We start from the raw sequence: 65,419 nt of genomic DNA, 5'->3' as shown, positions 1-65,419 counted from the left end.
TATGATTCACACCACCCAGTCGGCCCGATCCGACCCAAGAACTGAACTACAGTTTGACTTTGTTCATCCAAGGGAATGTACACTCGGTTGACCAGACTGAATGAATGGTCCTTACACCATTGACAAGCAAAGCACCAACCCAACCCAACCCAACATAAGGCCTACATGCCTTAACCACTCGGCCAAAGCGAAAGTAATATACTACACCTACAAAAAAAGAAACAACGAACAGTTCATTCATCCAAGGAGATAACACCAGAAGTCAAAATGGTCAAATGTTATATATATATAGCATCAAACAGCCCAGTTCAGAATACAAAAATGGCACACACGCCAGACAAAAGGGCATCGCAGGCCCCAAAATACATAAATAAAGAAACATGCTAAGTATCCTCAGCACGAGCCTCATCCTCCATCGCCGAATCAGTCACCATGTGTGCACTGCCAGCGCTCAGCCCAGCAGCCTGGTCGCCTGCATCATCAACACCCGATGGCCTCGGCTGGCTGAGGTCAGGCACCTGCTCGTCGTCTTGCCCCCCCGGATGACTACCTCCTTCTTCCAGCATCTCCTGCATGAGCAGGATGTCTTCATCTGGATCCCAATGAGAGGTCCGTCCTTCTTTGAACTCCAGCATGAGCTCACCTCGGGCCTTAATGATAGCATCATCAGCAATGGAGATGCACTGCTCCCTAAGAGACTCGACCTCTGCGGTTCTCTCGGCCAACTCACGCCTCAATCTCTCGACCTCATGCTCATTATCCCGAAGGCGCTGCTGACTCTCCTGCTCAGCCTTCCGAGATGCTGCTTCCTTCTAGCGCAAGCTAGTATTGAGCTTGGATATGTCCTGTATCCACTTCTCCTACGCCACGACAGATTTCCTCAGATGAAGACTACGAGTGAGTACCTGCACAATAAAACATTGCCATCAGAACAAAATTCAAGAACGAGAATATCGAACAAAACTGCCATACCTGAACGGCGCGGGATACCCCTTAATCGGCGGTAGCAACTGCACCCATCTGGTTCAGATGCGCCTCGTCCGTCGGAAACAAGAAAGAGTCGGCAAGCTTGCTCATAGAAGTCGCATCGGAATAAGTCGATGCAGTAATCAGAATAGTGAATGTAATCGTCCCGGCCTCTTTATCCACAACTGCAGCATGGTACGACCCGGCTCTGGTTACAGGCTACTGACTCGGCGGTGTCGCCAACACATCCTCCACCCTTACGTTCGCCCTGGCCAGCGACTCCCTCCTCCTCTTCTCGCGACGCCGGGCGATGGACTCGCTCGCACTTGAGATGCTCAACTTCTTCATCAGTGACTCTGCAAGTGCAAACTCTCCAACGGTTAGTGGGTTCAGCCCGGACTGACCAAAAATCAGCTAAATGCAGTACCGACTCAGGAGAACGTCCCAAGTCTACTTCAGCGACGGGAAGGGAGTACCTCGCTGGATTGCCTCTACACCGGCTCAAAGAATGCTAGTCCTCAAATTTGACTCAGCCAGCACCACTCGCTAGTCCCTCCGCTCTGACGGAATAGCCAACACCCTCTGGGTCGCAACGTTCAGGTCGTCTCCGCTCTGCCCAGCCCGATTATACTCAAGCTCTGCAAACAAAAAACACAATCAAGATTTAGTAATCAAAGCACAAAAGAAACTATTAAATTCTCACCAGTGGCTCGCCAACCGCCCGGGATCTTGCCCTGCCCTCTCTCTCCGAAAACGGCCTGACCCTTTAGGAAGAAATAGCGGTCTTTCCAGTTCTTATCACTGGACCGCAGGTCGGTCACCAGGTGAGACCGATCATGCCTCAAGTTTAACAAGTACCGACCTTTCTCTTTATCATTCTCCTTCAAGAAGTACGAGTACAACAGCTTGTGCAACCCGAACCTAACTTGGTTCCGAACACACAAATCCTCCAGGGTCATTAGCAATCTCCAAGCATTCGGCATAAGCTGGGAAGGGGCAATCATGAAGTGGGTCAGCACCTCCCAGACGAGGCGAGGCACAGGCAATCTCAACCCGTCATGAAACCACTTCTCATAAACACAAATCCAGCCCTGGGACTCCCAGTCGACCCGCTCATACAACTGTGGCACCTGGATATCAACTGAACTTGGGATGTGATACAAGGTCCGGATACGCCACAACTCACTATCCCTCAACACGGGAGGATAATCTCTGGTCAAAATCCCACTGCCCGGCTACTACTGGATGAAGATAGACTACATCAAAGCTACTACTGGACGAAGATGGACTACCGGCCCCTTCGGAGTCTTCCCCACTTCTCTCATACCTGCCTAAGCCACTCGGCCCAGCCTCACTCGACCCTGGAGCAGCTATACTAACTCCAGTCGGCACGCCCACCGGAACGCCCCCCTCAGGCATCATCACTATAGTCGGGGCACGCTCATACTCATCCCCTGGGTCTGTCACAATCCTGCTCGAACTATCCGATTCAGAATCCGACATGTTGGCTTCATCACCCAACCCGACAGATCGACCCAAGCCTCGCTCCTAATTGGCAAAAATGCCAAGTGTCAAGTAACCACCCGAACTGAGATACCGACCGATCAAGATCAGAAACAGAGTTGTCACTCGTCCTTCAGTACCGGTCTGCCTATTCGAAAACAATTTCCCCTAAACCTTGGTCGACCCTCTCGGTCAACCGGCCCGGCTCTAGATTCAAGCCTTCCCTGGCTCGCCCTAGGTGACCGACCTAGCCAATCCCTGATAAAAGTATCCCCTCGCTCGCCCTGGGCTACCGACTCGTCCTCAAGGTCAACCTATAATCGACTCGCCCTTGCTCACGGACCTATCAACTCAGAGTCACCCTTTCGATTTGGACGACCGACCACTTCTTCACTCTGCTCCGCATGAATCCGTCTCCGCTCGTTCGGAGGGACCAGATGACCTAACTGCTGCGATTCCAACAAGATTGCAACTTGTTCGGTCAGGCAGACCGACCGAACGAACGAACTTATGTCTAACTCGACTTCGCCTTCTCGAATACCGTCCAAAACGTTCGAAAAAGGCCCAAAAAACCAGTCAAGACGCCGGAAACCCACCGGAAATACCAAAATTCATGCCTATTCCAAAAATCTATATTCTGAACTCCTCAAAACCCATCGAAACTACTCGAAAGCTCAAGAACTTCAATATATCTTCCAAAAACACAGCAAAATCTACCAAAATAGACAAAGAAATGTAGAAACATCACGAAAATGAAATATTTATTGTGAAAGGAGCCAAAGTCTGCCGTGAGAAATTGTCGTCGTTGAAAAGAAACTGAAAACGCAGAAAGAAATTTTTTTTTTGTTGTTTTGCAGAAAAACAGAGAAAAAAAAAGCAAATGGGAGACGAACGGCCTGCTAGTTTGTTTTTTAAGGGAAATCTGCCAGATGAGGACACGTCGCATTCCCGATTGGCTGGTAGTCAGCAACTCTTCATTTTCCCGCCTCGAAAACAATGGGTCGATCCCCACCGAACACGTGGCAAGCATCCATGGCACCTAGGAGATCGTGATGCCATACGAGAGTCGTACTCGATCGCCCTGTCATACCGACCGAGCCAGCACACTACTCACGCTTGGTCGGCCAGCCAAAACGACCCTATCCGAACTCCCTACATTCGAAAGGTAGGAGGCCTTGTCCTTTCACCCCTCCATAGCGGAAAAACGGACAGGCAGTGGTCGAAACTAGCATATTCACTCTACTCGATCGCTTGACCCTCCTGACCGACTTAGCCCTTGACCCCTGAAGGCACTCAAAATTCCCCACGCTTTTCTAGCCTAGAAGGCCCGGTCGACCGATAAGTCAGTATGGAACAGCCCGGTTCGAGCCCTCAGAATAAGACAGGAGACCTCGCCCATTCATCCCTCCGTAGCAAACGAATGGACAACCTATAGTCGAGATGCCTCACCCACTCGATCGCTCCAGCATCCCGACCGAGTGAAGCTTTTTAGCAAGCTTATTAACTCGTTCGACCCGGCATGACGAGTGAATACCCCGTCTTAACTCACCTTGCTAGTCTAACGGATGTACCGAACGACCGCGTGAGCACTGATGCCTAGTTCTGTCCCTTCAGCTTGTCGCACCGATCAGGCACACCGCAACGATGGCATACTCTGGGTCAGGAGTGGATACCAAACGATGTCCAAACCAAAAATCACCCGCAACGGTCAGATCGTCCACGCCGATGATCGTTCATCCATGAAGGAAGACCGAGCTCGCCTCGAGCGCTACCTACTCTCTGACTTAAAAGACTCTTAACTCAGAGAGTGGGGGAAAAACTGTTAGGGCCAAAAATCGTCCTTGGCCCAAATAAGAAAACATGACCACTAGTGAAGAAAAGACCGGGCCCAGTCCTAAAGAGGCCCAAGCCAGATCAGTCCCATTTGATACGAGATACGGTCGACCCAAACCCTCTGGGCACGGGCCTCCCAGTTCCAGTTCACTTCATGGGCCTGTAGGCAAGTTCCAAGTCTACGGCCCACTGATCATATTCCTATTCCTGATCAATCTCCTACTCGAAGTCATTTTCCTATTCAGAACACTTTCCTACATGAAGTTACTTTCCTAATCAGAATCACTTTCCTATCCGGACATTGGTGAGACAGCTTACCACGGCCCTAATTCTTCTAGGGTTTGCATCAGAGTCACATTAGGACTCCTACTCCCACCAGGATTGGGAGACCAGACAGTCACTATATAAACAGAGGCCCGCCGTCTCACAAGGGACACTACATTACACCTTCACACCCAAAGCTCCTACTTGAGAGCTTTACATCACCGTCGTAGTCATAGTCTCTGACTAGACTTCCGATAATCTTTCTATTCCCTAACCTTCACTATACTAGCCTCTTTGAGCCTTGCTGACTTGAGTGTCAGAGTGCCTATGGCAAACACCACCCCGGTGTTTCCCGTTCGCTTCACGTGTATGTTTCTCTACGTGTGCAGGTGCAGCAGATCGCTAGTGGCCTCAACCTCACGGGATCAGACCCCCCTTCCGTACATGTAGATTTTTACGTCTACAGTCTTCTACTTTGGGCATGTGGCCACAAGCTAAGAAGGTTCTATTGGTTGTTCAGTGGGTGGTTACGCCCCCACCTGCGCTCCTTCGACAAGGGTGTCACTAGGGCCCACCTCGGTTGGTTCCATGGCGCCGACCTGGGGGAAAACAACTCCCTCTCTTTCAACGACCTTAACACTTTGGGCGGCATATTCACTGCATGCAGGTACTGTTAGTAAAAGAGTTCGCTACATGCAAAAGCAAAAATTTGAAAAGACTGCGGACACTTACAAAGTAAGGGTTCCAGAGTCGCTTCAGAATTGAAAAAGTCGTACTTCCTCAAATTGGCGGTTTTCACGAGCAGTTTCACGTCGCGACAGTCATCTGGTAAGTTACCAAATGAAACTATTCGGTTGAAGTCAGAGATATTTGTCAACTTGGTCGACTTGTTTCCTGTGAAGAGACAAGAAAGATTGTTAGAAAGTAAATGCCAAAAAGAAAAGAAAAAATTGACAAAGTACAAAAAGGGAAGACCTACTCGGCTCCCTAAAGTGGCAGATGCCATCGTAATGGAAAAATAAAAACTTGGTCTCGTATGTCCTGACATTACTGGGGTAATTGAATATGCCTTCCTCGATTATGGATCGCTTTGAGAGATAGTTAGAATCTTTGTCCTTACTCTTTTTTAAATAGTACGAGCAAGCAAGCTCCAATGTAGTCAGCTGGCCGAGGCCGTACTCAACACACGCGATATATATAACCATGACTATCATATATGCGTTAGGCGTCAACTGTAAAGGTGCGACCCCGAAGTGATCGAGGATCGACCTAATAAAGGGACGGAAGGGAATTAGTGCTCCGCATTTGAATATAGCTTCAGAGATCGCAGCTATTCCCTATGGCAGATTCTGAGCTGTATGCGACCTGTACCAGTAGACGTCTACGCTAAGTGCGTATTGGTTTACTGCCTTCTGTATTTCCTCTTGGGTAGCCACTGACAAAATCTATTGCGCAAGACCCACTGGGGCGTCCTGCGCCTGCAAGCTCGTCCCCTCATTTGTTCTGGTCGCTATAGGGTCCATCTCTTCTATGGTCTGAAAAAGGGGGACACGTACAGATTACTCAGTCTCTGTAGAAGAACAAAACCCTAATGTATCTTCCAAAAATCCTAAAAAACCCTTGGGGACTACCCCCAATGGTTCGTACCCTGAAAACCTATTCCTTACAGAAAGTCTAGCCATAAACATCCACCATTATCGCCTGGTTAAGTTGTCCACAAAACAGAAAAAGGAAAGCAATGGAAGGATCTTCTTTACCTTTTTGGCTGTAGGGGTCGAACTTCTTACTATTAACGGAAAGTGTGCACCAACTTGAAGGATTGAAAATCTGGTCTCGCGAGAGCTTTTTGCTTTTTCTGAAAGTATGAGTGTTGTGACATTGCTTAATGCAAGCTTGGGGTTTTATAGTGGAGGAAACGGCGATTGGTCTTCCCAAAGCCAAGAGACGTTTGGGCGGAATGCATCTCTCCCTATTGATCGCGACCACGTGTCATCAATTGGTGAGAAAGAGTAACCGCTACGCTTCGAGAAATTCAATCGTCATGTCTCTTTATTGAAATAATCGAGCGACGGTTCGATTCTCTCCTCCACATTAAATGCGTACTCATCCACATTTAATGCCCTGATAAGGAATGTCGTTTCAGCATGTCTTGCATTTAATGCGCATGGTTGACACTTATTGCGCACATGACACGTTTGTCAGAATAAAGGATATTTCATTAATGGATTAGCTATCAAGCGCAATGGATAACATCTGAAGAGGTCGTTGGAAAAGAACAGTCTTCGTCACATGTTGGTTGCAAAGCGATGTGATTCCTTGCCTCTAGCAGAAATATGACAAGTGTAATCAAGTCACGGACCTCGGTTAAGATAAGAGGTGCATCAATATGGCACTGAGTAGGGTCTAATCCAGGTCATCGACTTCGTGGAAGAAGACCATCTCAAGTTGCTCGTAGAAAAATGTTCTGCGATCTCCTTCGACTAGGCGTCATTTGGATATGTCAAATCATGGCATAATTATGAAGTTCTCAAGGTTCAATCCTTAAACCTTAAAAACTGGGTGACTTTTGTTATGGCGGAAAAAGTAGGGTTGACATGGAGCCTCGTCAGTAAAGGATTGCCAAAGTTCAGAAGGGTTCTGCGCCGTCCAGGTGCAGCCACGTTGCGCTTAGCGCAAGTGGCATGGCTCCTGTTAGTGCAGCAGGTGATGTCAAGCCAGCAAGCAGCTGGAGATCGCCCACGTGTCAAAGCCCTGCTTTAATCGAGGAAATCCCTCAAGTAAGTGATCAATGGGACGCAAAGAAAGGATTTACATGACACCTACCCACTTGCAACTTTCAGAATCATTACCTTGAACTTTCCCACTATAAATAGAGGACTTCCCTCTCATTTGGAAAAGAATAGCTGATTTTACGCTGAAATAGCTCTCTCTCTCTCTCTCTAAACTGTAGCTCAGCTCGCGGAACGTAACCTGATCTCTCTCTTATTAATACAATAGCTATAGACGCAGGATTCACTTTAGAGCATCCGAACCACTTTAAATATTGCTCTTCACCTTTTATTTGATTCAATCCCCTCATATCACGTGTGACTTTTAAGTCATTTTAGCATTTTACACGTGCGAGTAGTTGGTGTCAAAATCAAGCATCAACAAAAGTTATTGGAGGAGTTGTGTTTGAAAATGCATATTAAAGATGTCATCAACAATTACTAGATGTTGCATAAGGTGATCTAACAGATTTTTGTATGAGTGTATGCCTTTTAGTCTATAATGATTCATGTAGAAGAAAAGCAATTGTAACTCACTTATATATCATGTGAACACAATGAGGTGAATGGTCCCTATTGAAAAGATAGATAAGAGTCTTGACTCTTGAGCACTACCTCTTTCTTTTTTTAAAAAAAATAGAGGGTCCTTATTTTTTATGGTCACAGTGGGCAGGAGTATCGAATGGGATTGCTCAATACAATAGTAGAACTAACAATCATTCCACTGATGCCTTCATCCATAAAAAGAACAATTGTGCTATTTATTCAACTATAAACTTTGCACAGATGTCATAAAAATCTCATTTGAGGAAGTAAGACAGAATTTCGGTGTAAATCTTAACATGAGTAATTAAGAAATCTCACAAACAAGAGTAATTACAAAACGAAAGCTCACCATATAATATGAGTTTGTAGCAGCTTCGTCGTCAAAATCCAACTTGTAGCAACTTCACTTGCAGTGAAAAATTAGTAGAAGTGAAGAAGAAGGTGGCTAATGTGGTTTAGAAGTGAAGAAGGAAAGACGACGATGGCTGATGTTACAGCTTTGTTGGCGTCTGAGACTTTGCGGTGTGAAGAAGTGAAGATGACGGTGGTTGTCTGGCTGATGTGGTTTAGAATTGAAGAAGTATAGACGACGGTGAAGATGACATGGCTGATGTTTCAAAGCGATCTGAAGATGTGAAGACTACGGTGGCTGATTAGGGATTTTGCGACTGAGTAGTGGTTGTTTTGGGGGTTTTGTTACTGCTGTAGTGAGTGATTGTGGTTTAGTTTTCATTTTAGGGTAAATGTAATTTGACGCGAGCTCCCACGAACGAACGATCGAGTAAAGAGCTAAAATACTCGACTGACAATGCGAGCTTTAGTAAAGATCACGAGCAACTTGAATCGAGCTCCCATTTGCTCCTGAACTAGTGCTCGAACTTGGCATCTGCTCGAGGATAATCGAACCGAGCTTCCGCTCATCATGAATCGATCCCGAGTAGCTCGCGAGCTACTTGGGTCGACTACACCCCTAGACGCGAGCTACTTGGGTCGACTACACCCCTAGATGGAAGTGAGGTTTTTTTGGGTGTTTTCTGCCTTCCCTAACATATTATTAACAACATAAATACAAATACAGATTCTGGTGAGTGTATCGAAGTAGTCTTCATCTTCACTGAGCCCATAAATTGTCAAAGGCTCCAATTTCAATTTATGTTATGCCGTAAACCACTTTCAATTCTCATTTTATTGAATAATTCTATTACTTTTTTTTCTACTTTGCTAAGAAAATTCAATCATCAGATTCAAACTATGCTTTTCTCCAAGGTCCAAGGTAACTTTCATCACTTTTTCTTAATTTAATGGGAATTTCCCACAACCACAAAATAAAATTTGATTAGTCAACAAAATTGACCCAATTGATATATAAAAACAATTACAATAGAAACTTTCTTTTGACCCAATCAAGTCTACCTGTGCCACTACTACGGGTCAATTCAAACAAACTCGAAAGCTCAGAAACTTCCATGTTTTCTTGATGAACAATACAAAAAAGAAAATAGCATAACATTTGCGACCCCTTCACTATATAATTCACATAAACCATCTGAAATCTGTGAATCTACTTTTTATCAAAATTTAATTGCGTATCTTGTTCTATCTTTTTTAACTTTACCATATTTGAACGAGAATTGGAATCACGTAAAGATATTATGTCTCATCCTATCTCTTTTTTTTTTTTTTTTTTTTTTTTTTTGAGTTATAGTTGTTTATCTCTATAATATTATTTTAGTCCAACAGTTGCTGATAATAATGATAAGAGTAAATGTCTTTTTCTCACTCAAATAATAGTTTAACGAAATTTTTTTGCTTACAGGCCTTTAAAATATTACTTTGTTACTTAAATTTATATTATATTTTCGATTCCGGTATCGTTATGACTCCACACTACTACCATTCTCTTACTTAATCATCATTTATCAAAACTCCTTAAATCTTACTTCTGTGAGCCCTGTCAATCATTAGTAATCGAGCGATTAGAGTTTACACAACCTTCACTCTTAAGTTAAATTTCGATCAATTTTAACCACCAAAATCTAATATTTTACTAGAAGACTCAATGACCTTATTTCTTCAAAAGTTTTAATAGTCTAGACCGAGTTTATTCTCTATTTGTCAAAATATAAATTTAGATAATAAAATAATATTTTATAATCGAATATATAAATTTAAATAATAAAATAATATTTTAAAAATTTATTAGTAAAAGGATTGACGGTAGGAAAAGTCGTTTACACTGGTGATGCTCATAGTTAGAAACTTCCGATCATATCATGTCAATATCTAAATACAAATTAAAATTTTATTGCTTTCAATAATTTCATTTTTTCCCAATGTATATAATAACTAATAAGATATCAAAACGCAACGTACTGGTTGATTACATGACACAACTTTTAATACTAATTTACAAGAAAAAATCTGATGGTCCCCAAAACCGAATTTTCAAAAGCACCAAAAGTCACGCCATCCGTCTCCGATCTGACGCACAGAATTTAAATAAAAGAATAAAGTATAAACCGTTGATTAATTTCTTTCACTGTACAATTTTAATTCCCAAAAATTTAATATAATATTTTTCTTCTCTTTACACCAAAAACCGCTCTCTTCCCAACAAACATTACCTAAAACAACTCAAATTAAGATTTAAAAAAAAAAAAGTGATTCAGCTTTGAGCTATAGCACTGAGTCAACTCGTCTCCCTCGTTCACTAAACATTTAGCAAAAACTCAAATCCCGCTCAAACATTCATAAATTTTCTGAATTTTCGGCTTTTGACATGATGTAGAACCGACTCGGTCTCGGCTGAAAAGCGGCTCGGCGGCGCTGGTGGTGAGATGACGGCCTTATTAGAGCGGACAATGCTCTTTTCACCAACTCTCCTTCCACTCCTCCGATTCTCACAAGCGAGTTCGTCATCGCTGATCTCCTATAGTTCAGCCGACTACTGGAGTGGTATGACGGAGAGGACATCGTTTTGTGATTCTGATAGTTGTTCGCTCTCTTATGAAGAGCGCACCGGAAAGAGCCAGGGTGCGTCGTCGGCGAGCAAGCGCAGGTCCTCTTAGGAGTGTTGAACGCCTTCGCATTGCCGTTGTTTGTGACGGTCTGCCTGGTGAATGAGATCGACCGGTTGGGAGAGATCGGACGGTTGTCTAGAGAAAACCGAACCGACGAAGAGGATCGATGTGACACGCGGTGGTCGTTGTGATTGGAGTGGCTGTATCCATACAGACTGACACGTGTGGGAGAAGTGGCACGTGCGAAGAACGTGGAGGAGGAGCAAGAGGAGAAACTTGAAGTGGTTGAAGAAGCGAAGGAGGAGGAGAGTTGTGGTCTGCGAAAGGTGTGAAGATCTGGACCGTTCGATTTGTTACTTGATGACGTTGACGTCGCCATTTTGATTTAAGCACACTCAGTATTTTTTTTTTTTTTTTTTTTTTTTTTTTTTTTGAAGTGCGGCTTTGGAGACTGATTTTGGCAAACCTAACGGAAATGAAGGGAGGGTATATATAGGCGGGGAGAGGGAGAAGCGGTGGGTTGATTGTAATTTGTGGAAGTTGGAGGGGTTGTTATGAGTAAGGGGGTTTCGCTGGTTTTTGAGAGAGAAACTACTGCTAGTCGCGGGTTAGAATTTCCTTTTCGGGTTGCGAAAGGCCGAAAAGGAAAGGAAAACTGTGGGCCTAGTAGCGCTAGGGTTTCACGCGCGTGTAGAGAGTGTAAAGCAGACCAACAAGTTAATATTTTTATGAAATTATTCTAATTTAAATATGAGTAAACGACTTTTTCCTACTCAAGTTTTGCCTTAATGACCCTTTCCCACCTAAAAGTTTTAAAATATCATTTTTCTATTCAAAGTTTATATTTTGTTTACTAATCAAAATACATTTTTTGATTCGGCAACGAAGGAAGAACAAACTTGATCCAGACTATTGAGGTTTTTGAAGAGGGGATATCGTTAAGTCTTTTCGTTGTGGCAAGTTGAATTTTGATGGCTAGGATTGATCAAAATTTGACTTGGAAAGAGCAGCTGCACATTTTACAAATCTTTTAATTGTCAGCTACTGGCTAGGTTGGCAAGAGCAAGGTTTAAGGGGTTTTGAAGAGTTATGATCGAGGAAGAGAATTGTAGTGATTTGAGATCGCAAAGATGTCGGAATCAACCAAAGATTAGTCAGAATATAAACTTTGGGTGGAAAAATAGTATTTTAAAACTTTTTGGATAAAAAAAAAAGTGTCATTAAAGCAAACCTTGGGTGGAAAAAGGTCGTTTACTCTTTAAATATATATTAACATAAGAAAATAAATCAAAGAATAAAATAAAGTCAGGTTAGAAGAAAAAAAAGTTTATAGTTTTATCCATATTAGGATTTTTAATGTTTTATCTATAATCACGTAAAAAGTAATGTTATACATACATTATTATAGGTATATATTTTTAAATTGTCATTTTATTTTCAATCTGTCAAATTCGTGTACACATTTAATTTGATTGTATTTGTATACATAATTCCCTAAGAAGTTATTGTATTCTCTTTAATATAGATTTATGTTCTTATGACTTGATTTTTTAAATGTTAAATTATTAATATATAAATGATTATTATTGATATTTTGTAATTTTAATGGGTTAGAAAAAGGAGTTTATTTTTATCCAACTTAGTAGCTTAAAAACCTGAATATTGCAAAGGGTTGATTTATGTGAATTTATAGCAGCTGAATAATACAGTACAAGTGAAAGATACGTTAGCATTGTAGTATTGTAAAACTGTTAACATTAATTACTTTATAAAGAATAAAAATTAGTGCCATATTTTTTAAATTTAATAACATATCTAAAACATATTTTGAGAAAAGAATAATACTATGCTTATAACTTATTCTAAAAAACTTCTTTTATAACTATGCGTGACAGTTGAATTGACATTATCATGTCAATTGCAGCACATCCAAGACACAAAATGATTTTTACTAGATCTTAGAATCGATCATTCCTTCATAATGAACAATCATTCATTATTGAATGAATGATCGTTCCTTACTTACAGAGCGGCCATTCCTTTCTTACAAAACGGTCGTTTTTTATTTTCTTAAGGTATGATCATTCCTTTATAAGAAATAATCGTTAATTCATAAGAAATAATCAAATGATCGTTCATAGTCAAAATCTTTTAATGCCTAGGGTATGGTGGAAGCTGATGTGACTCTAGTACCATGTTGAGGTTATAAGAGAAAGTTGTGAGATTTAATTACAAACATAGTATTTTTCTTAAGAAAATGATATTAACAATAAATACTTTATAAATGCATAACATTTGCACATGATAAGGTTAAAATGACGCAAAATTTTAAGGATGTTTATGTTTACATTACATTATACTTATACCACTCATTATATTTTTGTAATTTGGATCTTTTCCTAATTATATAAATATTTCACAATAATAGAAAATTGATATAGTTATATAATTATAATTACAAATTTTTTCATTTTTAATGTTTAATAAATTCACACATCCTTCTTCTAGTTAAGGTGAACATAGCATCACACTTTTATAGAAATTTTTTTTTAAGAAATTTTAAATTATGATGGTAATTAATAAAATATATATAAATGACAAAATCTTTTGTTTTCCTTATTAGAGATGGTACTATCTTTTATCATGTAATGCACGCTCCTTAATGGGGGGTGAGATAAGAGTCGATAGGTTTTATGGAAGCACAGTGCATAAGGCGTCATTTATAAGAGATTTGCTGGGCGCATAATGAAGTGCCGCGTATCGATTTTTTACTATGCTGTGGGGTCCGTTTTAAACTAAAGTAGATAAATATTTCAGATCAACTGTCAGATTCTGTTGTTGTATCTGTCTGTTTGCCCATTTTTTATTTTACCAAACTACCCTCCATCTTTTACTAAATTCACATTATCAAAATCAAAGGAAATAATACAAATTTGTGTACCAAATGACGTGACAAAATCCTGGTAATTGATTAATTTTAATTTAATATCAATCAACGGTCAAGATTTTACCACGTTATTTACTACACAAATTTAGTACACTACCATCGGTGACTGTAACATTAGCGATCGAGATGTTTTGATAATTTTATGGAGTTATTGGATTTAAACTTTGATAATCAGTATAATAATATTGTAACTTATTCGGTGTTTTAAATTTTATAAGGTGTTTAATAAATTTAAAAAATTAGTTAAGATATTACACAAACTAATCTAAAAAACCTGATTATCAAAAATAAATACTATTTAAGATCTCATCTTAATCCATGATTGTAAATTTGTTAATGACCTAATAAGCAAGTATATATATATATATATATATATATATTGGTGATTGGAGTGTTCAGTCAGTTTACGCACACCTTGACTAATTATTGAGACCCTAAAGTTAATGACTGGATAAACATTTCAGTTACCACTTTTATCAGCAATTGAGAAGAATCGAATTTAAAATCTATTAAGTAATACACCCAAGAGTCTCCATCTCTCTGTCCGATCACCCATAGATGGTTAATATACAAGTATCTTATTCTGATGATAGATATTTATATATTTTTGAAAGGCTAACTAAAATTTGATAGCAAATAAAGACACAACAATGATGAATAGTTAAATATATGACACTTATAATGATCGCTACCTCTGTTGATTCGACATTAATTAATTTCAATTTTTGGATTGGTGATAATTCAAAATTGACTAATTTCTTTATCTCCTTTTAAAGCAGTGTAACTGTGTTTTCAAATTGTTTTCTCCATTAATGTAGTGGAGGAGAAGAAAAAAAAATCAATATATAAATATATAATAATTACAAAAAAATGAATTAAATTTTATTTTCTAGAATACCAACTCATAAGTAAGAAATGGAATTCAATAAAAATTTAAAATGAAAAAAATATTAAGCTTAATTACAACAATTAAAGTGATTAAATAAAGAAAAAAGAAAAAATAGAAACCAAAAAAGTGAGAAAATGTTGTGCCACCTTACAATAAATGATGGCTGAACTGAAAGTGATTCAACGATAACTTTTCAAGGTGGCAAGGTCAGTTTGGTAATTAATCGAATCATTGGGTCCTATTTAGTAAATGGATTTCTTTGACGTTGAGCAAACGGGCTTTTAATAAAATTCTTTTTCAACGGTCTTTTAACGATACGTGACGGCCAGTTCATAGACTTTGGAAGTTTCTTAGTTGACGCAGCACATTGTATTGAAAACAATGTGTTGAAAGAAGACACGTGGCGCCATGTGTTGAGAAGATTGTGGGTCGCGTAGGGCACCGGCTGTCATTTTTGGCGGTTACTTGGGAAATGGCTGACTCTGTGTCCCAACTTACGTGCCGGCCCACTGCGAAACGTGGCAACCGATGAAATATAGTATCTCGCGTTAGTTGAATTATATTATTTTTTATTTACATTAACTTTTTCTATTAAAATTTCCATTTATGTTCTTTTATATGTTTAATATATATGTCTTTTATTTATGTTCTTGGTATATTTAATTTTCACTAGTCCGTTTAGATAATATTAGAAATTGTGTGGATGTAAGTGTGTGTAGGATAAAAGGAGGGCTTTGACCATGATTTCGACCTATCGTTGCATTTAAGACTCTTGACTGCATTTGTTTACTTTTCAAACCATGAAGGAAGATTCTTCTTAAACATCTAGGAAAGTGGAGTAGTGAGACGATAAATGTTGGAAATAAAACCGCGCATGTAATTGGCAATTTCCAAGAATTGTTGTATTTTTTTATTGGTTGTGAGAACATCTGTGAATTTTTGCAACTCATTAGCAATATGAGGCTGAAGATCATACTTGCCGTTAGCAATCACCATACCAAGAAAATCAATCTTTGTCTACCCTAACTATATTTTCTTCTCAGAGAGCATAATACCATAAGAGTATATGATATCAACAAAGTCACGAAGAAGACGTATATGAGATTCCTCATCTTTTGAAAAGAGAAGGACATCATCGATACAAAAGAGAAGGACATCATCGATACAAATGAGACGTGTATGAAGAAGGGGAGCAAAAATCTTCGTCATAGCTTTCTGAAACAGAGAATGAGCAACCTTAAGTCCAAAAGGTATGACCGTCCACTGGTAGTGTTGATTGGGAATGCAGAAAGCAGTTTTATGACGATCATCAAGATGAATTCCAAGTTGCTAGAATCCAACTTTGAGATCAAATTTCGAAAACAACTTTGCATTATGGAGATTTGCAAAGAGAACTTGTTTGAAAGGCAAAGGAAATTTATCATCACAGAGAAAGAAATTCAATGGCTGATAATTAATAACAAGTCTGAGTTTGCCTCTGGCTTGTTCAACACGTTTATTGACATAAAAGGCTTCACATGCCCATTGAGAATCTGTGGGTTCGATCAATCCTTGAGATAAAAGCTGAGTACATTCTTGTTGGGCTAAGCAGAGATGTTCTGGTGACATGCCTGAATGACTAGCTTTAGTGGGATTGATATCTTTGCTCTTGATGAATGGAAGATGGATAAAGAAATCAGAATTCTTTCATAATGGATGAGCACATTTAGTGAGAAAATTTGCACGAGAATCTGCACAAGAGCGAGAAATAAGTTGGGTTTTGATATGCTTAATAGGATTGCCTTCAATCTGGAATAAATTAGGCTGAGTGGTCCATGATTGGAAAAACATCTTGTACCGAACACCATCAAGGAGGATTCTAAGTTTATTGAGTTCAGAATAAACATCAAAACCTAGAACCATATCTTTGCCAGGTAAATCGGAACTAAAAACTTTATGAAAAGTAAAACATCTTGGAAAAATTTGGATTTTAATGGGTTTGCTGATCAGATGAGTAGTGAAAGTGTCACTATTAGCAATGTAAAAAACTTCCTGATGAGGTTTCCACTAAGAGGATGGGAGGATCTTAGGGTTGATAATAGTACGAGTAGCACTAGTATCAAAAAATGCTATGATTGAAATGAGATTGGAATATTTATTGGGGAAGATATGAACTTTTGCTATAGGTACATGACATGAGAAGGTTAATGATGAAAGGGATTGTGGTATCTGTTGGATATGGTAGAAATGGTGAGAATCATCTGAATCATAGAACTCAGTATCAGTGGCTGCAAACTAGAAAATAGTGTCTGAAGTGGGTTCTTCACCCATTGAAAACCAACTTTCAACATCATCATCAGAAAAGTCTTTATCAGTGAGCTGAGAAAGCTGTTGCATCATTTTGGTTGACTGTTTGGGCTTGTTTGGACAATTTTTGGAAAAATGACCAGGACGGTTGCACAAATAACACTGACTAGATCGTTTGCCTCTGTGTTTCTTTTTTTGAAGAAACTTACGGTGCTTGAAACGTCGAAATTTGCGCCTGGCAGGAGCATTAGGTGGAGAAAACTTGATGCGTCTGGAATGAAATTTCTTCTTGGTAGGACAAGAACATGAGCGATCTGATTTGCACTTGATCTACAAGTTTGGTCCCTGACAAACCTTTGTCAGCTGCTTAGAACACTTCAGATAATCGTCAAAAAATTGTTTTTGGGAATAGAACTTTTCCAGGGCGAGAATGAAAAACTGATAAATTTCTCCAAAAGAAGTGGAACCAAGTTGTTTGCTCTAGGACTGCATAAGCTTGGTTGCTCCAGGACTTAAGGATTTTGGAATATATGCTAAAAAGGCCTTCTTCATGTTAGGATCATCCATACCTCAAAGTATATGATATCTTTTTACCATCTCTTTGTAATGCCTGTCAAGATCTTTCTTTTTGAGAGAACAACATCGCATCTTAAAATATTCTTCTCTAACTTGGTTCTCATAAAGGTGAGGTAGCCCACAAAATTTATCATAAAGGAGATACAGAGCTTGATTAATAACTGGCATTTGGATGAACATATTTTGTCTATACTCTTGAAGACTAATCCACCAATCATGGAGAATGCCACCAAATCTAGCTGTAAACAGCGTAAGTACGGGCATTAGGTTTAAGCATCTTAGCTTGTAACCAAAATTGAAATTTATACATCTGAGTTCTCCATTTGTGGAGGAAGATCATCAATAGTAAAAGTGTGGAGCTTTGCTGAAGCTGTATAAGAGTCACACTCAGCCGTAGTATGACAGAATTGTCGATACATAGGCAGAGAGTCTGGAATGGAATCATCACCTTTAGGCATCTCATCATCAACCTCAGAGACAACTTGTGGTCTTGAAGATTCGGGTTGATGGGTCATCAGTTGGGGATAAACATTAGGATGTTGATCAGAAGTATCACTTTCAGAGTCGAAGCCATTTTCAAATGATTCATCAGTCGAAGGCATATCAACTTCTGATTCTGTTTGGAAGGTAGATGGAGAATTCTGAGAAATACCCGAAGCTGCAAGACGTTGCCTTTCTGCCATGTCTCTAAAAAAAGAGCTCATAAAATTAGAAGAGATAGGATTTTCTGAAGAGACAGGATTAGCAGAAGTTTGGCGGTCTTCCATCATCATTATTTGCATTGGAGCCTTATCCTTAGATAAAAGACGATGAGGCTTAGGAGATGGAGGATCAAAATGACTGGAAGAGAAAGAGTCAGGCATATCATCGGATGGTTTCTGCGTTTTAGCAAAATATTTTTCCCGCTTCTTTGGTTTCCGTTCTAGCTTAATCTTTTCATCATGTTCTTTACGGAGCTTGGCATATAACTGTTCAGTGTTGCCAAAAGCCAGAACAACACCAAAAGGTATATGAGGTGAGACCAAAGGTTGACCAATCTTTGGGAAAGGTGAAAAAGAGGGTTGTGGCTAGGAGTGTTCAGTTCCGGGTACCCTGCACTTTTTGAAGGAACCGAAACTGAAACCGAAACGGACGGTTCCTTGAAATTTGGAACCAGAACCGAAACCGACTGTTTCGGTTCCTAATTACCCATAACCAGAACCTGTAACAACGGTTCCGGTTCTGATTCTAGGTACCCTGTAAAATTATATGACCTCCCAAAAGTTTTTAAAATGGCAAAAAAACCCTTAAAAACTTACAAATACCTCCCTACCTGGCACTTGTTAACAAAAATAAAATTTAAAATTACAAACTCCATTACTTTGTAAAGGTAGATTCTCAAAAGTCAAACCAACTTACTTTAAATGTTATAAAATATAAATATAAATGTACTCACATTACTTTTTCTACAAAAGTTTTTATTAACCCCCATAATATTTAATTTTATTTTATATTAGTCTTGGTTCCTGGTTTCGGTTCTAGTTCCGGTTCTAAAAATTTGGAACCAGAACCTACCAATTAACGATTGGTTCTGGATAGGAACCGGAACCAAACCCAGGGTACCCGTTGGTTCTGGTTCCAACCGGTTCTTTTGAACACCCCTAGTTGTGGCCATGCTGTTGAAGAATCAAAAGGATTTGGCACCAAAGACATTTAAGGAAAAGTCTGTGATTGTTTGAGTTTTTGCTTAAGATATTCCTACTGAAGCGATGCCATTTGGGTTTTTAGTGACTTCATTTCTGCTTCCTTCTGGAGAAATTGAGCTGAATAGCCATGAGAGGTGTTGACAATGTGCATTAATTTCTGATTAAGCTGATCAATCAAGTTTTGAAGATGATCAATATGTTTTTGTAACCGAGAAATCAACATAGTGTGGTTCTGAGACTAAGAGTCAACCTGATGAGTTACCAGATCTAATTTTTGTTCAATTCTAGTAATGGTTTTGTTTTGGGCTAAAGCATTTTCAGTCTGCCAATTGAGAATTGCTTCAGCTTGGGAGAGTTTTAGAGTGGATCCATTAGGCTGTATGACTTTGGAAGGAACCACTTTTGGTTGTTGAATCGTAGTTTCCTTAAGAGAAGGCAAGTCTGTGTCATAATTAAAATTTTGTCCTGTCTTTCGGGGTTTAGAATATTGAATCATCATAATAGAGTGAACATGTGGAGTATGAGCAAAGGGTGAATGGGTTAGTTTGTTTTTTTTTTTGCAATCCACTGGAGAGCTTGCTGATAACATGCTAAAGGTTGGTTAAAGTAAGGTGATTTAATAGGTTTGAATATTTTTAAAGGTGATTTAACAGGTTTGGATATTTTTAAAGGTGATTTGGGTTTAGGTTTCGGAGGGATTTCCCATAAAGGATTAATTGATGGTGATTCTTTCCAGGCTTATGGAGAATATTTGACATAATAGTCAAATTTACCAGATGGTTGACCAAGAAGGCCAACTTCAGGATCATGGTCAAGTAATAAAAGATTACGGTAATCTTTTATTGTTAATAGTTGTTACTATTGGTAATATAGAGGGTAACTAGATTACCTTTTCGGGGGCGTTTAGATCATATAATGTTTTATTACGGGAGATGTTATATTAACGGAAAGATAGATCACTTTGAAGAGTACTGAAAATGTTTAGAAAATGTGTTTGGTTGGTTCGAATAAATTGGTGAATAATATATTTGGTTGGGAGGATAAATGGGTGGTTATGTTATATAGATTACTAAATTGCCCTCCTTTTAAAATATTAATATAATAGTATTTTTTTTATTATTATTATTAGAATCATTCTTTTAATCCCCTACATTTGAAATTTTGCTAAAACACCCTAGCCATATAAAACTTTAAGTTATAGCAAAATCACCCCCACCCACCCACCCCAAGCCACTGCCGGTAGCCAACCACCACCACTGGTCACCGTTGGCAGTTGATTGAATAGTATAGCACTAACTGTATATGGCCGGTTGTGCACCGGCAAAGCCATTTTGCCATGGATCACAAATCCAAGGCCGTTTCACGGCTAGATCTATTGCCATTTCATGACCAGATCTGTGGCCGTTTCACAGCCACATCTTTGGTTGTGAAATGCCATAGAAATGACCAGATCTGGTCATTTTTTACCAATGATCCATGGTCGGAAAAGACCTTACCAGTACACGATTGGCCAGATCCTGCCGATCGTGCACCATTACGGTGATTGACGTTGGTGGCCGATGGTGGTGAGTAATGGTCGACTGTGGTCTTGGGTGACTGTGGGTATTTTGTTAACTTTTAAACTTTTTTATGGCTAGGGTGTTTTAGCTAATTTCTCAAATGTAAGGGGCTAGACTAATTGTTATTTGATAGCATTTGAGGGCAATTATGTCTGAAATAATTTTTAATTAAGGGCAAAATGGGTATAAAAATCATATTACCCCTGTAATGTTTTAATCCCAAGGGTGGCAGAGGGTATCAGATTACCCCCCACAATACCAACAATAAACACTATTTGCAATAAAAGATTCTCGTAATATTTTATTACTTGTAAACCAAACACCAGAATCTTGCAAAATAAACGAAGATTACCCTTGATCCAAACGCATCCCTCATGTTATTAAAAGATTACCAGGGTAATCCACTATTCATACCAATTTTACCCTTAATTAAAAAATACTTTGAACAAAAATGCCCTCATATGTCAACCAAATAACAATTAGCCCAATTGTGCAAAATGACTTCTATAACTTCATAAATTAATTTTTTGGACAGAGTTACCCCTCACTATTTATATGAATACCACTCAAAATTATTTAGCCATTGCAGAAGATTGTCGGCCACCACCGCCTACAATCGTCGAAACGACACAGGATTGATTGGATTTGACCACCTGTGCACTGATATGGCTGTTTCCAGGCAGATCGAAGGTTAGAAACGGCCAGATGGCCTTGGATCTGGCGAAAATGGCCAAATCTATTTTGGCAGTTTCTGACCAAATCCATGGCCATTAACGTCCACAGATTTGGCCTATAACGGCTAGAATAGATCTGGTCCAGCCATATCCACGACCATTAACGGCCAGAATAGATTTGGTATGGCTAGATCCACGATCGTTAATGGCCACATATTTGGTCGTTAATGGCTTTGGATATGACTATTTTCGGCCTTTGATCTGGTCCAACCTGTTTTGCGCCGTTTTGATGATTGCCAACAGCGATCGATTGTGGTGGTTGGTGACCAGTAGTTGTCTGCAGCAGCTTGGGGTATTTTGCTAAAATTTAAACTTTTGTTGTTGGGTTGTTTTAGCTAAATTCTTAGATGTAGGGGTTAAAAGTAATCTATCCAAATAATAATATTGTTATTAAAAAGGAAGGGCAATTCAGTCTATCGATAATATTTTATTCCTCCCAACCAAACATTTTAATTATTTATACCCACCAATCTAAACAAATATATTAATATAACATTCCCCCATAATCGTCAAGGTAATCTATCTCACTAGTAATCTTACATTTTTAGTAATAAAACATTCTCTGAACCAAACGGATCTCTAGGGTATGAAAAATAGAATACAGTATCTTTTAATCTCACCTATGATTCATAAGCAAGGTTTTAAAACCCGACCTGGGGAGTGACCTGGCCAGGTTACCAGGTCCTAGGTTGGCCGGTCAAATCGGTTCAACCATTGGGTCGAACCGTGATGTCATCATGTTGATTTAGCGTGATGATGTCATTCTGACATCAGCATGACATATAAAAAATAATAAAAAATGCGGTTCAACCGCTGGGTCTAATCGGTTTGACCGACAGTTCGTAAAAAAAAAAGAGTCTAACCACGGTTCAAACTGGGTCATTTAATATTTTTGGTTTTTTAGTCAAAGCAACCCAGCTCAATCACCGATTCCTGGTTCAACCAGTTGAACCGACCGATTCGGGCCAGGTTTTAAAACCTTGTTCATAAGATCATAAATTTTAAGAGTTAAATATATTTTGGTCCCTAAGGTATGTCACGACATAAGGTCCAATAGATTTGATAGTAATACTTATTTATTTTATTTTTTATTTTTTATGATCGAGGGTGTCCGAGCCAGCTTACACGTACATCAATTAATCTCTCGAGACCCTGAAACTATTGACCAGGTAAAAGCTCTAGTGGCTAGTCCTATTAGCAACCAAGGAGGGACTCTAACTAGGGCCTCTTCAATAATACACCTGAAAGCCCTTATCGAACCACTTAGCTACCTAGAAATAGTTAATGATAGTAATACTTATGTCCTTATAAGGTAGCACCTTCTTTCTTTTTTGTAAAATTACATAAATACCCCTAATATTTTGTTATGTAAATGAAATTAGAAATGAATAGAATTATTAAAAAAAAGGCTGCTAGTTGTAATTCTAGGAAAAATTTAGAACAATTTCATTAATTATAAGAAAATAAAAATTAATAGATTAAAGCTACATTAGACTTTACGAAATAATTTCAAAAACCTGATACCTAACATTAACAAGTACCTAAAAATTACTATCAGATTGTACTGAATCTGTTGTGCCTAAAAAGTCAAGCTAATGTCATCTCAACAAGTACCTAAAAGACAAAGTGTACTAGTTGCCAAGCCCATACTGCCTCAAAGATATTTATACCAACCCTATCTCATTTTAAGAGATGGACAGATGAGAGCTCTCCATGTGTTAAGACAACTTGCAAAACACTCATTACAGTGACCTCAAAGGTGTATAAATGGGCACCTCTCTTCATGAAAAAAAGGGGCAGGGCAGATAAGAGTTGGGCATAGATTTGAGCTTCATTTCATTACTTTTTCTCTGTAAACAAAGCTTTTCTCCATTCTTTGTACGCCTTATAGGCAATATCATAGAAATAATCAAAGAATAATACAACCACAGTGGACGTAGGATTTGCTTTAAGCATCCAAACCACTATAAAAACCTCTATTGTCTATCTATTATTTATGTTTTCTGCAAACATATATAATCTCAACACTATGTTTAAATCTCATGAATCTATCACGTGTAGTTTCTAAAACTCTCTTAGCATTTTGCACGTGTGAGTCGTTGGTGTTAAAATCAAGCATCAACAGTTTGGTGGCCCATGCAGGTCTCCAACCTGCGTCCAAGCTCTCAGATCGTGTGGTCAAATCGTAGATTGCACGCATCAAAGCTCTCGAATCTCGTGACCAGATCGCAGATCGCACGCATCAAAGCTCTTGAATCTCGTAGCCAGATCGCAAATCACACGCATAAGAGTTCTCGGATCGCACTGTCAGATCACAGATCACACATATTGGAGCCCTCAGATTGCGAGGCAAATCGCAGATCGCACGCATCAAAGCTCTTGGATTGCATGGTCAAATCGCAGATCGCACGCATCAGAGTTCTCAGATCGCGTGCCAAATTGCAGATCGCATGCATCAAAGTTCTCAAATCACGTAATCAGATCGAATGTATAAGAGTTCTCCTATCGCGTGGTTAGATCGCAGATCGCACGTATCAGAGTTCTTCGATGGCGTGGTCAGATCGCAAATCGCATGCATCAAAGCCCTCAGATCACGTAGCCAGATCATAGATTGCACGCATTAGAGTTCTCATATCACGTGGCCAGATCACATATTTCACGCATCAGAGTTCTCAGATCGTGTGGTCAGATCGCAAATCGCATGCATCAAAGCTCTCCAATCGCATCGTCAGATCGTAGATCGCACGCTCAGATCATCTAGATCGTGCGTTCAAGATCATTGAGATCACGTGTTTAGATCACCTAGATCGCATGGCCAGATCGTAGATCGCACGCTCATATCATCTAGATCGCGCATTCAAGATCGATGAGATCACACGTTAAGATAATTTAGATCGCGCTTCCGAGCGCTTAGATCACTGATCTCGAGTTCTCATATAAAGCTCTGCACTTTCTGATCAAATTTCTTCTGTTCTCAGATTAAACTCTGCGCTTTCTGATCAAACTTCTTGTTCTCAGATCAAGCTTCATGCTTTCTGATCGAACTCCTTCTGTTTTCTGATTGAACTCCTTAAGCTCTTAGATTGTAAAGAGCTTTCCGAAATTTTAGATCAAGCTTCTTATGATCTCAGATCGAGCTCTTTATGATTTCAGATGGAGATCTTATGATCTCAGATCGAGCTATTTATGATCTCAAATCGAGCTCTTTATGATTTCAGATCGAGCTCCCTATGATCTTAGATCGAGCTCTCTATGATCTCAAATCAACCACCTTATGCTCTCTGATCGAGCTCCTTATGCTCTTTGATCGAGCTCCTTATGCTCTCTAATTGAGCTCATAAGCTCGCTCGTTTACTTGAGATCGTGTGCATCAGATCATTCAGATCGCACGCCTCAAACTGTCAGGTCAAGCTCCTATCAGATCGTGATCAACTCCTAGCTCTCAAATCACGATTAGCTCCTCGTTCTAAGATTGCGAACAGCCTCAATTCGTGTTCTCAGCTCTCAGATTGTGATCAGTTCTCAGTTATTAGATCGTGACCATCTGCCAGAGTTAGAAAAAACACGTAGAAACCTCAAAACATCCTCAAAACATGCCGAAACAGTGGATTTTGGCCCTGAAAATGGCCCCAACTGGGTTCCCAATTACCACGATGCAAAGCTCAGAACAGACTTTACGTGGATATCTTACAGGCTCCAAAACTCCTCCCTGATCAAAAGTTATGGCTGTTTTAAGTTGGCTTATCCGTTTAAGGCCTCTAAGCTGTACGTTTGGGTTTCTGACGTTAGCTCCCTCCAAGAATTCATTTACTAGACATTTCATGTTAGTTATCAGATCGTGCTCAGCTTCGGATCACTCCAAGCTCTCAGATCGAAATCCTAGCTCTCAATATTAGATCGCGCCAGGCATAGTTTAAGCTCTTCAATTCGAGACTGTAGCCTATAGTGCGACAACCATTCAGATCAAAGACCTGAGTTTTTGAAGCGTGATTATGCACTCCAAAAACTGGGGGGTTCTGTTGTGCCTAAAAAATCACACTAATGTCAGCTCAACAAGTGCCTAAAAGACAAAGTGTACTAGCTGTCAAGCCCATACCGCCTTAAAGATATTTATACTAACCCTATCTCATTTTAAGAGATGGACGGATGAGCTCTCTCCATGTGTCAAGGCAACTTGCAAAACATTTATTACATTGACCTCAAATGTGTATAAATGGGCACCTCTCTTCATGAAAAAAAGGGGGCTGGGCAGATAAGAGTTTGGCATATATTTGAGTTTCATTTCATTATTTTTTCTCTGTAAAGAAAGCTTTTCTCCATTCTTTGTACGCCTTACAGTCAATATCATAGAAATAGTCAGAGAATAATACAACCACAGTGAATGTAGGATTTGCTTTAAGCATCCGAACCACTATAAAAACCTCTCTTGTCTATCTATTATTTATGTTTTCTGCAAACATATATAATCTCAGCACTATATTCAAATTTCATGAATCCATCATGTGTAATTTCTAAGACTCTCTTAGCACTTTGTACGTGCGAGTTGTTGGTGTCAAAATCAAGCGTCAATAGAATCTTACTTACTTAAACCCTTAAAACTTGGGAGTTATTTTAAGGGTTTAACTATTTTTAAAAGAGTAATGCTACTATGTATTGGATTCAAATCTATTTCTAACAAACTAATATGCAATCCCATATAATAATTAATGTATATCTATATAATTATTAAAAACTCCAAATATTATAAAAAAATTGCTCAAAGCTCTTAATACTTATTACGGTCTCTTGTAAGTGAATAAAATTTACCTTACTTTTTTTTTTTTTTATTTATGATTGCCAAAATAGTTTTTCTTAAACATCATTTTTATTAAAAATACAAATAAATGTACTTGAAATTCAAATTGAACTACCGTGGTTGAGTGGTTCGACAAGAACTATTGGGTGTATTACAAAGAGGTCTTGAGTTTGAGTCTCTCCTTAGTTGCTAATAGAGGTAGCCACTAGAGCTCCTACCCGTCGGTAATTCCAGGGTCCTAAGAGATTAAATCAAGTACGCGTAAACTGGTCCGACTACTCCCGATCATCAAAAAAAAAAAAAAATTCAAATTGAACTGAAGACGTTATAAATATTCGTGAAAGCTCCCATACTCACAAGATTGATCAAAGATCTAAAAGAATAGAAGAAGATGATTTATTTGAATATTTTCATCTTTATAATGTTTTGATCGACGATAATTTACACTAATCAAAGAACAATAAAATTTACTTATTTTTTGTCATAATTATTTAGTCATGAAATATATTTTACAAGGAGTATTTTATGACAACTTTAAATCACTTTTAAATTTATAGAAAAATCAACAGCATGATATTAATTTATTTTATATTTCAAATTCAAATCTAGGAGATGCAATGCATAATGCATATACAAATATTAGAGTAATATTTACTATTAAGATGAATATCATATACACCTCGAAGGTTTATCGTCAGATTAGGCTCACCCTAGTCCTAGTGATAAAAATATCAAAGAAACAAATCATGAAAGAATTGGCCACTCATCCGTCAAATCATATGTATATTAACCAATTTATCAAAATTCTGAATCTCATAGGGATGAGCACAGGTCGAGTCGGGGCTGGATCAGGGCCCTGTTCCTTGTCCCCGATCTCCACTCCCGTGTCTGTCGTCAGGGTCAAGGACAACTCTCATGACCATCGTCGGCTTGGGGGATAGAGTCACTCCCATATTAATTTTTCATAGAATTAATATAATTATATCTAATTTTAACATACTTTACTAGGTAAATTGATTAATTATTCAATTGCATGGAGGCTTAGGCTTAGTTAGCCCTATTAGTTAATTAATTGTTCAAAAAATTAATATAATTATACTCAATCGTAACGTAATTTACAAGGTAAATTAATTAATTATTCAATTGTATCCGTGCTTAGGCTTAGTTAATTAATTAATTTTTCATAGAATTAATATAACTATATTCAATTTTAACATAATTTACTAGGTAAATTGATTAATTAATTATAAAGTATTATCTCCACTATAACTAATAAAATTAGTCAATTTGTGAAAGAGACAAATCCTATTATCTCAAGTTCCCAACATTGATTAAGTTTAACATCATAGTTGATTGATCAATTAATTAATTAAAAGGATAACTGTATTTGTGTAATTTATAAGTCGTTAACGTTAAGCAATTATGTATATTCTTATATGTAAATTGTAATGATCTAATCAAATTTATTTTTAGGATATGTATTATTATTTTGTGAAATTCACAAAATAATAATACATATATTTAATTATTAAACTCCCTCATTTAAATTATTTTTTCTATAAATTTAATACAAATATTATAAAGTATTATAAAAGTAAATATATTACTTAATTAAAATCATGATTTAAATTCCAACTCTATATACAATCTTGTAAAGGAAATTAAAAAACGAAAAATTTTTATTTAAAAACGTAAAATTCTTAATAAAAGAATAATATGCAGGGCGGGTCTTTGAAAGACTCGAAACGGGCGAATAAGAAGGAAACGGGTGCGGATCCGGATGATGAGGATAAGAAAAAGTCGTGAGAGGATACGAAGGAGCAATTTTTTCAAAGGGTATGGAGCGAGGAGGATGAAATTGGTGTATTGAAGGGGTTGATTGCCTTCACCACGAAAAAAGGGATGGACCCGTATCAAGATACGAATGCTTTTCATGATTTTATCAAGAAATCACTTCACGTGGATTTTACAAGAACTCAATGGATGGACAAGATTAGGAGATTGAAGAAGAAGTATGAGAACAATCTTGGCAGAGGGAATAAAGGTGAAGATAGGAATGTTTCGAAGCTCCATGAACGACACGCTTATGATTTGTCTAAAAAGCTATGGGGCAATGGAAGTACTAATGGTGTCCTTGAATCGGTGGAAAACATAACGCATAAGCTAAAAAGAATCAAAACCAGAAAGAGAGTACTGAGTCCTTAGCTCTTTTCAAAGCTGAGTTGAATGATGGAGCTAAGGAAGGGGAGAAGATGGATATTGATAATGATAAGAGAGGGAGCCTGAGCAGTGAAAAAGAGATGCTTTTGTTTGATAAGAGTGTTGGGATGGCTGGTTTGGAGGAGTTTGTAATCAGCCAAGTTTTACATATGATTGGAAGGCAGGTGGAAGAAGCTGCAGATTGCTCAGTTGCAGTTGTTTGTGGAGTGGAATGATTTGATTAAGGAGCAGACTAAGTTGATTTTGGAGGCCATGAAATCATCTGGTCATTAGGTTGTTTCGTGGTATAATTTATGCTTTGTGTGGTGGTTGTTTTGAGAGTGACTAATTAAGCTATTAATGTTTTGTGTCTGGTGTTAGCCAACTGTGGAATTCTGTGATATTTGTGATTATATCATTCTCTTGAAAAGAGGGTAGTCTAAAGTCTAAACTTGAGGGGTTTTGTTTCTTTGATAATTTTATTACTAGTAGGGCGGGATTAATATTATTATAAGCCTTAGGGGCGTACATAATATTTATAAAATAAACTAAAATTAATATTTGTGTTATTGTGGATGTAACTCCTATATCATGGACTCAAACAACTATTTCAAGTTGAATATTAGTTTTAATATTTCTTTTAATTTAAAATTGAGATAATTTCTAATGCCCCTGCAAGTTTCCTAGCCTATATCGTAGTGCAAAAGAAACAGATGGTGATCCCAGGCATGGTGATATATGTGTGATCACTGTTGGACGTTTATCACTAATTACATAAGTGATTATATATATATATAGTAAAACCTCTCTATAGTCATAATGTTAGGACTAACTAATTTTATTACTATAAAGAAGTTATAACTTAATAGAGGTGTAATTACAAAAATTATTGTTTTTTATTTCTTATTTTATAATTCATGTTTTAGTAGTACAGTATTAAGATTTCGATTCATATTTTAGTAATATTAGGATTTCAATATAGCATTTCAATTACCTACTTTTGAAACAAATAAAAGATTGTTTCTTAGAACCAATAAAAATAAGTATCATTGATGAAACTGTAAATACAGTTGATGCATGATCAATTGATGTGAAGCCACAGACAATTGTCAATGGTTTTAAGCACTGCAAAATTAGGAGCACTAATACCAATGAATTGTAAGTTACAAATGAAGTGGATGAAGAGAATAAAAGAGTCAATATAGAATTGAGTGATCAGATCCGACAGATTCACTATACTAATCGAATGGATAAAAATGTCTTCTTCAATTATCCAAATGAGCAACAAATCGTGTATACTTTAACCAAAGGAGAAATCATTGTTGCAATTAGACAAGAAGAGAAATGAAATAATCCTAAAGATAATAGTATGGAAACACAAAAAATCTTGTGTCATGAAGCTCTAAAAATGCTTGAGAGACTAAAAATATTTTGGCTTCAACAAAAAAGTATACATGCTAACGAGCTATTACGTACTCGTAAGGTAAAAGATGTGATAACAACTCTAAAATATAAATCATTGTCCCAAACAATTTTAAATAAATATTTTATTTCATTTTAAACCTTTAATTTTACATAACATATATTTTTTTGTAAGATACAGATAATTATTACTATGTAGAGGCAACTTTCCTTAAGGCGAAAATTAGAAAAATTATAACTTATTACAATATAGAATTTATTCTTATTTATAACTATCCCAAATTGGGACTAGAATTTTTTATGATTATGTAGAGTTTATTCCTATATAGAGTATCACTATATAGAGGTTTTACTCTATATATATGTGTGTGTGTGTGTGTTTAATTATTTAATGATATTTGTTTACAAGAATTTGAAGGAAAGGGATGTTAATTGTTGCAGTTTCGATTATCATCGTATCAGTGCTAGTGAGATTATTTAAAAAAATGTAAAGTTGAAGAGTTTTATGAGCTCTGAGATTTTTGGGATGGGCGCAGGCCAGGTCTGGGTTTTTTCGAGGCTAGGTCGAGGGCATGTTAAGATTAGATATAATTATATTAATTCTATGAAAAATTAATATGGGAGTGACTCCATCCCCACGGGCCAAGGACGATCATGAGAGTTGCAGGGGCATTAGAAATTATCTTAATTTTAAATTAAAAGAAATATTAAAACTAATATTCAACTTGAAATAGTTGTTTGAGTCCATGATATAGGNCAATGGCAAAGCGAGGGGGCCTCCCCTGGACAAAAATCCTGGGTTCGCCACTGGGTTCAGCGACTAACTTTACCTCGGATTCAATAAATTTAACTGGTAATATTATTCTAATACTTTAACTATTAACATATTTCATAGAGAAAGAATCAAATTGTTTGTTTGTTGATATGAAATTCAAAGAGTGTGGTCAAGCTTAAGGTGGTGAGATCAATGGAAGATTTGATGAAAAAAACAATGATAATATTAAATACAAGATACTCATCCTCTTTTTTTTTTTTTTCCTCGGATAATTGGTGTGTTTGGGCCAGTTTACGCATACCTCAAATAATCTTCTAAGATTTGAGATGAGTCAAAACTCTAATGCCTAGATAGTAGATACCTATTTCATTTCATTTTACATTCACAATAATATAATGTTATTTAAATTAAAAATAATTTAGAATTTTGTATAATAAGGACAAATGAGATTGGTAGGTGAAAATGGTTAACAAATGGGAGTTAACTCTAATCAATCAATCAATCATTCATTAATTAATCAAACACCCAACTTAGGATTCTTTTAGCTCCTGTTGGGCCCTTTAACCTTCCAATTTCAATCAATTTTTTTAAACCCATTTTTCTTAACATGCTAAAGACTTGACATTATTATTATTATTATTGAATTATTAATACCATAACTTGTATTTATTCACTTGAAAACAATTTCAAAAACCACTTTTGAAAAAGCATCTATTAGTTGTATTCCTGGAAGCAATCCTGATACTTTCCGACCAAACAAAGTTTTCCACACATCACTTTTATAAAAGTATTTTTGGATATTATTTTTAAGTGCTTTTAATAGTTTAAAAGCACTTCCAAATAAAATCACTTCTAAACAAATCATTAAAATAGAGTAAAACTTGTACAATTCACATCAAATACCAATTCAAAACACCCTAAAATCAAATTATTCTCACTGTTAAAAAATAAGTACTTGAGGATAATTTAAAAAAAAAAAAAAATCATAAGAATATGTTGCTGGAATTCTTTCATAATGTTACTTTTTTATTTTTGATGACCCGGATGTTCGGATTAGAGTCCGGGCACCTCAACTATACTTGGGCCAACCTCTTGGGGTTTTACAATGTTATATTCATAGTTTCTGGTTGACTGTATCTTCCATATTATATCCCAAGTAAACTTCAGCAAGGAACTTGACAAAAAACCTTTTGGTACCAATCACCCGCAATTGCATGTCTTGCCTGGACTAGGCAAGCCAAAGAAGCTTAACTGATCGAAATTGGGTAAACTTAAGTTAAATGGGAATTAATACCAAGGACAATTAACTCATACCATGAATCAGGCTCTGCATTATACTTATACACGTGGCATAGAGTTCAATGATCAAAGAACACTCCAAATGAAATGAACAATCATGCAATAAAAAGGAAATTCCAATATTATAAGAAAAACTGCGATCGCATATGCAAATTATTACAGTGGAATTGACAGCAATATAGAAAACAAATCGCAAGCATATAAAGTTCATACGAGATAAAGGAACCACAACAGTACAGAAACAATGAATACACAAAATATCAGAGCATGATTTATCTGCTGCTGCAGTTTTGGAAGATTACTCTTCCGTCCTAGCAACCGCTGGTGTAGTTGCTGCTCAATATCTCCAACACTATATTGTTGGCCAATCAACTGATTCTGCAGCATGTTTGCAGCTTTTGAAAGTCGCCCCATTAGCTGCTGCTGCTGTTTTTGTGAAGGCATCATTGACGGCAGTGTTATAGGTGCTGCTGGTTTTGTGAAGGCAGCTTTTGACGGTATATGCTGTTGTGGGTTCTGCGATTGGTGTTGTTGCAGCTGGGGAAGAACCTGTAGCATTGCTTGCATTTCCCTCTGAGAATTGGCAAAGAGGTTGGAGGGCACCCCTTGTCCCATTGAAGGTGATGTGTCTTGTGAAACACCAGATATAGTTTGCATGGTGGAATTTTGGTTTACAACACTGGGGATTGGAGTCTTTGTTAAACCAGAGACAGAAGGAAGCAAAAACGGCAATCCAGAAGAACCCGGAAGTCCAGTTGATGTCATGTTATTCTGAATGTACTGGGAGAACAGCTGTTGGCATGGCTGAGACTGATTAGCTGACAATGGGATAAGAAGTGATTGCCCTTGGTTTTGCATGCCAGCCCCTATTTAAAATAGGAAAACCAAAGAAAGAATAAGATATACCAACCAACTTAAGAGGGATAAAACATCCCAGAAACATAACCATGAAAGCAGGTAACAGTATTAAAAAGGTCATTTGAACACCAAGATAAACAAAATGGTATTTGAGATGGATTTAGATTCAGAGTGGACAAGAAGCTGCTCTGTAGCACTGGACTTGCCTGAAACGGTTGTCAAGGACTTACCATGAGTGCCATCTGGACCAGTAAACTCAGCAAGCAAAGGTGCTGCTGATATCCCAGGAGTGCCAATTGCAACAGACATTGCTGCTGCTTGTGTATTAGAATTCAGTTGATGTGCGATATTTCCAGCATTTGCTTGTGAGGAAATACCAGAAATTGGTTTATCAGAATCCTCAGGCATGGGCGAGGGTGCCAAAGGTGTTGAAGGAGATGGCACGACAAAAGGAGAGCTTGCAGATTGCAAGGGGGTTCCAGTTTTTGTGAGTGATGAAAGCAGATTCTGCTGGTCGACCTGCGGAGAAGAATGTTGGGGCATTTGAGGGGATGCAGCCTGAACCATTTGGGGAGAAGAAATAGGAAATGTAGCTTCCGGTTTCATCTGCTGATGGGGATAGACTGAGCATTGGCTCGATGGAAGATGTTGCTGAAAGACCCCAGGATTGACACCCATCCCCTGTCGCACCTTCATGTCAATCACATCATTCATCTGATGCAGCTGTGGCATTTGATGCGTCTGCATCTGCCCCGGCAGCTGCTGCTTTGCTTGCTGGTGCAACTGCTGCTGCTGTTGCTGTTCCATTAGCCGTTGCTTCTGCATCATTTGATGCAGTATGTGGAGCTGTTGCATTTGTTGTTTGAGCTGTTGGGACTGCAGAATTTGTTCCTGCTCCTGTTTCACATGCTGGTGTTGTAGCATATTTGAATTTGACTGGAGGGGATTAATATTTGACGGCAGCATATTAACTCCACATTGTGATGACAAAATATTCATGTTTGCCTGTTGAGAAGTACCCACAGAATTTTGTTGTAGAGATCCAACAGAAACCTGATGCAATGAGTTCAGTGAATTTCCTTGTCCTGAATCCAAATTGGAACCTGGCTGCAAGGAATTTAACATGTTTTGTGATGCTGCTGAGACCCCCGACATAGAAGACATAAAATTATGATGCATATTTGTCATATTGTTCCGTGGCATTGTTCCAACAGAACCTTGTAAGCTCATTGATTGCATCTGTGGGTTCATTTGATTGTCATGGGGCTGAACTTGAGTAAGTTGTGACTGTGGCTGCTGCATGGAATGCATATGAGGTGGGGAAAGTTGCCCTGGCTGCAGTGAAGAAACAGGCTTCCTGGGCCTATTTGTATTTATAAAATTGATAATCTGCTTCTCGTAGGAACCCAGGTTTTCCCTAAAATTAGGTGAGATGTCACTTTTGGACACCTGTAAGAATGTTATAATACGCTCCACCATAGTCTTAAAAATTTTCAGCTTCTCAAGTTGCCCCGACTTTGGTTGTTGAGGAAGAGAATCATGCTGGCAAGCAGAGAGAACACCAGTTTACAGGGTAAGAACCAGAATCCAATAAATGGAACAAATAACAAATTAACAAAATGTTTGAGCCAACATGTTGGTAAAAAAGATATTTGTTTTCTTCCTTTAAAGAGAAAAGTAAAAGATGTACTAAAAAAAACAGGTGAGTTAAAATTGATTAGCAAATGACACCTAAAGATGCATGCTATTAACTCCAGAGCTAAGATGAAATCCCAGTAAAGAATATGGTTAGGCATTAATTTTCAAGGAAATATACAAAAACGAATCATTTACCTGCTGCAATTTAGTAGCAATTTTGTTATACATATCATTTAATTCGGGAAAATACATGTCCTTCATGGCTTTAATCTGCAAAGTAAAAATTTTGCAAGACATCATTGTTAGATTCATCATTTTTTTCAAAAAATAATAGTAGTTGCATATACAATCATGAGTTATTGAGAATTCTTTCACAATGGTAAAATCCTTGTTCTAATTGGTTATTCCTGTTGTGCTAGCTACTACAGTCATGCCATATGGACTGGTTATTTCCAATCCAAAATTTCAACCCTATAAAAACCTATGTCCACACCTTCAATATTTTCTTTCAAGTATTATAAGTAAACTTCATCTAAGGGACATGACAAACAAAGTACCTTTTGATAGACCTCCTCTTGCCAATCACCCCCATTTGCTTGTCCAGTCTGGGCTGTGGAATCTAGAGATGCTAACATTATAAAAATTGTGTACATGTAAGTTAAATGGGAACTAATTACAAGGAAAAATAATTGAGAGAAACATGAGTCAGACTCAGGTCACCACGTCTCTAGCAAAAGGAAAATTATTATTATTCATGTACCATACAGTTAAATGATCAGAAAACACTCCAAATGAGATGAAGAAATCATGCACGCCACCTAAATTTCCAATAGCATTAGCCAAATGTGACAGAGGATGGACAGGAACACAGATATCAAATCACAGGCAAATAGGCAATTTATATGATATAAATGAACCAAGGAGTATAATGAAATAGGGTTGATGTAGGATGAGTTTTAGTTATTTTACTTTTCTTGTTTAGAGTCATAATTATTTTCCTATATTAATTAAGTTTCATAGTTTAGGTCAACTTAGATTAGTTAAACTTGGTTTTCCTAATTGAATATTATTTCTTCTTCTTCTTTAACGAGGAACTTTGGTTACTAAGGAATTGTATTTATCTTATTTGAGTAGTATCAGGAATGGTCAACTATAAAAAGGGTTGTTATGTTACAAGCAACTCATGGTTTATCGATATATTTTTGAGTTCCCTTTGGGATTTCTTGTCTGTGGATTTGACATCCTTAATAAAGCTATGTGTTTCCGCTTTGGCAAGGGTTCACCAGAAAACCATTAGTCCAACAAAAACATTAGAGCATCAATTTCTCCCACAACAAGAATAAATACAAAGACAGCATTTATGCACTCTTCCCACAAGAAAGATGACAAAACAAATTTACTGCTTCTCACAATCAACCACATATACCATAATCCCTAGACACTCAACCGGATAAATTACAAAGTCTTGAGTAAGAGAAAAGAAGGTCACAACGAATTATAAAGATTTTCTTCCACTGCATGGTTAATCATGAGGTGTAAATGCCAAGATTAAAAGGTAAAGCTGTTGAGGCGTCAACTCACACACTTAAAAATTTAAATTCAAACCACGTCTCAATATAAGCAACTCTAGAAGTGAAGGAACACACCAATTTGGAATATATCCAAACACAAGATTACAGACATACTAGTCTATATCGACATATCCATTGGTGTCAGTTGCATACATACTTGTCATTTACTGATTTTGATGAAATCAAAGAATTTTAATACAAAAATCATATTTGGGTGGGATAATGTATGTCTGTGGAAAATTTTCAAAAATTTCCAGACATGGATTAAGAATAGACAAGGAAATCCACCATTAAAAGGGTGAAATTTCATTTGTTTTTGCGGCGGGGGCAGAGAAGAGGAGGAAGGGAGAAGAAAATAATGGAATTTTATTTCACCTACCCCTACCCTATGGTTTGGCCAAATTACACAGCCCTCCCGATTTGGGAACTTAACAAGTCACTCTAGGGAATCAATTATCTTTTTAAATGGCATGTGCAATTTCATACTGCCAAAGATGTTGTGCATCTTGTTATTTTTTTTATCAACACAGAATCTATGTATTCTACACAAGGAATAAACAATCAGTTATAGTGAATAATACATGTTTAATATGTTAAACTACCCTAAATCCATTGAGTGTAACATCTAGTATGGTATCTACTTAATACCTTAAGCTTTTGGTTGCATCTTGCCAATAAAAAATACTTCCAAACTTTAAAATATACATTGTCGTTTCCAGGGTACGAACATTTTTGGGACAAGTTTGATGCACGACACCTTGTGTCCTTCTCAAAACACAAAGCATGTCATCAATATCTAAAAGCTGTAGATTATTAATTGGATTACTATAATTGAGATGATAATTCATGCATTCATGACATGTTTGAATAGATTTAACCAACTCTACCAGCCAAGAAGCATGATGGAATAGACCAAATTGCAAGTGAAGTTTTCAATGTCTTAAGAGAAGAACTCTGAAGAATGTTATCACCTTGATCCGGCGGTTTGTTGCTATTACCAGTGGCATTGGGTGGCAAAGAATTAGGCATAGGATTTTGAGATTTTGACTCCATTGAAAGCATCTTCAAAGATATTTTCCGCAAATAATCTGACTGAAATTTGAGATAAATAAAAAATTTCAAATCTCATAGTACTTTAAATTCCAAAATCTCTCACACACACCAAAAAAAAAAAAAAAAATTAAAAAAAAAAAAAATTGACGTAATGGTGCGAATGCACTATTAGACATAAAGAAACAAATAAACAAATAAAAGAAATGATCTAAAAAACTAACAAATAAGATGACAAAGGTTCAATATGGTAAGAAAATCTTCCTTGGAAAGCTCCATGGTATGATGAGAGGCAAAAGCTCCATGGCATATCTATAGATTGATGAACATTATATAACTCAGATAAAATTTTTACCTGACTTGTTGCAGCAGTATATATCTTCTCCTCAAACCTTCCAGCAATTTTCTTGAGTTCATTCAATCCCTCTTGACCGGAAAAAGGAAGATGCCTCTTCAGTGTATCCATACTGCACAGAAAAAAACATAAGTGAGTTGCTGATCATGCAAGTATTGTTCTTACTAAGAAAACCCTTACTTGGTAATCCATAATGTAATGTAACAACCGAACCATGAAAGAAATTTTTGCGAAAGCACCAACTTGAAACTAACCTTAATTTTCCATAACTTATTTAAATAAAAACCGTATATTTCATGACAGCTTAGCCTTTCATACCGAAAAGAACCAAGGAATGTTTGTACAATCACTGTTGAGAATGAAATTTTAGGTGCTATGCCCACAAATATTAGTAGCGAAATAGGAATATTCTTTCAAAGCAACTTGTTAAACTAACAGTCATATGCTAACTCAATGACTCAAATTATTTTCAGCTTCCTATTTATAATACAATTTAGTTTCAAACTCATAATGTTGCCGCCAGAAAAAAGAGAGTAGATATTAGCCAAGTGGAGTGATCATGATCCTCCATGGAAAAGAATTTGGAGTAAATAAATATCTCCTGATGTTCAAAAGAATGGACTTAATAATGACATAAGCCATGTTTATCATCACATGAGACCACATAATTCTAGAACAATAACTCCACCACGAGCAAGATGGTGACACATCAATATCTAGATCAAGACATGCCATTTTAAAATACCTTAAATCCTTTTAATTGCAGTGGAATATCTTTCACACTCCCTGGTTTCCATCTTAACTCAATACAAGTAGACATTAATGATAAGGGACTGTTAAGCAAGAAACCTCTTTTGTTATCATTGACCTGGTATTTCTCTATAGCTCACTTAGGATGGTAGTCCAAACCATATTTTTGAGACAATAATGTATTCTCATGTAGTAACATTATTAAAAATGAAGTAGTAGTCCACAATGACAGAATGCATTAAACCCTATCAGATGAATTTGTTACCCAAGTTTTATATTCGTAATCCACAGACTGGCCCCCTATCTGCTAGCTGATCCATGCTTCAATTCTCAATGTTCACAAGCTCAACTTGACAAACAACTTGTCAACAGTGGATAAAGAGTCGTTTATGGTGGTCTCACTAACTGGTGACCGACTTCTGGCCCTTTTCTTTCTTTCTTTTTTTGGTTGATTTATAAGAACTTCAATAACCATACAAATCACCACAATCGGCTATAGGATCCAAGAGTTTCCAAGGCAAATTGCAAAACTGAGAGTGTTTTTTAAGCAACAGATTAATTGCAGGGAGAAAAAGAAAAAAAGGCACTTACATCTTGTTGACAATTCTTTGTCGTGAATCAGGCTGCAAGTGATTTCTCCAATCACTAGTGTCCATGACGGGTTCTCCGCCTTGAGAAGTAGGCCTCCAATTATTGGTATCCATCAAATTCTAACCTAAAAACAAATTAGCAAACACTACATAAAAATTAAAATCCATTACAAAATAAACCTGCAAAGAAGAAAAAAGAACAAATAAAAAAGAAGAGAACGTTGATTTTGGAAAAGTAGACGTCAAAAGTGATTCTTAGGATTAGAAATACGGAACTTCAAGCTTGTGAATTTGCACGAACAAAAAAATAATAATAATAAAACACCCGCATAAATAAATAAATACCCAGATAAAAAATAATCGGAAGGAAACAATTTTCACCACAGAATTTGGGAAAAAAAAACAAAAACAAAAACATAATTCGCACGATTCTCAAGACGGATCCATGCATCAATTAAACAAATTTGCTCGTTCCAACACAAAAAATTAATTTTTTTTTTTTTATTCCAGAATAACTCATTTGAGGTCGAATTGACTAACAATTCATACCCACAAATCCAAAACGCAATACATTCTTTTGAATGATCGGTGGGACTCTGTTATCTATAATTTTCGGCAAAAAAATGAGAAAAACAAGATTATAGGAATATAAAAAGGCGAAGGTAAAGACAGCGTATATAGAAGAGAAGAAGCACCTGTGAATGGTAGTTTGTTGTGTGTGTTTCTTTATCTCTTTGTAACTCTCTCATCGAACGCTAGAGAGAGATAAAGAAAGAGACGAAAGTCTAAGAAGAGAAAGAGAAGGTGTTTAATTGTTGATTATGGATATTCCTCTATTTATATCTCATCTCCATTTAAACTGAAACGAATTTTTTTTTTTTTTTTAATTCTTTTATTTATTAGTAAACGACATGTTCCCACCCTAAGGTTTATCGAAGCTGCCCTTGGTTTCATAAATACTATATTCTTACCCTTAAATGAACGTCTTCAGTCATGGTTGGGTTCTGAGATGTCTTATTACCAAACTACCCTTCACATATTCCAAAGTCCAAACCACCACCACAACCTATTATAAACCACCTTATCCGAAACCGCCACTGTAGCGTATTCCAAACCACCCCATCCCAAATCGCCACCACAATTGGCTAAACCACCCCATCCCAAACCACCAACACCAATAGCTAGCCAAACAACCACCACCACCCATTCCAAACCAGCACCATAGCCGGCCAAACCACTCCATTCCAAACCCACCCCATCCAAACTACCATCACAATCGGCCTACTCTACAAAGCAACACCCACAAGCCCCCACCCACCTCTCCAAAAACAACACCCACCATGAAGCAAATCAACCCAACACAAGAAATGTTGAAAACCAATCAAATCAAACAAACACTCCCCCAGAACTCTCAAAAACCAATCAATTCTCTGAATCAATCATCAAAATTACCCAGTTCACCAAAAATCGCAAAGGAGAACACTAACCTCACCGCCAGCGAACGACGATTGAACGGTTGAAGGGGATATAGGGGTTTTGAAGTGTTGGAGCCACTGGTTGCAGTGGTGGTGACCAATTCTATTTTGGACGTTGGAAATGGCCAGAATTTGGTGAAGAATGATCGAATCCTAACCCTAACAAGATTGGCGAAAGGTGAGTGATCGATTGAAAAGGTGAGTGATTGGTTGAAGGGGATATGGGGGTTTTGAAGAGCTGGAGCTGCTGGTTGTAGTGGTGGTGACCAATTCGATTTTGGCAACCGAAAACAGTAAGAATTTGACAAAGAATGATTGAATCCTAACCCTAACAGTGCTGACAAACGACGATTGAACGGTTGAAGCGGATACAATGGTTTTGAAGAGTTGGAGCCGTTGGTTGAATAGGTGGTGACCAATTCGATTTTGGTTGCAGGAAACGGCCAAAATATGACGAAGAACGACTGAATCCTAACCCTAATGGTGCTGACGATCGAATAGGTCAAATAGTCAAAAAACAGAGGGCTTTTGGTAATGTGAGGGTGCTGAAGCTGATGGTGGTGTCAGTGAAGTCTAATTCTTATGGAAAACGACAAGATCGAGTGCAAGAGTTGTTCACACATGGTTGAGGGATTTGAGAACTGAGGTTATTTGACATTTTAATTTCAAATTATTGTAAAGACTATTTTAGCCTTTTAACTATTAAATAAACAAAATGATGTTGTTTTAAGGGTGAGAATCTGGAACAAATGAAACCATGGATACTGACCTTGAATTTTGCTAATCCTCGGGTGGGAACATGTCGTTTACTCTTTATTTATGTATAATAGGGTATTGTTATGGCAGTAACATTACCTGTTATAGGTGTTGATAATTTAATTTCATAGGGTTTCACTGTATATTTGTATTGGCCCAATTATATTTGACTCCTATCTTTTGCAAAAAAGTTAATTGCCACCCTACGTTGTCATATTGTTATCAATGAAGTACGTCATATGGTGTAATGACTAAACTAACCGTAAAGCATTTACTCTTGAAATTTTAAGATATTTCCTAGTTAACAATGACAAATTATTCAAAATCTTTAATACTATGAAAATTTATCATTTTTTCCAATTTCACATACAATGAATAAAAAATATCCAATATAATCAAACCCCAAATTCTTTTTAAAACAAGGGGTAACAAACTATCATTCTGCAAAAAATAGTGTAAGAAAACGTAATTCAGCTATGTTGAATTTGATTCTATAATCTTGGTGTAATAAAGTTAACCAATTTAGGGGCTATAACAATTGGTTGCTATGAGATAGCTCATTTGAAGATTAGTTGAGGTGAACCTAAGTTGGCTTAGACACCTCAGTTATAAAAAAGAAAAAAAAAATTAACCAATTTATTATCAAAATTAAAATTTAGATTGGTCTAATAAAATTTTATTTTTTTATATTATTATTATTTCAAATATTTTTTTTTTCTTTTGTGGGTTATCTTAATTTATAATTTTGTCACAACAACTGACATTATAAAATTTGGAATATTGATTTAGTATGTGTTAATTTTGCACAAGTACTTTAATAATAAAATGATAATTCCATTTTTACCTTACAGTAAGGTCAGCAACTAACTTTACCTCGGGGATCCATTAACTTTAGCTGGTAATATTATTCTAATACTTTAACTATTAACATATTTCATAGAGAAAGAATCAAATTGTTTGTTTGTTGATATGAAATTCAAAGAGTGTGGTCAAGCTTAAGGTGGTGAGATCAATGGAAGATTTGATGAAAAAAACAATGATAATATTAAATACAAGATACCCATCCTCTTTTTTTTTTTTTTTTTTTTTTTTTTTTTTTTTGTTTTTGTTTTTTTCTCCGATAATTGGTGTGTTTGGACCAATTTACGCATATCTTAACTAATCGTCTAAGATCTTAAAACTATTGATTGAATAAAAACTTTGATGGTTAGATAGTAGATACCTATTCTATTTCATTTTAGATTCACATCAATATAATGTTATTTAAATTAAAAACAATTTAGAATTTTGTATAATAAGGACAAATGAGCTGGGTGAGTGAAAATTGTTACAAAATACAAATGGCAGTCAAGACTTAAGAGTTGGTAACATGCAACTGATTAAGACTCTTATCAACCAACCAATCAATCAATAGTTAATCAAACAGCCAACTTATGATTCCTTTAACTCCTATTGGGCCTTTAACCTTCAAATTTCAACCAACTTTTTTTAACCCAATTTTCTTAACATGTTAACGACTTGACATTATTATTATTATTGAATTGTTAATACCAAAACTTGTATTTACTCACTTGAAAACAGTTTCAAAAACCACTTTTGAAAAAGCATCTATTAGTGGTATTCCCGGAAGCAATACTGGATACTTTCCGACCAAACAAAGTTTTCCACACATCACTTTTATAAAAGTATTTTTGGATATTATTTTCAAGTGCTTTCAATAGTTTAAAAGCACTTCCAAATAAAATCACTTCTAAACGAATCATTAAAATAGAGTAAAACTTGTACAATTCACATCAAATACCAATTCAAAACACCCTCAAAACCAAGGCTCCGTTTGGTTCAAGATTGGGAATACTACTCTTGGTATTCCCAAAAAAGTTAAACAGTAAAATACCCAAAATCTCTCATTTTTGGGAATACTATTTTCAATATTATTTAATTTTTTTTAAACCCTCTAAATTTATTAATTTATATAAATACCCCTAAATATTTTTTTTTAAATTAAAAAAACACCCCAACAATCCACATTTACCAGATTCCGGCCACCACTACCGGAAAATGGCCGGAATCTGGTAGGATGGCGCACTACCGGCTGAATCTGGCCGTAGTGCGCCGATCTAGCCTTTTTCGGCCAGATCCACCGTGGATCTGGCTGGAAAAGGCCAGATCTTTGGCCGTAACACTCTGACCGTAGATCTGGCCTTTTCCGGCCAGATCCACAGTGGATCTGGCCGGAAAAAGCCATAGCGACGCATGACCGGCAAGATCCAACCGGTCATGCGCCCATAAGGCGACTCCGGCCACCTCCGGTGGTGGTCGCCGGCTGGGGGTGTTTGAGGGTGGATTATGGGTATTTTTGTTAACTGTTAATGTTTCATTATAGGGGGGTATTTTGTAAAAAACAAACATAAAGGGTATTTTATTAATTTATAAATTCTACATCGTAATACCCGCCCAATTCAACTTTTTTTTAACTTTTTTCAAAAAACTTTTCCCAAAACCCCCAAATTTTGAACCAAACGGAGCCCAAATTATTCTCACGGTTAAAAAATAAGTACTTGAGGATAATTAAAAAAAAAATCATAAGAATATGATGAGAACCCACTCCTAAAACTCAACAAAACAGTAAAATAGTAACAACCATCAGCCAACAAATAGGAAGAAATATATGTGTATATTGATATTCAACAAACTGATAACAATGGTAGTAAACAATAAAATATACCCAGCAACCCAAAATATCAAAATCAAAATATGAAAGGAAAAACAATGCTGGACTTCGAGGGCTAACTCCTCCCTAATTGCTAACTTCGAGGGCCAGTTCCTCCCAAATTTTCCTATATTCTTCTCTGCACTAATCTGCTCTCTCCTTCCTATTTTATCCTTCAGTTCTCTCTCTCTCTCTCTCTCTCCCTAACTGAATTCCTTGGCTGTCCTAACCCCCAATTGCTACCTGTCCTAACTTATACCCATGGAAGTTTCCTACCAACATCCCCTCAATCCATTACTTGCTATCTTATTTCACTTTTCCTACACCCTCATTATCCAGGTCCCATCATTACCTTCCCTAAGCAGTACCCCCTTTTCGTGAAGGTGGGAAGACGAAGATTATTTACTTGACACCATCCCGCTCCTCCACTTCTTCACCTCCCTCTTCTTCTTTACCCAACTCTTCCTCATTCTTTATCATTCGTCGGAAAAGGGGTGTTCGCGGTTGAGGGAAGATGGAATCGATTGTTCAAAGCGCTTTCGAGTTTGTACTTTGGTACTGGCAATTGTCGCTATGCCGGACGATGCTTCTTCCCAAGATTGATGCGCCGGCGATGAGTTTCTAGAGTATCACGAATGATTGTTGAAAGAATTCGATTTGGAGTTGTTTGTGATCTTGTTTAAATTAGATTGGACCCTAGACCCATTTTCTATTGACCCAATTGTTCCACCCAACCAAAACTCGGATGAATTAAAACCCTTGCCTAGTCCATTATCTATTGAATTAAACCCTCTGCCCAAACCATTTTCAACTAAATTAAAGCCTTGGCCCAATCCATTCTCTAATGACCAAAGCTCATGCCCATGACTAAACCCATTTAGCCCAACTGATCTCCCATGTTTGCTTAGCCCAATTTTTAAATCCTCTAAGACCTAATTTTTCTCCTCTATTCATTGAGCCAAACCTAATAAGTGAACTAAATTACTAGATTGGGCAACCTTGATTTTGGCCCGAAATTTTGATTTTAGCCCATCATAAAAAGCGTGAATAAAAACTTCTTCTTTCTCCTCAACTAAAGGGGTAGAGATAACTTTCAATCTCCGATGATGCTCCTCCACCATACCCAGCTGTCGGTTCCCATCAATGATTCGTATGCACCTCCCTCATCCTTGTCCATGCACGCGACTGTTGCTGCAAGTCTCTCCGACGTTGCTTTTCCGTTAACATTGAAGTATCGCTCGATTCTGAACAGCCACTTACGTGGGTCTTCGTCGAAAAAATGGGTATCTCCAATTTCCGGCCACCAATCTCACCTCGATTATGCCCTGGATTGGTCGAGTTTCCAGCTTCATTTTGTCCTCCAAGGTTCTAATCATTAATTGCCCCTAAAGTTCTTGGTGCCTCGGTCAACCCATCTCTTCTATTGTTCCCAAAGTTCCCTTATGGAATACCCATATTTTGGTATGCTTTTCCAAATAAGTTTCTTCTACGAACTTCTTCTTCTTCATCCTTCTCATCCAATTTTACATCTCAATCAACATTTCTCTCATGACACCCACATTTTCAGATAACCTGGACACATCTCTCTGGACACCCATCAGCTTCCTCTCAATATTATCAATCCTTACCTCCATTCTAGTACCAACTAGACTTGCCAAAACGGGTCTAGACCTGCGCGGTCAGCCCGTACCTGGGTAAAAAATATAGGGTACGGGTTTAATAAATTGAACATGTTTTTTTTGGACCCGTACCCAGCCCGACCTGTGTAACTGACAGGTTAAAGGGGTGAACCCGCGGGTACCCGTTTTTGCAAAATGTAAAAACCTAAAAAGTGACCTGCCCTAACTCAGCAAAACTCTATCCCGTGCTGTGCCTCTCATCTCTCTCGCGTCTCAATCTTCAACATAAGCCTCTCAATCTCTAATCAGTCAACTGAGTAACTCCCTCTCGATAGTTCGATTAATCGTCACTCGTCAGTCATCACTCATCAGTACGACAATCCCTAATTCATTCATCCAGTCCGTCATTCCCATTCCCATTCCCAGTACCACAGTCGCCGGTCGCCGTCACTCATCCTCGTCGGCTGGTCATCTCTTCTCTCTCACGTCGTCGGCTAGTGGCCTTGGTTTTCGACTAGCTTATGTTATTGAAAGTTTCTGCCTTTGAAGGGTTCTTAACTTAATCTTATGATTTCCTAAAATTAGGAGATAATTTGAAGATGCGACACTCTATGTTACTTTTGGAATCCAATTTCCCTTTGTTAAAGTTGTGGGAGCTCATAAAGTAGACTGTTTTGTAACATATGGTAAAAGTTTGTTCTTTCTTCTTTAATGACATTATTGTTAAGATTGGAGATTGTTTATGGATTGCATCTGATATTGTAATTTTGTTTTGCTATTGGTCAGTGGTCACAGATGAAAGGAGGATGAACATAGTGGAGATTGGTGGCACGTAGGAGCTTGTATATATGTTAGGGGATGCTGAAGACTATGATTCAAGAATAAGAGCACTGAAGGCTCTTGTTGCCCTTTCTGCTCAGGTTAGTTATGTTTGCATTTCAAATGCTCTTATGAGTTAATCTATGGATATAAAAGAGAATATGATAACATTTACTAATATGTTGTATCTGTCAAACAATAGTTGAGAGGCAAATTTGTGTAAGGTAAGTGAACCATGAGTAATCACCCACAAGAAGCTATATTATGCCTTGAAGTAGGCAAATTGAATGTAGAGATCCATAAGACCTTTGTGTTTGAAATGTGGAATGGAGTAAGTGATGCCTATTATTGCAAATATTTGTTTTCCCATTGTCCTGTTACACAGATGAAGCAGTTAGAGCTTTACACCGTGCTGGGACAAATATCAGATATAAAATCCACTCCACGATCCTCTAATGGGGCAATATTATTTTTGAGGTCCACTCCAAAATCCTTTGAGGCTGAAATCAAGAAATACAAGTCAAACCTACTGAAGAGATTCCAAGATCTGAGATATGATATACCATCCTGAGATTGTGTGATGATAAAACTCGCTTGTTCAACTTTAAACAGCAGACACAATTTTGTCAGGAAGCAATCTCTGAAATTAGAGAAGAGATGTTTTTTACCTGGGAAAATTAAAGTGCCTCGTATCTTCTTGTTCACTCTAATAAAACGAGTTGAAAACTTATCCTTCATGCAATTGTTTTTATCTCTCATATGCAACAATATTTTCTGTTTGCTTATTTTGTGTAATTGGTGGTAAATCATAGGAGTCTATAAGCTGATGACTCTGATTAGTATTGAAAAAACGTGTTTCTCTGCTCTAAAGTTGACAATTTAGTGTATTAAATTACTGTGTACTAGGCAAGGCATGCACCGTTGATGGCTTTGTTCATGACCTTGGTAATTCGTTTGGCTGCGAGGCAGACTCATGCCAACATGTGTATATTTGTATTGAGGCAATGGAGCTATCAACTTAAAAGAGTTGATTTAGGGGGTGTAAATGTAAAAAATTAAAACTACAGGAATTTTGGGGGTGTAACTGTCATAATTAAAAACTATTAGGGATGAAACTGTAAAAGCTAAAATTTGGAGAGAGAAAAAACGAGTCCACCCGCGGGTCCACCCGTACCCGTATAGGGTAGGGCACAGGTCCAATATTTTGGACCCGTATATTTCGACCCGTACCCATTTGACCCGGCTCGTACCCGGCCCATCCACCCGTTTTGCCAGGTCTAGTACCAACCATACCCCACAATCGTCTGCTTTGATACCAATTGATGAGAACCCGCTCCCAAAACTCAACAAAACAATAAAATGATAACAGCCGTCGACCAACAAATAGGAAGAAAACATGTGTGTACCGATATCCAACAAACTAATAATAATGGTAGCAAACAACAAAATATACCTAGCACATCAACCCAAAATGACAAAATCAAAATATGAAAGGAAAAACAACGAAGGACTTCGAGGGCCAACTCCTTCCTAATTGCTAACTTCAAGGGTTAGCTCCTCCCAAATTTTCCTATATTCTTCTTTGCCCTAATCTGCTCTCTCCCTCCCTTTTTATCCTCCAGCTCTCTCTCTCTCTCTCTCTCCCTAACTAAATTCCTTGGTTGTCCCAACCCCCAATCGCCACCTGTCCTAGCCTATACCCATAGAAGTTTCCTACCAACATCCCCTCAATCCACTATTTGCTATCTGATTTCACTTTTCCTACACCGTCATTATCCAGGTCCCATCAGAATATGTTGCTGGAATTCTTTCACAATGTTACTTTTTTATTTTTTTATTTTTGCCGACCTGGATGTTCGGATTAGCATCTGCGCACCTCAACTATCTCTAGGCCAACCCCTTGGGGTTTCACAATGTTATATTCATAGTTTTTGATTGACTGTATCTTTGATATTTTATCCCAAGTATTAAGTAAACTTCAGCAAGGAACTTGACAAAAAACCTATTGGTAGACCTCCTGTTGCCAATCACCTGCATTTGCTTGTCTGGCCTGAACTGTGCAAGCCAAAGAAGCTTAACTGATCAACATTGGGTAAGCCTGAGTTAAATGGGAATTTGTACCCAGGACAATTAACTCATACCATGAATCAGGCTCTGCGTTACCCCAGCAGCAACAAGAAAATTATACTTATACACGTGGCATAGAGTTCAATGATCAAAGAACACTCGAAATGAAATGAACAATCATGCAATAAAAAGGAAATTCCAATATTATAAGAAAAACTCCGATCGCATATGCAAATTTTTAAAGTGGAATTGACAGCAATATAGAAAACAAATCGCAGGCAAGTATAAAGTTCATACGAGATAAAGGAACCACAACAGTACAGAAACAAAGAATACACAAAATATTAGAGCATGATTTATCTGTTGCTGCAGTTTTGGAAGATTACTCTTCTGTCCTAGCAACCGCTGGTGTAGTTGCTGCTCAATATCTCCAACACTATATTGTTTGCCAATCAACTGATTCTGCAGCATGTTTGCAGCGTTTGAAAGTTGCCCCATTAGCTGCTGCCGCTGTTTTTGTGAAGGCATCATTGACGGCAGTGTTATCGGTGCTGCTGGTTTTGTGAAGGCAGCTTTTGATGGCATATGCTGTTGTGGGTTCTGGGATTGGTGTTGTTGCAGCTGGGGAAGAACCTGTAGCATTGCTTGCATTTCCCTCTGAGAATTGGCAAAGAGATTGGAGGGCACCCCTTGTCCCAATGAAGGTATTGTGTTTTGTGAAACACCAGATATATTTTGCACGGTGGAATTTTGGTTTACAACACTGGGGATTGGAGTCTTTGTTAAACCAGAGACAGAAGGAAGCAAAAATGGCAATCCAGAAGAACCCGGAAGTCCAGTTGATGTCATGTTATTCTGAATGTACTGGGAGAACAGCCGTTGGCATGGCTGAGACTGATTAGCTGACAATGGGATAGGAAGTGGTTGCCCTTGGTTATGAACTTGGTTTTGCATGCCAGTCCCTATTTAAAATAGGAAAACCAAAGAAAGAATAAGATATAACAACCAACTTAAGAGGGATAAAACATCCCAGAAACATAACCATGAAAGCAGGTAAAGATATACCAACCATGCTGTGGCCTAAGGACTGATTGTGGGCACGGCTGCATCATGGACTGTGTCCACTGTTGAACACGCGTCTGCTGGTTCTGCTGAAGACTAGAGAGAGGGGCTGACTGGATCAAGGAAGGTTGCATAACAGATGATGATTGCATACCAGATTGCTGAGAAGATTGCAACTGATTAGGCTGTAGTATGTTCGGCTGCTGCTGGTGCATGTGAGGTTGCATTAGTGAGTGTGAGAGATTACCATGCTGCAGCTTCTGCTTCAGAAATTGTTGTTGCAACTGCTGCTGGTACATATACTGATGTGGATTCTGGGATTGCTGTTGTTGCTGTGGGGGAAGAACCAGTTGCCTTCCTTGCATTTGCATCTGGGAATTGGCACAGAGATTGGAGGGCGCCCCTTGCCCCATAGAAGACACCATGTTCTGTGAAGCACCAGATATATTTTGCATGGTGGAATTTTGGTTTACAACACTGGGCATTGGAGCCTGTGATAAAACAAAGACAGAAGGAAGAGCAGATGGCAATCCAGAAGAGCCCGAAACTCCATTTGATGTCATGTTATTCTGAATGTTCTGGGATAAAAGCTGTTGGTGTGGTTGAGACTGATTAGCTGACATTGGGATAGGAAGTGATTGCCCTTGGTCATGAACTTGGCATTCCACGCGAGTTCCTATTTAAAATAGGAAAACGAATAGAAATCAATAAAAAAACTTAAAGAGGGAAAAACATAGCGACAAAAGCAGGTAACAATTAACTAAAAGAGTCGTTTGAAAACCAAGAGGAACAAAATGACTTTTAGATGGATTTAGATTAAGAGTAGACAAGGAAATCCACCATTAAAAGGGTGAAATTTCTTTTGGTTTTGGGGCGGGGGCAGAGAAGAGGAGGAAGGGAGAAGAAAATAACAGAATTTTATTTCACCTACCCCTACCCTATGGTTTGGCCAAATTACACAGCCCTCCCGATTTGGGAACTTAACAAGTCACTCTAGGGAATTAATTATCTTTTTAAATGGCATGTGCAATTTCATACAACCAAAGATGTTGACCATCTTGTTATTTTTGTTATCAATACAGAATCTATGTATTCTATACAAGGAATAAACAATCAGTTATAGTGAATAATACATGTTTAATATGTTAAACTAACCTAAATCCATCGAGTGTAACATCTAGTATGGTATCTACTTAATACCTTAAGCTTTTGGTTGCATCTTGCCAATAAAAAAATACTTCCAAACTTTAAAATACACAATGTCGTTTCCAGGGTAACAACATTTTTGGGACAAGTTTAACACGACCCCTTGTGTCCTTCTCAAAACACAAAGCTTGTCATCAATATCCAAAGCTATAGATTATTAATAGGATTAGTATAATTGAGATGATAATTCATGCATTCATGACATGTTTGAATAGATTTAACCAACTCTACCAGCCAAAAAGCATGACTAGATAGACCAAGTTGCAAGTGAAGTTTTCAGTGTCTTAAGAGAAAAGTTCTCATGAATGTTATTACCTTGATCCGGCGGTTTGTTGCTATTACCAGCAGTACTGGATGGCAAAGAATTAGGCATAGGATTTTGAGATTTTGACTCCATTGAAAGCATCTTCCAAGATATTTTCCGCAAATAATCTGAGTGAAATTTGGGATAAATATAAAATTTCAAATCTCATAGTACTTTAAATTCCAAAATCTCTCACACGCACCATAAAAAAAATGACCTAATGGTGTGAATGCACTATTAAACAGAAACAAACAAATAAAATGACAGAGGTTCAGAGAATTTTCTTGGAAAGCTCCATGGTATGATGAGAGGCAAAAGATTAAAAAAATTATGATATTTGAAAAGAAGAATAATATTGGCTAGCTGGCTAGCACAAAAATGAAGTGCAAATATATGGAAATAGTGTTTTTATTTTTTTTCATGTATACATTGATGAACATCATAGAACTCAGATCAAAATTTTACCTGACTTGTTGCAGCAGTATATATCTTCTCCTCAAACCTTCCAGCAATTTTCTTGAGTTCATTCAATCCAGGAAAAGGAAGATGCCTCTGCAGTTATCCGTGCTATGCAGAATAAAACATAAGTGAGTTGCTGATCGTGCAAGTATTGTTCTTACCAAGAAAAACCTTATTTGGTAATCCATAATGTGATGTAACAATCGAACCACAAAAGAAATTTTTTCGAAAGCACCAACTTGAAACTAACCTTAATTTTCCATAACCTACTTAAATAAAAACCATATATTTCATGACAGCTAAGCCTTTCATACCAAAAAGAACCAAGGAATGTTTGCACAATCACTATTGAGAATGAAAGTTTAGGTTGTATGCTCACAAATATTAGTAGCAAACTAGGAATATTCTTTCAAAGCAACTTGTAAAACAAACAGTCATATGCTAACTCAATGACTCAAAATATTTTCAGCTTCCTATTTGTAATACAATTTTAATTTCAAACTCATAATATTGCTGCCAGAAAAGAGAATAGATATTAGCCAAGTGGAGTGATCATATCCTCCATGGGAAAGAATTTGGAGTAAATAAATATCTCTCGATGTTCAAAAGAATGGACTTAATAATGACATAAGCCATGTTTATCATCACATGAGACCACATAATTCTAGATAAATAACTCCATCACAAGCAAGATGGTGACACATCAATATCTGGTTTACGACATGCCATTTTAAAATACCTTAAATCCTTTTATTTGTAGTGAGCATCTTTCACACTCCCTGGTTTCCATCTTAACACAATATAAGTACACATTAATGATAAAGAACTACTAAGCAGGAAACCTATTTTTTTTCTATTTCTTTTTTTTTTTTTTTTTTTTTTTTTGTGGTAACCGAGGTGTCCAGACCAGCTTACGTGCATCTCAATTAATCTCTAGAATCCATTGAATACCCTATAAACCCAATGAACTGGATAAGTCACAATTATGCATTGAGGTAGGTGGCCCCAAGGTTTGAACCTTAGAAGTCAAGGAAGGGAGCACACCTCCTTGACCACCAGGCCAACCCCTTGGGGTTATAGGAAACCTCTTTTGCTATCATTGACCTGTTATTTCTCTGTAGCTAAATTACAATAGTACTCCAAACAATAATTTTTGAGACAAGAATGTATTCTCATATAGTAACATTATTCAAAATGACATGGCAGTCCAGAATGACAGAGTGCATTAAACCCTATCAGATGAATTTGGCACCCAAGTTTTATATTCGAAATCCGTAGACAGGCCCCCTATCTGCTAGCTGATCCATGCTTCAATTCTCAATGTTCACATGACCAACTTAACAAACAACTTGTCAACTGTGGATAAAGAGTCGTTTATGGTGGTCTCACTAACTGGTGATTGACTTCTGACCCTTTTTTTTTTTCTGGTTGATTTGTAAGAACTTCAGTTAATATACAAAGCGGTACAATTGCCTATAGGATCCAAGACATTCCAAGGCAAATTGAAAAACCTAAGAGTGTTAATTTTTAAGCAACAGACTTATAGCAGGGAGAAAAAGAAAAAGGCACTTACATCTTGTTGACAATTCTTTGTCGTGAATCAGGCTGCAAGTGATTTCTCCAATCACCAGTGTCCATGACAGGTTCTCTGCCTTGAGAAGCAGGCCTCCAATTATTAGTATACATCAAATTCCAACCTAAAAACAAAGTAACAAACACTACATAAAAATTAAAATCCATTACAAAATAAACCTGCAAAGAAGAAAAAGAACAAATAAAAAAGAAAAGAACCTTCATTTAGGGTGAAAAAAGTAAACATCAAAAATGATTCTTAGGATTAGAAACACATTTTAAGTTTCTCCACTTAACAGCGGGATCACTATTTCCTAATACATAATTATGCATACAAAATTATATATTATATATATATATATATTATATATATATATATATAATATTAATATATATATATATTACACAGCCCTTCAGTTCAAAACAGTGAGTTATGGACAACCAAACAAAGCACAGCCCAAATCTAATTTGCGTCAATGTCAATCCAAGTCTAACAAAAAAAATAACAATAGAGACCTATCTCTCCAATAATCTTCATGGGTAAGTTGGGCGTGGATCGTTTGTTGAATACATCCATATTATTAAAACAAAAAAAAATACCAAAAGAAAGGTAGTACCAATATTTCGCTAATTCTTCCTAGTTAATAATTTCTTTAAGTTTTCTAAGACAAAATGTGCAAAAGATAAGGTTATGGTAAGTTTAAATCTTTCTTCTCTCTTCTTTGTCTTCATTATGCATGATTGCATACACCAAGGTAGAACATATACCTGAAACCCTATTTCATACACGCTACAAAAACAACATGAAATCTAACCAATATGGTCAAAAAGCCCAATACTTAATCCTTACTGAGTAAATGATTTGATCATACCATAATTATGCACAACCAGCATGCTACAACCCAAGAAAATCACAATATGTCACAGCATACACAAATTTTAATCTTATTAAACGTCAGAGTTACTATCCTTATGGTAACATGGCTTCCTTGTATAGAGAACTCTCCGAACTAGCTTTCTCATTTCGCCCAATCATCCATTCAAAGAAGTCAGTTAAAATCCCACGGCTTCATCGAGTTTCCCAATCTAAATACATTGCAACCCAATCCCTTTTAGTCAAACCCCACCTTCATAGTATCTAAACCTCAAAACACCAATTATGACTAAAGACCCTATCTGAACCTGCGTAGTTTTTTCTGTAAAAAAGCTTATCTGGGTGGTTTTTCTTACTGGTAAACTCAATTCCGTAATTTAAGAAAAAAAATAAAACAAATAAAAAATTAGGGGAAAAAAAAAACACCCGGGATAAACAAATACCCGATTAAAATAATCAAAAGGAAACAATTTTCACCACAAATTTGTAAAAAAAAGGAACAATTAATTCGCCCGATTCTCAAAATGGATCCATCCATCAATTAAACAAATTTGCTCATTCCAACCACAACAAATTAAAATTTTTATTTCAGAATAACTCATTGAGCTCGAATTGGCTAACAATTCATACCCACAATCCAAATGCAATATATTCTTTGAATAATTGGTGGGACTCTGTTATCTATAATTTTGTCCCAAAAATACAAAAAAAAAAAATTATAGGAATATAAAAAGGCGAAGGTAAAGACAGCGTAAATAAAAGAGAAGAAGCACTTGTTAATGGTAGTTTTGTTGTGTTGTTTTTTTCCCTCTTTGTTATTCCTCATCGAACGCTATAGAGAAAGAAAGAAAGACACGAAAGTCGAAGAAGAGAACGAGAGGTCAAAGCAGGAGGTGTTTTATTTTTTTTTTTTTTGTTTATGGATATTCCCCCATTTTACATCTCAAATTCGAAAGAGTTTCAAACTTTATGGCTATTTAATTCATTCTAAAATTGAAATGGTGTTTCAATTCTCGTCTCCATTCAACTAAAAAGATTTGTTTTTATTTATTATTCTTTATTTATCTATATAGGGTACTGTTAAAATTACTGCAGAAACGTTACCTGTTATACAGTGTTGATAATTTAATTTCATTGGGTTTGACTTAGGTATGCATACGAGCCGCGACCGAGTAGTAGCCGGCTCGAGCTCGGCTCGTGAGATGGTGGAGCTCGACTCGAGCTCGGCTCGTCGAGCTCCACTTGAGCTCGAGCTCGGCTCGTCAATTAAACTCATGGCTCAGCTCGACTCGGCTCGACTCGTATAGTTTCAGCCGAGCCGAGCCGAGCCGAGTTCGAGCTCAGCCAAGCTCGTTTGCAGCTTTTTCCCAGCAAATCAAAGCACAGCGTCTTCTTCTTCCTTTCATTTCCCCAAAACTGCCCTTCTCATCAATGTGAATTACCACTCCAATTTACACCTTCTTCTCCACAACTCTTTTTCATTCTCTCTCTCTTCAAACCCACTTCAACTATTGCAATTATTTTCATTTTTGTGTAAAATGAACACATTTGCCTCTCATAACTCAACAACTCATCTGGGTTTTTCTCAAAAGACATTTTACACAGCAAATCAAAATGAACAGCAAATCAATGAACAAAATCTATATTGACGGTAAGGGAATCAAAGTTTATTTGTTAGTGGAACTCGCTTATCTCATGGCAACGACGTGGTGCATACCTTGCCTGAAACTTTTTATGTGGTGGATTTTTGAACCTTTTAATTCTGGACTGATCAAATTCTTTAGTTTTCTTCATCGCATATGATTGATCTTTATGAAAAAGAACACCTTGTGGAGCGTGTGGTGCATAATGCTGTTATTCAAGCAAAAGCAAATGGCATTTGTTAATGCTCGTTTTAGGCACCAACCAATTCTCACGTGGATAATGCATTTGATGATTACACACGTGATAATGATGCCTCAAATGAATAATGCAAAGAAGTCTTTAAAGTGGTTCGGATGCTAAGGTACAAATCCTACGTCCACTGATTTGTATTGATATTAGTGTGGTCAGGTCGCGAACGGACTGACGTACAAAAAGTTATGAAAAGTAAGTGTTTTTCTTTTACAAGAAAAGTTGTTTTTTGTCAATGGCCGAATCCCCCTAATGAGGGGTCTTCCTCATTTTATTTCAAACTGAAGCGTGTAATCATCATTAAATCCATGGGTTGGTGTGATTGTCGGATGTAATCCGGCTTACGTCCCATTTTCCTTTTTCCAAGCGATTTCGCACGACTTGCGCAGAGGAATGGACGCGTGTGAGCTCCAGTTACTTGAAGGTCTGACGTGTGCATGTTGCCCTGACGGGAGCAGGTCCCCGTACGTGACTTTCCCACGTCAGCCCTTATTTTCCAGGGTTAACACCATTTGTATATAAACGTGTAATGAACTGCCATAAACCAAAGCACCCACAAAAGTTTCAAGTGTTTCAAGTTCATAGAAATAGAGCTCTGAAACTGCTCATTTCACTAACATTTGTCATCTTTTGTAGTAGGTAAAGCTAATCAATGGCTTTCTTCTCTGTTTTCCACTTTTGGCAGATGGCTTGTGTTCATGTAATGTCTTTGTATATAAGGTCATCTACTTATATTTTATGATTATAACGATGCTGGTTTGCATCCGAAAAAGTTTCAACTGTAACATGTTCGTATTTTACACATTGCCGCAGGTTGCAGAGATTTTTTCTGTCGAAAGTAGAACAGAACTTTCAGTGCATCGTTCTTCTTTTTTTATTTTTTTTATTTTCGCATGTTAATATTTTGATGGCAAACCCGGTTTTAGATTTCTGGTTTTACATTCTCTATCTATTTTCCTTATGTCCGAGATTCAATTGTTACTGGAGAGAGAGAACCAAACAATAAACAAACACTCTGTTTTTGAGATCTCTGTTTTTATTACCTTTTTTGAAATACTTGCAGAATCAGTTTTCTTATATTTTGGATTTGATCAATAGTGTGATTTTACTTTTAAACTAATTAACATACTAAAATTGTTAACTTTGTAAATTTCGTCTAGGACTCAAAGTCCTTCTCTAAGTATTATTCAGATTCTTTAATTTTTCTGAACGTGTTACACAATTCGATTCCAATTTCCAAGTATTATTCAGATTTTTCTGTAGTAGATGCCCTCCGAAAGCTATGATTCAAGTGGGTTCCGTAATATAATTTCTAGATATACAAAAACATATAATATATTGTATTCCAACGACTTCAGAACACTTTAAGGCTGCTATACGCCTATACCATAAACCAAATTGTCTAAAATTCTTAAAATAATAGTCATTTAAACGAGTTTATATATTATGTATAAGTGGTAATTATAATCAAAACTCACATTATTGGGACGCATAGGGTCCCAATATATTATAAAAATTGGAATATATATATTGTTATTGGAAAGTTACAAGAAGAAAGGAATGACTAATGTAATTATCAAGCCACTGCATTTTGAGGGCCAATGGACAAATACTAGAAAACAAAAACTGATTGCATGTGGAGAAATTGTCAGCGGCATTAATGAAGACAAATCACGAGCAGAGTGTAGAGACCTCAAGAATGCATGCTTTACTGATTATAATGAATAAAAACAGTCCAGTTGATTATAATCTTTTGCTAATACTTCCCCTTAGACAAAAACTGGTTTACTTTTCAACTATCTCAATATGCCTCCTCAAATCAACTTCTCAAACCTGCATTAATCTTGCAGCTTAAACCGTTTTCTCAAGTCAACTCATTAAACTTCAAAATTTCATTTAAAATGCAACATAACATTGCAGCAATATCAGCTCCAACAAATTTGCAGCTTTGCAACAATCAACTCATCAAACCAACCTACAATCAACTCCTTAAACCAACCTGCATTAACTGCAGTGCAAATCAACTGCAATTCAACCATTAAACCTGCAGTTCACACTAATACTTGCAGCAAATCTGCAGTTCTGCAACAATCAACTCCTCCACCAAGCTGCATTAATCTGCTTGCAAATTAACTGCAACTCAGCCATTAAACCTGCAGTTCTACACTATACTTGCAGCAAATCTACAGCTCTGCAACAATCAATTCCTCAAATCAACCTGCATCAGTTAAAACTAATCAAGCAGAAACTTAGAACTGCTATGAAGAAATTGCAGCTATTGGGATGAACTCATATAATGAACAATGATTGGATCCTGTCATCACCTAGGGTGGTGATTTTAGAAAGGGGAGAGGCTACCACGACAAGAGCTCCATATATTTTATCAACACTAACCTCATGCACATACATTACTCATTTCCCAAATCTATTATGAAAGTAATAATACTGAAACATATTAGGTGATTTGTTCTGTAACTTGACAGCAAAAACAATTTATTTTAGGCAGCAGTTGAACAAACATGTGATATTAGCAATAACTCTTCTCTTAGAGGCATTCACACAACAAATAACAACTTCTCTACAGACTTCCAAAATTAATGCAACTCATTCACCCATCTTCCAATTTCCAAATACGCAGCAAAGTCACCATAACCCCAGAAGAATTCGTAACTAAAGAGAGAGAAAACAAAGAAATTTGTAATCAACTTAAACAAGTAGAATAGACTCACGGCAAGAGACAACTTTGGGTGTCAAAAAGTAGCAAAATGTACCTTGTGGCAGTAGGAATGGAAGGGAAGACGAGGTGGATGTATGCTGAAGCTGGTCGCTGGTCTTAGTAGTTGAATGAAGGCTGGATGAAGGCTGGACAATGGTGGTTCAAATCTTGCGCTGTGTTTTGGAGGTGAATAGCTGAACTCTGTTTTTGGCCGAAAAATGCTTGATTTCAGATTTTAGGGAAATATTACCAGCTCATCTCCTCTCGAATGACGTCTCCATTTCGCCGAACAGCTCGCAATAGTTCGAGTCGAGCCTGAAAAGCTCGACATTTTTCACGAGCTTGACGTTGAGCTCGAACTCGAGAACTACTCGTTCTCTGCCGAGTCGGCCCGAGCTCGACACTAGTCGAATCCGAGTAGCTCACGAGCTACTCGGTTCGACGCAGTCCTGTTGCCGGTATATTTGTAATGGCCCAATTACATTGGACCCCTATTTTTGCAAAAAGTCATTTGCCACCCTAGTTGTCATATTGTTATCAATGAATTGTCATATGTTCAATACATGGTGCAATGACTTAACTAACCCTAAAGCATTTACTCTTGAAATTTTAAGATATTTCCTAGTTAACAATGACAAATTAATCAAAATCTTTAATACTATCAAAATTTATCTAGGATCTAACTCTTTTCCAATTTTACATAAAATAAACCAAAACTTTCAATATAATCAAACTCCAAATTCTTTTTAACATTAATCTTTCTCAGAACATAAATTCATAACAGAATTTTATTTCACCTACCCCAATTTGGGAACTTAACAAATCACTCCAGGGAATTAATTATCTTTTTAAATGGCATGTTCAATTACATCCAGCCAAAGATGTTGCCCATCTTGTTATTTTTGTCATCGATACAGAATCTATGATATTCTACACGATGAATAAACAATCAGTTATAGTAAATAATACATGTTTAATATGTTAAACTACCCTAAATCCATTGAGTGTAATATCTAGTATGGTATCTACTTAATACCTTCAGCTTTCGGTACTATTTTGCCAATAAAAAATACTTTCAAACTTTAAAATACACATTGTCATTTCCAGGGTATCAAGATTTTTGGGACATGTTTGACGCACGACACCTTGTGTCATTCTCAAAACACAAAGCTTGTCATCAATGTCCAAAAACTGTAGATTATTAATTGGATTACTATAATTGAGATGATAATTCATGAATTCATGACACATTTGTGAATAGATTTAACCAACTCTACCTGTCAAAAAGTATGATGGGATAGACCAAGTTGCAAGTGAAGTTTTCTATGTCTTAAGAGAAAAATTCTCATGAATGTTATTACCTTGATCCGGCGGTTTGTTGCTATAACCAGTGATATTGGATGACAAAGAATTAGGCATAGGATTTTGATATTTTGACTCCAGTAAAAACATCTTCAAAGATATTTTCCGCATATAATCTGACAGAAATTTGAGATAAATATAAAATTTCAAATCTCATAGCACTTTAACTTCCAAAATCTCTCACACGCACCATGAAAAAATGACCTAATGGTGTGAATGCACTATTAAACAGAAACAAACAAATTAATTAATTAAAGAAATGATCTAAAAAACTGACAAATAAAATGACACAGGTTCACTATGGTTAGAGACTCTTCCTTGGAAAGCTCCATGGTATGATAAGAGACAAAAGATAAAAAGAATTATCTGCATGTTTGGCTAACTATTTTTATCTATATTTTAGACCGGATTTTTGAAATGTTGTTTGTTTTATTATTTACAGAATCCTACCCTGATAATGGAATCCTAAGAACTATCCTGACATGTTTTCTGACCGTTATTTTTTCACTGCATCCTCACTGTTTCACCATTTCACTTTCTCAGTATCACTGCATCCTCACAACCAGCTTCGTGCTTCAGTTCTCAATTGACATTCATTTCCCCAAAACTGCCTCTTCTCATCAATGTGAATTACCACTCCAATTTCCACCTTCTTCTTCACAACTCTTTTTCATTCTCTCTCTCTTCAAACCCAGCTTCAACTATTGCAATTATTTTCATTTTTGTGTAAATGAACACATTTGCCTCTCATGAACTCAACAACTCATCTGGGTTTTTCTCAAAAGACTTTTACACAGCAAATCAAAATGAACAGCAAATCAAAATGAACAAAATCAGTAATTGACGGTAAGGGAATCAAATTTATTTGGTTAGTGGAACTCGCTTATCTCATGGCAACGACTGGTGCATACCTTGCCTGAAACTTTTTGGGTGGATTTTTGAACCTTTTAATTCTGGACTGATCATTTCTTTAGTTTTCTTCATCGCTATGATTGATCTTATAAAAAAACACCTTGTGGAGCGTTGTGGCATAATGCTTGTTATTCAAGCAAAGCAATGGCATTTGTTAATGCTCGTTTATGGCACCAACCAATTCTCACGTGGATAATGCTATTTGATGAATTAACACACGTGATAATGGAGCCTCATGAAATATGCAAGAAGGCTTTTAAAGTGGTTCGGATGCTAAGGTAGCAAATCCTACGTCCACTGATTGTATTATATTAGTGTGGTCAGGTCGCGAAGCGGACTGACGTACAAAAAGTTATGAAAGTAAGTGTTTTTCTTTTACAAGAGAGAGAGTTGTTTTTTGTCAAGAATGGCCGAATCCCCCTAATGGAGGGGTCTTCCCATTTTATTTCAAACTGAAGCGTGTAATAATCATTAAATCCATGGGTTGGTGTGATTGTCAGGATTAATCCGGCTTTACGTCCCATTTTCCTTTTTCCAAGCTGATTTCGCACGACTTGCCAGAGGAATGGACGCGTGTGACTCCATGTTACTTTGAAGGTCTGACGTGTGCATGTTGCCCTGACGGGCAGGTCACCCGTAACGTGACTTTCCCACGTCAGCCCTTTATTTCCCAGGGTATAACAGCATTTGTATATAAACTTGTAATGAACTGTCATAAACGCAAAGCACCCACAAAAGTTTCAGTGTTTCAAGTTCATAGAAATAGAGCTCTGAAACTGCTCATTTCAACTAACATTTGTCATCTTTTGGTAGTAGGTAAAGCTAATCAATGGCTTTTCTTCTCTGTTTTCCACTTTTGGCAGATGGCTTGTGTTCATGTAATGTCTTTGATATATAAGGTCATCTACTTTATGTTGTATGATTATAACGATGCTGGTTTGCATCCGAAAAAGTTTCAACTGTAACATGTTCGTATTTTACACATGTGCCGCAGGTTGCAGAGATTTTTTCTGTCGAAAGTAGAACAGAACTTTCAGTGCATCGTTCTTCTTTTTATTTTTTTTATTTTCGCATTGTGTAATATTTTGATGGCAAACCCGGTTTTAGATTTCTGGTTTTACATTCTCTATCTATTTTCCTTATTGTCCGAGATTCAATTGTTACTGGGAGAGGGAACAAACAATGAACAAACACTCTGTTTTTGAGATCTCTGTTTTTATTACCATTTTTTGAAATACTTGCAAGATCGTTTTCTTATTTTGGATTTGATCAAGTGTGATTTTACTTTTTAAACTATTAACTACTAAAATTGTTAACTTTGTAAATTTCGTCTAGGACTCAAAGTCCTTCTCTAAGTATTATTCAGATTCTTTAATTTTTCTGAACGTGTTACACAATTCGATTCCAATTCCAAGTATTATTCAGATTTTCTGTAGTAGATGCCCTCCGAAAGCTGATGATTCAGTGGGTTCCGTATATAATATTCTAATATACAAAAACTTAATATATTGTATTCCAACGACTTCAGACCACTTAAGGCTGCTATACGCCTAATACAATAACCAAATTAGTCTAATTCTTAAAATAATAGCATTTAAAACGAGTTTAATATATTAATGATAGTGGTAATTTATAATCAAAACCACATTATTGGGACGCATATGGGTCCCAATATATAATAAAATTGGGAATTATAATATTGTTATTGGGAAAGTTACAAGAAGAAAGGAATGACTAATGTAATTATCAAAGCCACTGCTTTTAGAGAGGCCAATGGACAAATACTAGAAAACAAAAACTGATTGCATGTGGAGGAAATTGTCAGCGGCATTAATGAAGACAAATCACGCAGAGTGTAGAGAACCCTCAAGAATGCATGCTTTACTGAATATATAAATAAAACAGTCCAGTTGATTATAATCTTTTGCTAATATTCCCCTAAGCAAAACTGGTTTACTTTTCAACTATCTCAATATGCCTCCTCAAAAACTTCTCAAACCTGCATTAATCTTGCAGCTTAAACCGTTTTCTCAAGTCAACTCATTAAACTTCAAATTTCACATTTAAAATTGCAACAATTAAACTTGCAGCAATATCAGCTCCAACAAATTTGCAGCTTTGCAACAATCACACTCATAACCAACCTACAATCAACTCCTTAAACCAACCTGCATTAATCTGCAGTGGCAATCAACTGCTTCCCCATAAAACCTGCTTTCTACACTAATACTTGCAGCAAATCTGCAGTTCTGCAACAATCAACTCCTCAAACCAAGCTGCATTAATCTGCAGTGCAAATTAACTGCAACTCACCATTAAACCTGCAGTTCTACACAATACTTGCAGCAAATCTACAGCTCTGCAACATCAATTCCTCAAATCAACCTGCATCAGTTAAAACTAATCAAGCAGAAACTTAGAACATGCTATGAAGAAAATTGCAGCTATTGGGATGAACTCATATAATGAACAATGATTGGATCCTGTCACCCCTAGTGGTGAAATTTTAGAAAAGGGGAGAGGCTACCACGACAGAGCTCCATTATTTTATCAACACTAACCTCATGCACAACATTACTCATTTCCCAAATCTTTATGAAAGTATAATACTGAAAACATATTAGGTGATTTGTTCTGTAACTTGACAGCAAAAACAATTTATTTTAGGCAGCACTAACAAACATGTGATATTAGCATAACTCTTCTTTAGAGGCATTTCATCAAACAAATAACAACTTCTCTACAACTTCCAAATTAATGCAACCATATCACCCATCTTCCAATTTCCAAATACGCAGCAAAGTCACATAACCCAGAAGAATTCGTAACTAAAGAGAGAGAAAAACAGAATTTGTAATCAACTTAAACAGTAGAATGAACTCACGGCAAGAGACAACTTTGGGTGTCAAAAAGTAGCAAAATGTACCTTGTGCAGTAGGAAGTGAAGAGGGAAGACGATGGTGGACGGTAGTAGCTGAAGCTGGTCGCTGGTCTTATAGTTGAATGAAGGCTGGATGAAGGCTGGACAATGGGGTTTCAAATCTTGCGCTGTGTTTTGGAGGTGAATAGCTGAATCTCTGTTTTTGGCCAAGAGGACTTGATTTCAGATTTTAGGGGAAATATTAACACAGCTCGATCTCCTGCTCGATGACGTCTCCAGTTCGCCAACAGCTCGCGAATAGTTCAGTCGAGCCTGAAAAGCTCGACAGTTTTCACAGCTTGACGTTGAGCTCGAACTCGGAACTACTCGTTCTCTGCCGAGTCGAGCCCGAGCTCGACACTAGTCGAATCCGAGTACGCACGAGCTACTCGGTTCGACTGAGTCCTAGTTACGTTATATTTGTAATGGCCCAATTACATTGGACCCCTATCTTTTGCAAAAAGTCATTTGCCACCCTGGTTGTCATATTGTTATCAATGAAATATGTCATTCTCCAATAATCTTCATGGGTAAGTTGGGCAGTGGATCAGTTTGGTTGAATAGGCATCCATATTATTAAACAAGAAAAAAAAATACCAAAAGAAAGGTATAGTACCAATATTTCGCTAATTCTTCCTAGTTAATAATTTCTTTAAGTTTTCTAAGACAAAATGTGCAGAAAGATAAGGTTATGGTTAAGTTTAAATCTTTCTTCTCTCTTCTTTTGTCTTCATTATGCATGATTGCATACACCAAAGTGTAGAACAATATACCTGAAACCCTATTTCATAACTGCTACAAAAACAACATGAAATCTAACCAATATGGTCAAAAAAGCCACAATACTTAATCCTTACTGGAGTAAATGATATTGATCATACCATAATTATGCACAACCAGCATGCTACAACCCAAGAAAAATCACAATATGTCACAGCATACACAAATTTTAATCTTATTAAACGTCAGAGTTAGCTATCCTTTATGGTAACATGGCTTCCTTGTATAGAGAACTCTCCGAACTAGCTTTCTCATTTCGCCCAATCATCCATTCAAAAGAAGTCAGTTAAAATCCCACTGCTTCATCGAGTTTCCCAATCTAAATACAGTGCAACCCAATCCCTTTTAGTCAAACAACCACCTTCATAGTATCTAAACCTCAAAACACCAATTAATGACTAAAGACCCTATCTGAACCTGCGTAGTTTTTTCTGTAAAAAAGCTTATCTGGGTGGTTTTTCTTACTGGTAAACTCAAATTCCGTAATTTAAGAAAAAAAAATAAAACAAATAAAAAAATTAGGGGAAAAAAAAAAACACCCGGGATAAACAAATACCCAGATTAAAAAATAATCAAAAGGAAACAATTTTCACCACAGAATTTGGTAAAAAAAAAGGAACAATTAATTCGCCCGATTCTCAAAATGGATCCATCCATCAATTAAACAAATTTGCTCATTCCAACACACAACAAATTAAAATTTTTATTTCAGAATAACTCATTAGAGCTCGAATTGGCTAACAATTCATACCCACAAATCCAAAATGCAATATATTCTTTTGAATGATTGGTGGGACTCTGTTATCTATAATTTTTGTCCCAAAAATACAAAAAAAAAAAAAAAATTATAGGAATATAAAAAGGCGAAGGTAAAGACAGCGTAAATAAAAGAGAAGAAGCACTTGTTAATGGTAGTTTGTTGTGTGTGTTTTTTTCCCTCTTTGTTATTCTCTCATCGAACGCTATAGAGAAAGAAAGAAAGACACGAAAGTCGAAGAAGAGAACGAGAGGGTCAAAGCAGGAGGTGTTTTATTG

General features: G+C 37.1%; 3 protein-coding genes across 3 annotated transcripts; 1 reads left to right on the top strand and 2 right to left on the bottom strand.

Moving 5' to 3' along the window:
• Window positions 1–10,154: 10,154 nt before the first annotated feature.
• On the bottom strand, window positions 10,155–11,279 carry LOC116118705 (uncharacterized protein DDB_G0271670-like). The gene has a single exon (XM_031404683.1). It carries the CDS (start codon window positions 11,277–11,279, stop codon window positions 10,629–10,631), a length of 651 nt encoding a protein of 216 aa, XP_031260543.1. The 3' UTR covers window positions 10,155–10,628.
• Window positions 11,280–28,273: 16,994 nt separating this feature from the next.
• Window positions 28,274–28,806, top strand: LOC116118704 (probable transcription factor At1g61730). Its single transcript, XM_031404682.1, has 2 exons — window positions 28,274–28,513; window positions 28,555–28,806. Exons 1-2 carry the CDS (start codon window positions 28,274–28,276, stop codon window positions 28,804–28,806), a joined length of 492 nt encoding a protein of 163 aa, XP_031260542.1.
• A 3,358-nt stretch (window positions 28,807–32,164) lies between these two features.
• LOC116118719 (mediator of RNA polymerase II transcription subunit 15a-like) lies at window positions 32,165–65,149 on the bottom strand. Its single transcript, XM_031404690.1, has 8 exons — window positions 65,136–65,149; window positions 52,929–53,052; window positions 37,539–37,650; window positions 37,105–37,225; window positions 35,120–35,190; window positions 34,758–34,832; window positions 33,131–34,466; window positions 32,165–32,932 (listed from the first exon to the last, which is right to left on the bottom strand). The coding sequence occupies exons 2-8, from the start codon at window positions 53,039–53,041 to the stop codon at window positions 32,274–32,276; spliced, it is 2,487 nt and encodes an 828-aa protein (XP_031260550.1). The 5' UTR covers window positions 53,042–53,052; window positions 65,136–65,149; the 3' UTR covers window positions 32,165–32,273.
• Window positions 65,150–65,419: the final 270 nt, after the last annotated feature.

Source organism: Pistacia vera, unplaced genomic scaffold (assembly GCF_008641045.1).
Source record: "Pistacia vera cultivar Batoury unplaced genomic scaffold, PisVer_v2 Contig857, whole genome shotgun sequence".
Classification (NCBI taxonomy): Eukaryota; Viridiplantae; Streptophyta; class Magnoliopsida; order Sapindales; family Anacardiaceae; genus Pistacia; species Pistacia vera.
This window is presented reverse-complemented; position numbering and strand designations above follow the sequence as displayed.

Coding starts and splice junctions, on each gene's coding strand:
- LOC116118705 (XM_031404683.1), bottom strand. CDS start 11,279: ATGGCGACGTCAACGTCATCAAGTAACAAATCGAACGGTCCAGATCTT.
- LOC116118704 (XM_031404682.1), top strand. CDS start 28,274: ATGGACCCGTATCAAGATACGAATGCTTTTCATGATTTTATCAAGAAA. Junction 28,514..28,554: donor CTAATGGTGTCCTTGAATCG/GTGGAAAACATA, acceptor AATCAAAACCAG/AAAGAGAGTACTGAGTCCTT.
- LOC116118719 (XM_031404690.1), bottom strand. CDS start 53,041: ATGTATACTAATAATTGGAGGCCTGCTTCTCAAGGCAGAGAACCTGTC. Junction 37,226..37,538: donor ATACTGCTGCAACAAGTCAG/GTAAAAATTTTA, acceptor CTCAAATTTCAG/TCAGATTATTTGCGGAAAAT. Junction 34,467..34,757: donor TTGCTACTAAATTGCAGCAG/GTAAATGATTCG, acceptor TCTGCTTGCCAG/CATGATTCTCTTCCTCAACA.